We start from the raw sequence: 60,948 nt of genomic DNA on the forward strand, positions 1-60,948 counted from the left end.
GTGATGGGGCTCCAACTAGTTCTCAGGGCAATTCTAAGCTGTTTTAACTGAGGACTGGATAGGAAAAGGCTGGTGACTCCTGGTTTTTAATAAGGCACAGGTTACCCTAGGAGGCTAAGTTACATAATGATTGGAACAAATAAGGTAAGTCCAAAATGATGAAGGGTCGAGACTCCCTGGCTGAGATCTGGTTGTGTTAAGTCTTTGACTTGACTGTAGATGTGGGAGCACCAAAACTGTAGGTTGACTGAAAGGGGGGGAGAGAATATCCAAGAATTCAGCAGAAGGAAAAATTCATGTATCAGGGATGAAAGCTCTTCATCAGAGTATCAGCAATCAGAATAGACACTTGAAACCAAAAACATACAGTTCAAGAAGCTGACAAAATGTGGGGGGTGGTGAGAGAAAGATAAATCAAAGACCACTCCAAGCCTTTGTGTATTCAAGACCGAAAGAATGATTATCCCACTGAATAAGTGGAGACGCTGCAAGAAAAAAGATTATGAAATCAGCTTTAGACATGTTGAATCTGACCTATGAGCTAAGAGTAGGTTTTCTCTAAGAAGCTCAAAATTCAAAACTGAAGCACAGATGTTGAGTACAGGCTTAAGATGCAGATGGACAAGACATGATAAATCTCCTAAAAGAAAACATAGGCAAAACATTATCTGACATAAATCTTAGCAACATTCTCCTAGGGTAATCTACCCAGGCAATGGAAATAAGAGAAAAAATAAACAAAAGGGACATGATTAAACTCATAAATTTCTTCACAGCAAAGACAACCATAAGTAAAATAAAAGGAAACAACAACCTACGAATGGGAGAAAATATTTGCAAATGATACGACTAACAGAGGCTTAATTTTCAGAATATATATAACAGCTCATACAACTTAATAACAAAAAAAAAAACAACTCAGTCTTAAAATAGGCAGAAGACCTAAACAAGCATTTCTCCAATGAAGACACAAATGGCCAATAGGCACATGAAAGAATGCTCGATATCACTAATAAATTGAGAAATTCAAATCAAAACTATAATGAAGTATCAGCTCCCATCATTCAGAATGGCCATCGCTCAAAAGTTCATGAATGATAAATGCTAGAGAGGCTGTAGAGTGAAGGGTACCCTCTTACACTGCTGGTGGGAATCTAGTTTGGTGTAGTCATTATGGAAAGCATGGAAATCCCTGAAAAAACTAAAAGTAGACTTACCCTATGACCCAGCAATCCCACATCTGGGTATATAACTGGAAAGAACTCCAATGTGAAAAGATACCTGCACACCAGTATTCACAGCACCACTGTATACAAGAGCCGAGACATGGAGGAAAGCTAAATGTAGCAACAGATGACTGGATAAAGAAGTTGTGGCATATTTATACACTGGAATACTACTCTACCATGAATAGGACAAAATGAAACCATTTGCAGCAACATGGATGGAGCTAGAGATCGTCATTCTAAGTGAAAGCAGCCAGAAACAGAAAAATAACAAATGATACCACTCATATGTGCAATGTAAAAAAAGAGAGAAAAAGACACTGTGAACTCATCTACAGAACAGAAACAGACTTGCAGACTTAGTAAACAATCAAGGTTACCAGGGAAAGGGGATAGGAAGGGATAAATTTGGGAGTTCGAGATTTACAAATGTCAGCCACTATATATAAAAAGAGATTTTAAATTAAGTTTCTTCTATATAGCACAGAAACCTATGTTCATTATCTAGCAATAACCTATAATGAAAAAGCTGATACAGCCACCAACTGAGGAAGCAAGAGAAGAAAGGAGAGTTAGTTATGCTGGGCTAGAGCCCACTTCTAAAATCCTTGTCAGCCACTGAGGCTGCCCCGAGTACACTGAGCTTTCCTCCCACGGACAGGCTGACATGACATGCGTCCTGCAAACCTGGGGCAGCAGAGGCCGTCCCCAGGTCTGGCCCTAGGGGAGATGGGAGCAAGTCCACCTGCTCCCCTTGGGGCAGAACCCCTCCCTGCAGCCCCCGCCACCTGACTGCACCACGCCTGCATCTCAGGAAACCACTGACTTGAAAACAACTGATCCACGAACCTGGGGCAGCGGCAGGGAGATGGGCAGCGACCTGGCAAGCTGGTAGACTTGCCCCCATCTCCCCCATGGCCTGTCCAGGGCTCGGCCTCTGCTGCTCCAGGCACGGTCCGCAGGTCAGCCTGCTCTCGGGAGGAGGGCACGGTGTGGTTGAAGGCAGTGGCGGGTTATGGGGTCTGCCCATGGGAGCCCTTGGATTTGCTTCAAACTCCCCAGCGCATGGCCTGAGCTTGGCCTCTGCTGCCTCAGGTTCGTGGAACTCAGGTTACAGGTCAGCCTGCTCCTGGAAGGCGGGTGCTGTGCTGTCAGGGAAAGGCGGCAGCTGCGATGGTGGGATTGGGGCTGCCCTGTGAGAGCGCGGGGGTTGCAACAATTTCCCGCTGCTGCTGCAGCCATCCCAGCACACTCATCGCACCGAGCCCATCTCCCAGGAGCAGACTGACCTGTAACCTGAGTCCCACTAACCTGGGTCTTTAGAGGCCGCCCCCAAGGTCAGGCCGCGGGTAAGATGGGAGCAAATCCAGGGGCTCTCATGGGGCAGTCCCCATTCCATCCGAGGCCCCGCGACCGCACCGCACCCGCCTGCAAGGAGCAGGCCATCGTCTGAGGGCCAGTCGGAGATGCTCTGGAACCGTCCGGCGCCCTCCCAACTCCCGGGGCTGTACCTGCTCTCCTAAACCCGTGTATAAGCGGCGGCAAAAACGCGGTGTTCAGGAACTACTAATACCGGGGTTACCACGAACCACAGCGGCGGCTGGGACCCGCCTCAGGGTCCTAACGGGACGCGCGGCCGGGACCTCACCTCCGCACCCCTCCCTGGGCGCCTCCTCAGCTGCACAGCCCAGGCGTCACCCGCCGGCTCCCCGAGCAGCGCGCCCCCACCAGCGCCCTCTTAAATGTCCGGCAGCGGCAGCCGAGCCGTGGGCAAGCGGCGGCCCAGGCCCCAGGCCGTGTTCCTCTTCCAGGAGCTGGTCCAGGAGCAACCGGCTGCCGCCAGCTTCCACGCTTTCTGGGTGGGTTCCAGCGTCCGCGCGTCTGTCCGTCTGCGCGTGCGCGCCCCTCCTCCTCCCGCCCGCAGCGCAAACTGCTCGGGTGGGTCTTCTGCTTTACCGGCCCTGGCCGCTGGGGCCGGGAGGAGCCAGGTGGGGCCCCTCCTGCTTGTCCTGCCGGGTCTCCATCCCCAAAGCCTTCACCCAGCCACCGACTGGATCCTGGCATTGAACTAGAACCATGACTGCCCTAGGCCAGGCCTCACCCACCCAGCCCCACTTTCCCTGCTCAACTTCCCCTCCCTGTTACTACCCTCCCACCACTGGCCAGGCCCAGGCTCCCACCAGACCTTGAAGACAGGGCTCCTTCTCCTCACACCATGGTCCCTGCCCTGACACTCCATCCTGCTAGGTCCTAACCTATGGCCCCTACACCCACAAGCTTACCCCTCATGCCTCAGCACAGGACACCCAACATCCTGAAATTATCCCCCTCACCTCTCAACCAGGTCATTTCCACTCTGATCGGGCCCCACACCTCTCAACCTGTACCCCCACACCATGAGATCCCCTTAAATCTGAGTGCACCCCTACCCTGAGCTCACTCACTCACCCTTCACCCTGTGGTTGGGGTGGGGAAATCCGTGCTCCAGTAATGATGACTACTGCCACAAGTGGGGGATCGAGCCTAGTGTGTACCTTCAGAGTTAATGTCTGAGGCTACAGGGTGAGGCAGGCTGGGATGAAGGTGGTTCCAAATCCTGCCTTGGCACCCTGATCCCCGCAGCCTGTGCCTGAACTGACCTGATGGGTCAGGTTGATCCCAGACTGCCAGCCACTGGCCTTGGGCTTTCGGTGGTTGATGGTCCTGATGGTGATCTGGACTCCTAGGGCGGAGGCACTGGGCACACGGACCTTTGGGGTGGGGGAGTTCAGAGTATGCACTTAATCCCAGGGTTAGACATCAGATGGTGGGCTGTGTGCATGGGGCTTTGTGCATGGCATGGACTCAGCACAGGTGGGTGCAGGGAACTTGTTCATTCACACCAGGCCAGAGGGAAGAGGGAAGGGAGCTTTTAAAGTGTCAAAGTGAGGAAGCCAAAGCTTTAGAGCAAAGTAGGAAGGTGCACTGGCCAGGCCACCATGGATCTCGCCGCAACGCTTGTCCCTTGCATCAGGGGAGACTGGCAGTTGACTGGCCAATGAGACATCCCCTGCTGTGGTATAGTTTACAGGCAATTGAAGGGATTTTGAAAGGTAATTTTAATCCAATAATTTTCAGTTTCTCTGTGGTAGATTAGGTCCAAAATCATGGTGAATCTGGCAGGGATCCTGCCTGAAATCCAGCCTGGGACAGTGGAGGACCCACCCAGGAATCATCCACTTAGCTCTCACCAAAAGTCACTGTAATAGAGAAGAACAAATCTGACTCCATATTGGATCTGTTCCTTTTCCTTTAACCCTCTGCCGTGTTTTCTAGGCTTAGACTTGCAAGCTCTGCACTTTTTGTAAAACAGTGTTGCCTTTAGCCTGAAATAAACAGGAGAGCCTATTCTCAAAAGTCTGAGTTTTAAGGATATTAACACTTTGCACTCCTATAAAGATAACAAGTTGCAGAATAGAAAATGTTTGTTTTGTTGCAGGTTTTGCAGGAACACCATGATCTGACCCACGTGGACAGCTGCAAAGGATTCCAAGAACAAAGAATTCCTACACCAACAAGTTTGCAACAACCAACCACAGCCCCTCCCCTTTTTAGTAGAAAAGGAGCCTGAAGTTGACATGGGGAAGATGGTTCTCCAAGATATTAGTCCGCCATTATCTTGGTTTACAGCTGTTTACGTAGACCAGGTCATAGTGCCTCTGTAAATCCTCTAACAAAACAAAAGTAGTTTTCTATTCTACAACCTGTTGTCTTTATATAAGTGCAAAAGTGTTAATATCCTTAAAAAATCAAAGCCTTGAAAGTAGGCTCTTCTGTATATTTAAGGCTAAAGGCAACATTGTTTTACAAAAGGTGCAGAGCTAGTAAAACTAAGCCTAGAAAAGAGGGCAAAGGGTTAAAGCCAAAAGGACAGATCTTCTATGGAGTCAGATTTTTTCTTTTCTATTATACTATATTCTATTTTTGTTTTAAGTATATAAGAATAAAGTTTAGCCTTTTCCCATTTTAAATTGTGCAATTTTAAGGAGCATTAATTGCATTCACAGTGCTGTGAGACCAGCACCACTTGTTTCAGACTATTTCCTTCCTCAAAGTAAAAGCTTGTATACAAAGAGCACCCCACGTCCTACCTCCCCTAGCCCATGACAAGCCCTAATCCCCTTTCTCTCTCTATGTCTTTACGTATCCTGGAGGTTCCCTATCAGTGAAATCGTATAAAAGGTGGCTTTTTTTTTGGTTTGTCTGCCCACATATCTTAAGTAGGGACGGGTGAATTATTTTTTTTTTTTGTTTTCACGTGAATTAGCATTTTTGTATTTTGAGAGGAAAGTCCAGATGGATTAAAGATGAGACGTACCAAATGAAGCCCTTTTAGTAACTCTGTGTATAATCTCGGGGTAGGCACTGATGTTCTAACTGTGAAACCAGAGCCAGAAGGGAGATGCTTAGCAATTCTTGTGGCAAAATAAATCCAAACAAAAGCAGAAAACAAAGGCCAAGAAAGACAGCTGGAAAGACAAACCACAGCCTGGAAAAAACTTTCCTCATGACCCAAGATCGGAAAAAAGCTTCACATCCCTGTGGTCCAAAAAGATCTTGAAGCCCAGTGTTCTGAAAAGAAACAAAACACACAGAGTCAGTTCCAACGAGAGGCAGTGCAGGTGGCCGGTTTGTACTGGAGATGCTTGACCTCTCAGGTGAGGACACAGGCAGACAGACAGACTGCAGAGACAGCATTGGCCACCATCACCCTGGCAGGTCTTTAGCCCGGTGACAACCAGCCCTGGTGACAACGTGAGCAGGCAGAGACCCCAGGAGGTACCCTGGAAGGAAGAGCAAATGGACGCTCCTCTCCGGCAGAACAAGTTGTAGGATGCATCAAAGTGCCACAGGTGCATCCATTCCCTAGCAGTGCTGAGCCTTAGAGAAGATCCCACCAAAGTGCTTGCACAATTTTCAAAGATAATGTTTCTTCAGTAACATGAATTCAAAATAATCAATATGTCATCAAGGGATTTTCAGAAGTGACCTGCCCTGGACCCGTACAATACACACACATAAATACACACATATACACATAAATATATACACACATACATACAGGAAAAGAGACAGACAGACTGAAGCACAGAGAAGCAGGGGGAGACAGAGAAACAGAGAGAGAGACAACTCAGAGAGGCACTGAGAGACAGAGACAGAGAGAAGGAACACTGGAGCTGGTAATGAGTGGAACTCACATACATTTTCACAAGTCAGTGTATGTGTCAGAACCTGGTCCCAAAGTCGATCCACCCTCCAGGGGAGGGTGTGGGGATCCCACAAGGGTGTGGGAACAGAAGGCAAAAAATAGGAAGCCATTGTGGGGCAGTCCACCACAGAGGCCGAGATGGGACACTGGGCCTGTATGTCAACATGACAGAATGACCTAGGAGGTTGTATGCCAGAGCGGACGATGTCAGAGTTGTATTTAATTTCAGTCTCACGACTGTGAGCGGGGAAGCAAGCAGCAAGGAAAGTGACTTTCTCCAGACCCCAGGGCAGACCCCGGCCTGTGTGGGGTGTGCTTTGCACTCCGCCAGCCCTCTGTGGGGTCCTTCCTTTGCTGAGTCTGTGCACGATCTCCCTGTGATGCCAGCCCGTGGGGGTGACAGATGCAATAGTTGTTTCTAGGTCTACAGACAGGATGGCTTCTCTAGGAAGCAGGGGCCAGAATGATCCCCACTGTGCTGATGGGGGATTGGGGAGACCCTGAGAGGCACGTGGCTTGTCCAGGATGATAACACTGCTGAGTAGGGGGAGCCAGGTCTGAACCCAGCTGTGTCTTCAGAGCTGCGGCACTGGTTGCATCCAGGACTCCCCAGGGCTATGGGGGGGGCTGAGTTGGTGTCACTGTGTGTGGACATGGCATGGAGTGAGAAATGAGAGATTGGAAGCCCAGAAAGGCCCTTGAGGAGCTTTGTGTCAGGAGGAAGCTTGGAGAAGTGGACCCCAGGAAGTGACCTCACTTCCCTGGCAATAGAGCCCAACAGAACTTGGAACCGAAGTCACCAGGCACCCGCTCTGTAGAGAAGTCCCTACTCAGCTCACCTGGTTGGAGACAGAGGCATGTTCTGCTGCATCCCATTATCCTGAGGCCACAGGCCCCGGAAAGCCCGCAGCGAGGGTCTCTACCAACGCTGCCGGCACTGGGTCAGGTCTCACCCAAGGCGCCTCTGGCCTTTTGGCCAGAGAGACCCAAAGGTAACACAGGGAGGCCCAGGGCAGTTCCCCCAAGCTGGGCCACCACTCAGATCCCATCCAGGTAGCCACACGGCCCCATCCTGCCTGGTGGAGGTGGAGCAGTCATGTTGGGGATGGGTATCTGCCTCAAGAAAGAGCAGGACAGAGGCCTGGGGGCCTGGTCACGTAGACAGCCCAGGACAAAGCTGGCTGGCTGGGATGTGGAGAGCCGGGGAAGGGTCCTGCCGCCCAAGGTGGAGCCCATGCTCTCTGGGTATGCATTTTCCCTCCCGGATGTCTGAGCTGAACAAGGTTCCAGTCTGATCTAGCAGCAGAGGGTAGAGTCTACAGAATCAGGAGTGTTCCTGGCCGGGAAGGACTCTGAGACTTCCATGCTGGGTCAGCTGCTGGTCACTATCATTGCAGAGCCAGATACCACATGTTGAAATGAAGCTGATGAATAAGAACACCAACGTCCCCTCCCCAAGTGAAGGACTGGTGTGTCACTCTTCTGAGGGCCAGCGCAGACTCCTGGTGGGTCTGGATATGGAGGGGTCCCCACCACCATGGCCCACAAATCAGTGGGGCAGGCCTCCGACCCAGACATCACCCAGGGCTCTCCCAGGGACCTACCCGGGGCTGACGGGTAGCTCAGCACACCCTGGTCTGACCTGGAGCACCGTGCCCACCTCGCTGCAAGTCAGGTGGAGGACCAGGAGCCCCCGAAGCAGAGACCAAAGGTCAAAAAGGCAGGGCTGGTGTATGTGTGTAGGTGAGGGTGGGGCGAAGGCTGGGCCACACAGGGAGGTGTCCCTAGAGGCTACTGTTGGGACCAGAAAAAAGAATGGCCTCAGAACACCTGTCTGGAAAAATTCAGTCACAGAATACATCCTGTGGGCACTTTCTGGGTGGGAGCTGTCTGGAAAGCTCTGGGAAGATTTCTGTCCTTGTAGAGGCACATGGAAAGGGAGGCAGGTGCGTAAATTTTTCCTCTCTCACAGCATGAGATCTTCCACAAGACTTAAAACTCTCTCCACTTCCAATAGTTACAGAGGAGGCAGGGGCAGTGGAAGATGTCAGAGACCAAAAATGGGACGAACTGGATCCAGCAGACCTCGAGCTCCCTCCTGCCGCTCCTGCAGCTCCTCCTGAACCTGCGTCTGCAGCTGGACTGCTGGGCAACGGAGAAACAGTTCAGGAATCACCACCACCTGGGGTAGAGCCCCTTTTGCACCCACCCACACCTTCTTCTCCAAAATGTTCTCCAAATTTCCACCGTCAGTCCCCCCACAAACTTGACATCCCTTCCGCTGGAGATGTTTTTGTTTCATTTTCTTTAGTTTCCTTTGCTTGTTTCACATCATTTATGACATCCTTTATTTTTCTTTTTAGAGTTTCATGTAATAAAATGTAGACTTTTCCCCTTTTAAATTGTGCAATTCAGGAGCATTAGGGGCATTCACAATGTTGTGCGACCATCACTACCATCTAGTTTCACACTATTTCTTTCCTCAAAGTGAAACCTTGGATCCAGAGCATGCACTCCCCTCCCTCCTCACCCAGCCCCTGACAACCCCAAGTCCTCTTTCTCTTTGCGTGTCTTTACCTCTACTGGTTGTTCCCTGCCAATGAAATTTTAAAAAAGAATTTTTTCCTTCCTTCCCACATGTTTTCACCTGGGGCTGAGGATTTTTGTTTGTTTTCACTTGAAACAGCATTTTTATTATTTTCAGGGGATATGCAGGAGGATTAAAGATGTGATGCACAAAATGAAGCCCTTTTGGTAACTCTGTGCATAATCTCAGGGTAGACACTGCTGTTCCCCCTGTGACACCACAGCCAGAAGACACAAGGGAGATGCTTAGCTCTTCCTGTGGCAAAAACAAAACCAAACGAATCAAAAAAATTAGTAAAAGCCCAGAAAAATTGCTTGAAAGGCAAACCACAACCTGGAAAATGCATTCCTCATAACCCAAGGTTGGAGAAATTTTTCCCATTCCTGTAGTCCAAAATCCTTTTGAAACTCAGTGTTCTAAACAGAAACAGAACAGACATGGGCAGTTCCAATGAGAGGCAATGCAGGTGGCCAGTGTGTGTTAGAGATGCTTGACCTCTCAGGTGAGAACAGAGGCAGACGGAAACACTGCAGAGACAGCATTGGTCACCATCACACTGGCGGTTCTTTAGTCAGGTGACAACCAGCCCTGGTGACAATGTAAGCAGGCAGAGGCTCCAGCAGATCCCCTGGAGGGAAGAGTGAAGGGACGCTCCTCTTCAGGAGAACAGGGTGCAGGACGCATCAAAGGGCTACAGATGCATCTCTTCCCCAGGAGTTCTGATCCGTACAGTTCACCCCACTAAAGCCCTTACACACCTATTCAAAGATGCCTTTTCAAGGCTGTTCATCACAGCACTGGTTGAAACAGTCGGAATTAAAGCAACACTAATGTTGATGGAGAGGGGATGGGGTCCATTCGTTCTGGTTCATGTGGATGAATGAATGCTGTTCAGTTGAAAAAGTGGGTGCCTGGTCTCAACCCAATGTCAAGGGAGGCCTCAGGGTGGAAGTATGCAGACCCACTCTCTGCATCCAGGGTCCCATCTGCACGACCACATGTGTGTGAAATCAATATAGATGGAAATTGATCTGATTGTGAGTGTGTGAGATACAGAGATGGAGAGAGACATACTGAGAGACACAGAGACTGAGACATAAGCACCAAATCATTCATGACAGACACCGCTGTGGGTGGGAATTACAAATCACTTCTTTTTTAGGCAATATTTCAATTTTTTGTACCGTGTCTGTATTACTCTACTAATTCTAAAAGGATTAAAATCCTATGCTAATGTGACCCATTCATTACTCATCTATGGAGTAATTAAAGTACATTAATCCTATTTTTAAAAGAATTTAAAGCCTTCTCAGGACTCAGTTCCATTTCAGCTCAGTGGAAGCAGAGGTTCTCCAGGAGGTCGTGTCTCTTCTGAATCAGCATCCAATACAGGTGAGCAAGAAGTACCCGACTTGGACACTGAAGACTACAATAGATGAGAGAGTCTGTTGAGAGAAATTAAGACCTAAATTCAAAGAGAATAATCCCATATTCATGGAGCAGAAGGCTTCATTCTACTAAGATGACAAAGGTCCATGAATAGATCTAAGGATTCAAAGAATGCCTACCCAAATCCCAGGTGGTATTTTGCAGGAATTGACAATCAATCTAAAATTCACGTGGAAAATCCAGGGGGTCAGAATACATGAGTGAATCTTGAAAAAGAAGAACAAAGTTCGAGGAATGGAAAGTCAGATGGAACCCACGGTTAATACAAAACCTCTTTAAGCTGAAGATAACTGAGATTCAAAAGATGCAGAAGAAAACCTGTCATGGAAGCCAATTCTCTCCTTTCCCTTTTCCCTATTCAGTTAGGTTGATAAAAAAGCCTTTAACTTTCACCATTTAACATGGTAGGTACTTTTCTGGTTGGCTCCTGCGTGTGTATAAATAAAACGTTTCTCTCGTTCATCTCCTCTTTACTTCTGTGGGCTCTTTGGGAGGGACTCTGGATTATGGGGACCTGCTCTTTTCTCACCTTCTTTAGTGACATCTTTTGCCCATGGTGAAGTTCTTAAAAAAAAGAAAAGTCTCATTGGTTTTGGGTCAGATTTGGAACATGTATACCTTTGGAGACCCCCTGGAGGAACAAGGGGGTTCAATACTGCCTGGAGAATTCACTTGTCAAAATGCCTAACAAGACGCTATTTGCAAGGTTTTTTTTTTTTAAAGATTCTTACCCTAAAACAAATCCCCTATCTAAACCTCTTGGATGATCAAATATAAAGAAAAAAGGAGAATCATGTCTGGCCTAAGAACACCTGCTTAACAAAACAGAAGGACAGAATCAGTTTCAGAGCAAAAATTAAAATGCATTTATACCATCAACCCTCCCACCCTTTTGTACACTGTCCTCATGTAATCTGCCAGATGGCCCCCTGGAGAAGGCCCTTTGCCCGGAACTCGTGCTCATTTTCAGAGCTCGGCCAAGCGGGGGGTTGGTCCCCAGGGCCTGAGAGGGGCTATGTGTGAAATCTTCTCTGCTGAGACCTAGCGGACTGAAGGGAACTGTGTTCTCTGAGGGAGAGAGAGCACACCGAGCCTCTGTGGAGGCATCTCTGAGATCCTCCCAAAGGCACACATCTCTAACTCTGGACACGGGAATTTTTGATTAGCATCTTAGTTGGAAATCTCCTCCTGGATAGAAAGAAGCAGATTCAAGATGTTGCAATTGGATGGGCAGGTCGGCCTCTCGAATTAGTCGATGAGGAGGACACGCAATTCTCTGCAGAAGTAGGAACACCCATCCCTGCTCGGCTGACGTCATGTACAGAGAAACAGACGCGACTCTAGGGGGAATTCAAAACCCACCAACCTTTCTTACCGACGTCAACATCCCCACTTTATTCTCCTGTCAGGTCTCTGCACACAAACTGTGGCTCATCCCCAAATATCACATACCCATCACCCTGTACCACTCTGTGTCTGTGTCCAACTCGAGCATTAAGGCCTGTGACCGTTACTGTTAAATCGTGTCCCCCTTTCTGCCCGTCTCCCACCATCATCCCAGCCCAACCTCGGTGTCTCTCTCCAGGTCAGCAGTACTCTTCCCACTGGCTTCCCATCAGCTTACCTTGCCCTGCTTCCATTGCTTATTCCCCATACGTTACCCACAACGGTCTTATTAAAGTATGAATCAGATCAAGTTGTTCCGCATTGCAAAATACTTTTGTGATTTTCCATTGTATTCAGAAGGATATCCAGAGTCCCTACCAAGGCCCTATGTGATCCGGGCCCTCACCGATCTCTGCAGCCTCAGCTCTCACCGTTCTGCTCCAGCCCATCTTCACCGCCCCGATGGTCCCCACCAGGACAGCTGCGTTTCTAACTCCAAGTCTAGTACTTACACTTATTCCGGCCTGGGAGGCTTTTCTTGTCTGTTACATACGTGGCTTATTCTTTTGCTTTATTCAGGACTTTGTTCAAATTATTTACCCTCAGAGAGGACTTATCTGACCAGATTATTTAGAATAGCACGCACATATTTCCTATTCAAACATTTTCCCTCCTAAAATGCTTTATGTTTCTTTGTGGCAATTATTAGTACCTGGCAGTACATCATATATTTATTTGCTTACTGGTTTACTGTCTGTCTTTCTTACTAGACCTATATTCATGGAACCACAAATAACTGTTTTAACCAGTAACTTTCAAACCACTTTTAAATGAATTCTTTTATAAGATGAGAATTTCAGAGGCTTCCACGGGTTGCTTAGGGGAAAAAAGAAAAAGGATTCAGGTTGAAATAATTTATTAAGGACCTGAGAGTTGGTTATTTATTTTATACATAGTAGTGTGTACCTGTTAATCCCAAACTCCTAATCTAGCAAAAGACCTAGCTGACTACTATTTTTAAAGGAATTTTTTTTCTTTTTAAACTGGGGTTGTTTGAGATCTCTTCTTCTTCATTATTTTTCTTTTTTTAAAGATTTTTTCTTATTATTTTTTTACATTGAGTTTCCGCAAATTGAATCCAGCATGTACTCTACCCCTTGAACTATACCATCCCCTCCAAAGACAATTATTTTTATACTTTGACAATACCATATTGAATTAAGATTTTTATTCCATTTTCCCTTCATAGAGTTTATAACTGAGGGAGAGAGTCAGAGGAAGCCCTGGGCCAACCCTTCCTTCTCAGCGGGTCACTACACAGCAGAGGAGCTTGGCTGTCTCCAGGCCCAGCTCACCTTTCTGCTCTGAGGGCCGACTCAGGCCACTTCTCTTAAAAGCGGTGTGTTAGAAGCAGCAGAAAGCCAACTAGCGAGCAACAATGACAAAACTGACCCACCTGCAGTTGGACATCATCTGCTCTGAAATGAACCTCTTAAATTTCTTCTTATTAGTGGATGGTTTTCAAAAATATTCCCAAGGAGATGAATCTCACTCCATTTTTCTGGATTTCTTAGGCCTTCTATGACTTTAACTGCAGGCTTCATTTTCTGCACAACATCTGCAGGGAAGCCAGGCAGAAAACGTGAACAGACCCTGCAGGCCGCGGCTGAGGCCTCCCGTCAAACATCCTTGTTGTGCAGAGCCTACGTTCATGGGACCAGTTTCATTACTGCTGTAATTAGTTCTTGTCCAAGTGTCCCACCGGAAATGTTTCTAGATAGAACGTGGCCTGACGCAGATGAGCAGTGGGGATGTGGGGTGCAGATGACACACAGACTGGAAGGAGAAAAGGGAAATGTTTCTTCAGGCTTCAGTTTGGAAGATTTCTGATTTTTATATGGACATTAAACTTGGTCAGGCTGAAGCACCATTTGCTCTAAGACGGGGTGATGTACACGTATCCCTACAAGTTCAAAAAATATGTTGAAGCTGGGCGTAATAGCCTAGGGGACAGACAGCTTTGAGTGACACCTCCATTCCAGGATGCCTATGATCTAGGGCTCACAAAGAGGAAAAGAATACACATATTTTGCCTCTGTAGTTCTATGTGAAATTATTTTGACCCTTGCCGGATGGTGTAAGATCAGAGAGCATGTAGTCTTTCGTACATCGCAAAGACGACAAGTCTTCTTGATGAGTCAGCAGACTGTTTCCGATGGCCCGGGGTCTATGCCAGACATTAGCTGTCTAGACAAATACCACACAGCCCCCCATCCCTCAAGGAGATCACAGTGTGTCGTGGAAGATACAACTTTAAATAGATTTTCAAAACAATGTGGTAAGAGTCACTTTGCATCATATATACTATATGTTCAGAGGGGCTCTTGCACTGCCTGGGGCTGTGTTCTAGAAGGTAGAGAAGGTGTCAGAGAGGAAATGCTTTCTGCACTGACATCTGACGGATTCCAGCAAATCTCTAGACCAGGAGAGTGCGTGGTGGGGACGGGATTCTCAGCAGCTTGCGTGTCTCGTGCAGACCCCTGGTCATGTCTAAGAGCACTTTGCACTTAGGGAAGGAAGGTCAGTGAGGCTAGAGGCTGTGGGGAACTAGCGGAAGCTGAGGCTGAAAAAAAGCAGCAACGAGGTGATGAGAAGGTGTGACGTTAAATCAGAGAGCGTGGACTTCCTCACACACGCAGCGTGGAATTCTTTGCGGTTTTAAGGAGGAGAGTGACACAGATTAGTCATTAAAAGTGAGCAAAGTGGATTGTTCACTCTAAAGTACAGCACTGGTGAGACTAGAAAGGGGTGGGAATTAATGCAGTGGGGAGCAAGGAGCAGGGACTTAGTTGGGGGACATTAAGGAATAGAATTGTAGTACTGATGGGGTGAGGGAGTGGAAAAATAAAGGAAAACTCCCAGATGTTTGGCACAGAAAAGTGATGGGACAGTGATGCCATTGTTTGAAAAAGTAAAACTAGTTCTGGGCGAGTGTAAATCCAGACAAACAGAGCTTGAGATTTTTATGTGCTAACCAAATGTGAATGTCTACTTGTCAATTAGAAATATATTTCTGGGACTGAACTGAGATGTCCATGCTGGAAAAGATTTGACAGTTAATCATTGGACAGAGAGCAGTTGAAGCCACGGGAATAAATGCCGCCCACTGACAGTTTACCAAAGAAAAGGGAAGGAGGGCACTTCTGGTTCAGAAAATATGGCAGACCAGAATCTTGAAGACCCACTCACTTAAGACACATAAAAACGTAGGACAAAATGCTGCCAGTGTTTTCCTGTTTTTTTTTTAAGGGCACGTTTATTGTGGTATGATAGCTGTACAATAAAATACACATATTTCACATGTACTACTTGGTGAATTTGATAAATGTCTACACCCAGAAAACCATAACCACGATCAAGATAGCTAACATTTCCATCACTCCCCAAGAGGGGCACTTTTCGAATCCCCATATTTATCCCTTCCCATCCCCTTCTCTCCCTGTGAACCGTAAGTTTGTTTCTCTATGTCTGTGGGTCTGTTTATCTTCTGTATTTAAGTTCATATGTTTCTTTTTTTGATTCCACATATAAGTGATATCATATGGCATTTTTCTCTTTTTCTGGTTTACTTCACTTAGAATGACTATCTCTACGTCCATCCATGTTGCTGCAAATGACATTATTTGTTTTTTCATGGCTGAGTAGTATTCCATTGTATAAATATACTACTACTTCTTTATCCAGTCACCTGTCAATGGACATTTGGGTTGTTGCCATGTCCTGGCTATTATAAATACTGTTGCTGTGAGCATTGAGGTGCATGTGACTTTTTGAATTAGAGTTTTCTTCTGACATATGCCCGGGAATGGGAAGGCTGGATCATGAGTTAAGTCCATTTTCAGTTTTTAAAGGAACCTCCACACTGACTTCTCTAGTGACAATGCAGCCCATCTTGTGAAAGCAGAGCCATGCTCAGAAAGTAATGGGTATTTCTAAGGGCCAGACATGAAGTGCAGTGAGTGTGGCCTGTTCAAGAATCAGAGGGCAGTCTGCCAGGGCTGGAGGAGAGTGACAAGGGAAGTGTGGTACAGGTAGGAGTCAGACCATGTGGGGACATGGCAGGCTGGTATAAGGAGCCTGGACTTCCAGTAATCCCTTGGTAACCATGGGGCACTGGTTCCAGGACTCACCCTGAAGTCAACATCCATGGATGCTGACGCCTCTTGTATAAAATGACATAGGACTTGCATGGGACTCATGTACATCCCCCCATCTACTTTTATATATATATACAAACTTTTTTTATTGAGTTATAGTCATTTTGCAAAGTTGTATCAAATTCCAGCATACAGCACAAGTTTTCAGTTATACATGAGTATACACATATATTTGTTGTCACTTTCTCTTTCACTGTGTCCTTCTGTGTACTTTAAGTTATCTCTAGATTACTCATGGTATCTAATACAACATGAATGCTATGTAAGTAGTTGCCAGTGTATGGCAAATTCAAGTGTTGCTTTTTGAAACTTTCTGTTTTTTCAACAATATTTTCAATCCACCGTTAGTTGAATCTGCTGGATAGGGAGGCCCTAGATATGGAGAATCCCCAAGCTCCTCCTTCCCACATCCTATATTTTCACTGCAAGCACTGAAGGGGTCCAAACATAGAAGAGACCCATCTACCTGCTGGAAACCCTGAGGAATTCCGTCAGCGTATGTAGAGCAGGAGAGAAGGTTTAGGGCCAACTAGTGGGAAAGGAGGGCCTGCCTGGAGAGGATGGAGGAAGGACAGTAGTGGAAGCCATCACGTACTCTTACTGGAAATAGCTGATAGCAGTGAGGGACGCCAAGGAACTGGGTACACGTCACGTGTGGGGCGATCCTGGCCACCAGGTGCAGGGTTCACATAACTGGGACCCAGTTTGCAGGATCAAAATAACAAGGAGGCAAAGGGGCTGCCTCAGTCCCAGGATCCTGACAACGGCCACAGCGACGTGACCCCAGCTAATGCGGTTCCCCTAGTAAGCCAGAAAAACGAAACTCTGAGCCAAGATATTGCAGATTCCACTGCAGCCACATGGATAACTAGATCTCTAACCTGACAAAATGTAACCACCAGAAACAGGAATCTTTCCTTTTCTCTTCCTTTGGAACTTTGGACAGAGAGTCACACATCTTTGACGGGAACCACCTATAAACCAATAGAGAGCTCACTTTTTCAGGAATAAGCATGGAGAAAAAGAGTGGGGTGATGGTTTAAAGCAGAAGTCAAAGTTGAAGCCCATCTGAGAAATGGTAAAAACATGTTTCTCAATGAATTCGAGTTATGGCAAAAAGAAGGAGGAAGGTTAAGGAAATCTCTATTAATATCCATTCACCATAAAAGACTAGCCAGCCATAAAAAGACAACACCTTAAATTAATAATTTTTTTTTTTGGTGATGAAAAACAATGCCTTAATTTAAAACAAGGCTTGGGCCATCAACAACACTCTGAGAATTGTTGACGAGGAGAACATAAATCTACATATAGATATGTAAGTGTTCCAAGTCCACCACTCAAAAACAATTAGTCAATCATGTGTCCAGTTGATTGGGAAATCCCAATAAGTAAATAACTCAAAAGTGGGAAAGACATGGGATTAAATAGTGGTAGTGAGCAATGAAATCCAAGATGTATATACCTATATTTTCTTTGTTAATGTAACAAACTTAAAGCAACTGTGTAAAAAGTAGTAACTGGAGCACACAAACACACACACACACAATTTAGAACAACAGAGAGGTAAAATATGCTAAATTTATCATTATTGAGGAACAGGATCTAATAGATTATTTCATTTTTGAGACACTTATAGGAATACTGGTCCAATTGCATAAAAATTTATGAACTTAGAGATGATTTATAAAGATTTAGAGAGAATTTTCTTTAAGAGGCAATATAGCTTCCAAATCACTGAAGAGAAAATTAACAATAAAAAAATTAATTAATCTAGGTAATATGGAGTAACACTGACCATATTTACCACCCTAAAATAAACCACAAAATGGATAAAATATATGAAGCAATGCTTTTTAAGACACGTGGAAACGATCATCCACTAGGACCTTGCCTTGCCACCTCGATACCAAGGCTCCTAGGCCTCCTACTGCCATCACAAAGGATGTCCACCAGGAGGCGACATTTCCTTCCTCTGCTCCTACTGCAGAGCCAGTCCTGAGCAGTCCTTTTCCAGGTGTTGGCAGGCAGCTCCCAGAAGTGCTCTCGTGGGCCTTGGTCCCTTTTGGCCACCAGCAAAGGGATCAAGGATGAGCAGTGAGCCTCCTTCCTCATCCAAGACCTAGGAAACTATCTGACTTCTGAGCAGCCCTTCACTCTTGTCTGCTGTCTGGTACTCTCCACCCGGCTTCCCGAGTCCCCGGCACGGGCAGCCTGCACACTGGCCACAGCCCATCAGAATCTGTTCCCCCGCCAAGAGGCCACGCATGATCATGAGCAGGGCTCCAGGCCTCTGGAGCAGTGCGGCTTGGACTGGGTCCTGGCCCTGGGCGCGCGAGCTCCATGCCATTGGTTGAGTCAGTCAACATCTCTAAGCTACAGTTTCCTCATCAGTAAAATGAGGACATAATCAATATGGAAAAAAACCAGAATCTGAGGGGGACTAAATTTCTGGTGTTTGAAGATAATTTTAATTTTGATTTATACAGCAAAGGACACCATACAATTTTTACTACATCGTATTTCTAAAGGAAAGCTTCTACTATTAAAAGTAATGCATGCACGTACACACAAACACACGTGCAGACACACTGGCTCTAGTCCACATACATCCCCACGGGCACACACACATGGAGTCATGTACCACCCACACACCCATAACATACGCACAACCACACACATCCTCAGGCGCACACACACACATAACATACAGAACCACATACATCCCCAGGTGCACGTGAGCACACACAAACACACAGTCATGTACAACACACGTCCCCAGGTGCGTGCGTGCACACACACACGTCTTACACACTTTGGCGTTATTCTAAATCAATTTACAATTGAGGGTCACAGTGTCCATTGTTTTATCCACTCAGAAGATCCTGACTTTGGAGCGTGAAGCAGGAGCTCTCCTCTCTGGAGATGGTCTTTACCAATTACAGTCTCAGTAGAGCCAACATAACTGCTCTGGACCTTTGGAAGTGCAGGCCAGAGCATACCTGGGAGCTCACATCCTGTACATGTAAACATGTTAAGTGCAGTAGGTTCTAAAGTCCTGCCTTTACAAATATACGTTCATTATAAGGGGGAAGGCCAGGTTCAAATTTAGAATTCCAAGACACAGGGGAGTCCGGAAAAGAAAGTGAGCATGTGGGGAGAGCTGATTCCCAGTCTCTGACCACTAGCCTGATCCTTTTCTTCCCAATGCTGGGTCCATCCCTTGCCACAAGTGGCCTTGGATGTTCACAGGGGGACACTCAAAACTCACATTCGGGATCTGCTCATACCCTCCATACATACAGCTGCCCTTTGGCCTCTCTGTGAGTCCTGGGAATCTGAGCTTCCGGGAGAGCCGGTGCAGGCACTAGGAATGGGTCAGGGGCTGCTGAGACAGGGCATCTGGGGTCCTGGGCTTCTAGAGCATGGGATGGAGCCAATGACCCTGCCCCCTTGGCCCTGCTGACTCCACCCCATGGAGGGCGTGGCCAGAGGAAGTGTCAGGGCCAGAGGGACCCTCTGCAGTGCAGGACCCAGGGCAGCGGGCCCCCTTGCCGGGGTCTAAGAGCAGAAGGCCTAAGGAAAGGTCTGAAGAGGCTGTAAGGTATCTTCATTCCCATTAATTAAACAAAAATAAAAGCATACCACAGGCGTGAGTGGAAAGGGATTTGTTAGAACAAGGGAAGGCATTTGCCAAGGTCTGGCCATAGAGGGCTGGTGGGTTTGTCAGGTTGATGAGGAACCAAGAGGCTGTTAGTCCCCTCTGGGTCTAAACACCTCTTGAATTCCTCCGGGTGACACTGAAATGCAGTGAGACACGGAACTCTCTTAAGTTGTTAAAATCTTCATGGTGAACCATTCAACTCTCTCCTCATTCTTGGCTGCGAAAGCACGATAAACACAGGCCAGAAACTCATCAGCCTGTTGGTTGGTTCACTATCCGTCTGGCGCCTCCTCTTGTAGGAGCCTTTATCACATCACCCAGGGCTGACCCGGCTCAGGATTATAGCTGATTTTCCGCAGGTGGCATCACTTGCTAGTGACATGAAGCAGGCACGTTAGCCACCTCCCAAACACTGAGGCTCCTCCTGGGAGGAGCCTTCAGACCCCCAGTCCAGCCTCTGCACCACGATGTTCCTTAGTGTCACTACCGGTTTGCTGCCTTGGCCTCTAGCTTTGACCAGATCCTCGCCAGATTGTCGATAAATATCACCCATATACCACATCTAAGCTTGCGGTCCAGATGTGACCATGGTTCTTATTTTCTTCCCATTGATGGATTGTTTGATCTTTGTGTAATCATGTCGACAGCAAGGCCAGTACAGCCCTCTTGAGGCCTCCCCGAGCCGCCTCTGTGTATAACTGTCCTAGCACCCCAGGGGATCGGGTCTGAAGCCTGGCACTCAGACACGAGGATGTCAGCTGGAGAGACAGGAAGCCACTCCTGCTGTGGCTTCTGCTGTGGCTCAATGTGGCCATAAAAACGGATCCCACAGGCCCTGACGTCACTTGACTCACTGCAGGGATGCTCCCACACTGCCGCGTTCCCCCAGAGACTGAGGGCTTTCTGCTTGTTCCGGAAGGCCCCACCCCCGAGGGGACACTGGGTCCAGTGGAGCGTCCAGCCTGCTTCCCCGCCAGCCCTTAGGGCCTTTGTGGGGCCTGGAACATCAACTAACCTCCCCTTAGGGACCCCTTTGTCCTTTGCAGCCAACAGACCTAGGTCATAAGCACTTTAACTCACCTGAGGGTGTTTTCCTCACTTCAGGGGCAGTGAGGACTGGGCTTCTTCACACTCCAAGTGCCCCCGGTCTGGATGCAGACAGTCTGCCTCTCCCCCCAGTCCTGCAGGTCCCGGCCACACCTCCTGCTGGTCACGGAGTCTGTGCTGTATTCTCTTCCAGGACAACAGGTGCACTCTGCCCCCCGCCCCGTCCCCACCAGCAGTGGCAGAGGCGGAGGACAGGCGGGTGAGCTTGGGCCTGAGACACTGCCCTGAAATCAGTGCCCCAGAGGCCGCTGGTGACTAGAGGGACCACGGGGAAGAAGGCAGCATGGGATGGGAGGGGGAGGAAGGTTCAGGATAACGAGATGAAAAGGGGAACAGATAGCACCGTGAGGACCTCGACCATGAAAGGGAAGAAGATAGACAGTGACAGCTGGAGCGGTGTTGGCGTTAAAAGCTGCGGGAATTTTCATTTAATTTTATTAATTACCATTACATATAGTGACATATTTTTATTTGATTAAAGATTAGGTGCCATGTCATATAACAGGATATAGTATATTATTTATTAAATAATACACAATAGTAGATATACTAGCATGTTATGTTCTGTTTATTTATTATCAGATAGTATATAATACATATGTAGTTATTTATATACATAATATATAATTCATGCATCTATATAATATATAACACATAACAATGTAGGATTATGAATATTATATTTTACAACAAGATTACATAACAATAATGATGTAATATTATCCATTGTATATCTTGGCTCATGACACATTCTCACCTTAGGTGCCTGTCAGAAGTATTTATGTATTAAAATTAATATTATAAGAAACAGTTGTGAACCTATCACCCAGCACCAGAACAGGACTATTGACAGTGACATACTGTGTCCTATCCTGCCCTAGGCCTCTTCTCACAGGAAGTAACCAGCATCCTGAATCCTGGCTTACACTTGCCTTGTGTTACTTTCACACACACAACATTTAAGATCAGTTAAAACAAATGAACTGCAGGTACATGCAACGAAGTGGATGCATCATACACCCTATGTTAAATTGAAAAAGTAAGCCCAAGAAGGTAGCCTATAGTGTGCTAAGCTTTTAACTGTGTATATATATGTCAACTAAACTCACTAAATTAAGAACAACTACAGCTAGAGTCCAGGTGGGAGAGGGACAGATAAAAGGTGAGGTGAGCAGATTTGCTGCAGGTGAGCGAGTTCCTTTCCAGTAACATGTCATTCTCTCTGAAGCAGGAGGCAAGGCCATCTGCTGGGAGTCAGGGAAGAGACAGAGGGAAGCTTAGAGGTGTGCAGAGAGCATAGAATGTTGACACCACTGTGTGGCAAGTGGGGAAATGTGCTCACTAGAGAAATCCTGGAGGATTGCCTGGCAGTGGCAACATGCTGGGCATTGATTTGTAGTCTTAGAAATCTGTGCTGGGAGAGCCTGCTGCCTGCAGGCTCAGAACAAATAGAGCTGGGTGAACCGAGATGGAAGTCGTCCTGGTGAGGAAATGAAAAGATCAAGGGTCAAGGGAGTTTTGTTTGTCATAAAGAGAGTGCTGACTGTGGATGCAGAGCTGGAAGGTGGGGAAGTGGAAGTAAGAGGAACGTGGACAGGCAGGAAAGCAGAGGAGCCAGTGCATGATGCCCCAGTGAGGGTGAAGGAGGGCCAAGGAGGCTGGTGGAGAAGCAGCTGGATGGCTAGAGTTGGGCACATAAAGGAGAGAGGCTGGACCTGGGGTGGAGACACGCCCGGGTATGAGCCCGGGGGTAGGGTGAATGGGAGGTGTCTGGCTCAGGCTGACGGAGAAGACGACCCTACAATGACCATACTGGGTGGTGGAGGGAGAATCAACATTGACGTCTTGATGGTAGGCGGTGAGGCAATACAGAGTTGGTGGTCCAGCTGCTCCTGACTGAGGCAGATGAGCAGGGAGGCCATTGTGGCAGGCACTGCTAGGAATGGACTGGGTTTTCCAGGTGTTCCCAAGAGAGGAGGAGAAATCACCTCATGGGGGAAAGTGAGCACAAGGAGGTCAACCCAGGCTCCTGATCAAACGGAGAGTGTGAGGGGGCAAATCGTCAACTCCAGAGATGGTGGCCTAGGAAGCAGGGACCATGGGTAAAGTGAGGGGACACTCAGAGAAGAGAGAAAGATGAGTCTTCTGGGTGTAGGGGGAAGAGAGGCCCCAGGACAAAGGAGCACAGGGGCACAGTGATGAGGATGGACTGGCTCTGTTGTGACACTGCAGGAATGGCTGGATCTTTGTCCTGAGGGCTTAGTTTGGGGGGGCTACTGGCCTCATGAGGGCCCCCCTCTCAGCAGCCTGGACAGATGCTCCCGCTCCTGATAGCTCTGTGGCCACCACTGTTCCCGGAGGGGCTCTGCCTCCATCTTCTATCAGACATTCCTGCCCAGTCCCCGACTGCCAGCGAGGGAGCCTGGGCCTCACAGCCGTTTGCCGTGGAGGGACACAGGCTCCTTGGAGAAGCAGGCTGATCTTATTTTTCTCCGTAACCCACGGCCTAGCAAAGCGCCAGCCTATGGGTGGGCCATTCAGGGGCTCGGATACTTCTTAAATTAACTCAAAGCAGTAGAATAGCAGAGCTGGAGGAAGTGACCACTGAGCTCACAGAGTTCACTGCCCACACCCCCATTCTACAGATGAAGAAACAGAGGCCAAGCAGCCAAGGTCATGCTGCTCTTTAATGCTGGCCTCTGTTGGGCATACCAAGTGATGAGCTGCACTGAAGGGCCTGAGAGGGGGCTCTGGGGTCAGGCAGCTTGGGTTCAAGTCCCACCCCTGCCATTTACTAGCTGTGTGATTAATGACTGTCCTTCCTGTAAAGTGCCACCTCATTTGTTTGTCATGAACACAGAGTTCCTTGAACAGCAGGACAGAATTCTTTAAAGGTTTGCTGTTGCTTTTGTTACTATTATCACCAAGTGAACCCTGAAATGAAGAACAAAGACAGCAAGATTTTTTATTTTAAAAGATTTTAAAATACGATGATGACTGTTTGATTTAATCTATTCAAGTTTGCATTTGACCCTTATTAACAACTGCACAATGGATGACTTTTGAGGAAATGTTACTTCATGTCTTTAATTCTCACTAACTACACAGGCTATTCAACAGGAAGCAATTTTTTTTCCAGGAAGAGGGACAAAAAGTTAACAATATCTCTGTACCTCTCGGTTCCCAGTGAGTTGGTTGTGATCTGTCAACCCAACTTTGGGGAAATGCCCGCTCCTCCTGGGCTCGCTGCACTGCCACGTGGCTTCCAGGGGGCGATTTATCCCCACACGAATCCAGTATCTTGGTTCATATCTTTGCTTCAGATCCCTCAAGGACTGCCCATGCACCAGGGCCCCATCTGCCCCGCCAGTCTCACCTGCTGGCCTCCAGGAAACTATCCTGGGTCTCAACCATCCTCTGTTCCTATGCCCGCCCCACTACTCTTCATTTTGTCCTTCAAGTGTGGGCTCCTGTGGCTTGCCACCAAGCAGGGGTCTCCCAGTCCTCCACCTTGGGGAACTGCATCGTCCTGCACAGTGCCTAACGAACCTGTGTGGAGGCCGGAAGAATACAGAACAACAGGTGCTCAGAGGGGCTGCCTTTCCCACTGCAGGGGCCCTGGAGAGCTTTCTCCCAGCTGGTTATTCACAGGCGCTGAAGCTGTGGAATCTCGATCTTACCAATTTAAAGGGCATCATCACTAATTACAAAAGAAATCATTTTTTTCAGTAGCAAAAGGAGAAAAGACTTTGTGCCCCATGCCCCCATCTTTCTTCCTCCGCCTTCAGAGGTGATTCTCACTCTCTGGGCAAGGGTAGAAAGCAACAAACAGAATATTATTTTTCAATGATTCTTCTTTCCCACTTTGAAGATTGCATCCCAAGACTGATGAAGGCTAGGATGGTTTGGCTTCCCTGTACTGAGTATTCAGAGGCTCAGGGTGGAGGGGGTTAGGGAGATAATTCAGCATTATGGAACCAAACAGAGACATTAAAAGGTTCTACTCTAAACAGAAAGGAAGCAGGATGCTATAGAAATGGGAAAACCATCATTGGAAATGAAATAACGAGTTACAAGACAATAAACATGAAGATGTAAAAAAGAAAAAGTATATCCAAATACAAAAAGGTGGGAAAGGGAGACGGTAGCAAGAAAAGATAGATTTTTTTCTCTTTCTTTTTCCTTTTTCTCATTATTCTTAGGATGTGTTGGAGCCTACGTGATTATCAGTCTAAAGGAAATAGATATGATAATGGGTTGATATACTTGAAGAATAGGGTAACCACAAATCGAAAGCATATAATAGAGTTGAAAAAAAAAAACAAAAATGAAACAAACTCTAAATGGCTTAAAGACTTAAACATTAGACAAGATGCTAAAAAACTCTCAGAAGAAAACATAGGCAAAACATTATTTGACATATATCTCAGCAGTGTTTTCCTAGGGCAATCCACCCAAGCAACAGAAAATAAAAGCCAAAATAAACAAATGGGACCTAGTTCCACCTATCAGCTATTTCAAAGCAATAGAAACCATAAGCAAAATGAAAAGACAACCTATGGAATGTGAGAAAATATTTGCAAAAGATGAGACTGAACATGGCTTAACTTGTAGACTATAAAAATAGTTCATACAACTTAATAAGAAAAAAAAATAAACAACCCAATCCAAAAATGGGCAGAACAACTAAACAAGCAATTCTCCAATGAAGATATACAAATGGCCAATAGGCATATGAAAAAAAGGCACAATATCGCTAATTATCTTAGAAATGCAAATCCAAACTACAATAAGTTATCATCTCACACTACTCAGAATGGCCACCATTCAAACATCCACTCACCATAGATGCTGGAGAGGCTTGGAGAAAAGGGAACCCTCCTACATTATTGCTGGGAATGTAGTTTGGTGAAGCCAATGTGGAAAACAATATGGAGATACCTCAAAAGACTAAAAAAAGACATCATTTGATCCAGCAAACCCACTCCTGGGCATATATCCAGAGGGAACCTTAATTTCAAAATATACCTGCACCCCAATGTTCACAGCAGCATTGTTTTCAATGACCAAGACATAGAAGCAACCTAAACGCCCACTGACAAATGACTGGATAAAGATGTAGTATTTAGATATAAAAGAATATTACTCAGTTGTAACAAAGAAGGAAATAATGCCATTTACAGCAACATGGATGGACTTGGAGATTATCACACTAAAGTGAAATAACTCAGACAGAGAAAGACAAGTAACATATGATACCACTTATATGTGGAATTTTTAAAAAAGATACAAATAAACTTATTTACAAAACAAAAACAGACTCACAGACTTAGAAAACAAACTTAGGAGTTTGGGATTAACAATTACAAACTACTATATGTAAAACAGACAAACAGCAAGGATTCACTGTAGAACACAGGGGAAAATATTCAGTATCTTGCAACCTATAATGGAAAAGAACCTGAAAAAGAATAGACTATGTATATGTACAACTGAATCACTATGCTGTATACCTGAAACTAACAAAACAGCTGTATATCTGAAACTAACTAAACATTGTAAATCAACCACATTTCAATTAAAAAAAAAGATAAGCTCTAAATAGCTGTATTCAAAGAAAATCTTCAAATCTTACCTCCTACAAAAAGTAAAATGGGAAGCTTGAGCAGGACCAAATTATACTGAATGAGAGGTTACATACCTTCTCCAGCACGTGGCCCATGGTACACATACATCGTGTTTTCCTTCAGGTAAGAATGGCCCTTACTGCCCAGGGAGCGAGTCCTGCTGGGACAAGGCCTCTGTGGCAGTGGCCTCCTTGTCACCGCTCCATCTCACCAGAAGGCCAGGGTTTTCAGAGGGGAGGGAACACAGAGCTCATACACTTCAGATATATTTCCTGAGAAAAACTGTGGAAAGATCAAATTCACCTGCAGTGCAGGAAACATGAGCACGGCCCCTAAGCAGACTGACAAACCCGAAGCAAGACGGCCCGATGTTCACATCGGAACCAGAACAAAAACCGTCTGGCCCCAGTTAAACGATCACCATCTCACCTGCAATGAACTGTTCGTACTCATTGTCAGGGATGTTTCTGTTGAGACTTGAGAGATCAAAAATGTCAGACCAGGGAATCCGGACCTGGTGGATGTCCAGGCTCTGCCAATGGTAGAGGCGGCCCCAAGGGGGTATCACCAGCACCGACTCTTCCATTTTCAGCAGGGTCTTCAGGAGGAAGGCGATGTGGATACAGACGCCCCTACGGAGGCTGAAGCCCTCCGGAGGGTTGACATAACACAGAAGGTACCTAGCAGGGAGCAAAGGAGAGCGGGTCTTCAGAGCCAGGTCTCTGCACAGGAATCCCGGCTTAGATAGAACAGATACAATGGGAATCTCTGCACAGCACATGGCCTAGACTCAAGACACGTTCAGCAGCTTCTGGTTTGTATAGTGGAGGCACTGCCCACCGATCTGTGTGGCCAATTATTTCGAGTCCGGGAGCACATGCAGAAGACATCTTGGCATCTGTCTATCAACGCTAAGCACCTGACTAGTACCTGAGCACCCGTTCTCCAGGGGATCTCAAACTTCTTGGCCTAAAGACCCCTGTACACTCTTAAATACTGAGGACTTCAAAAGGCTGCTGTTTATGTGGGTTAAATCTATCAATAGTTCCTGTGTTAGAAGTTAAATAAGAACTTTAAAAAATGTTTATGAGTTCACTTAAAAATAATAACAACCTACTACATGATACCATTAATACTCTTAAGCAAAAAATAAGTATATTTTTCTAAACAAAAATCATTAATGAGAGGAATAGCAGTGATTTTAATTTCTGAAAATCTCTTTTGGACTGGTGAGAGCTTAATTCTATCTGCCTCTACATTACCTGTTTTGTGATATCACAGACTAGGTTTTCCCTGGAAAACCCCACAGGAAACTCGGGAGTGCAAGAGTGTGCAAAAGGCAGGTGACCTCCCGGCGTTCCTACGAAAATAGTCTTGCATCTCAGGGGCCTCGGACTCACTTTGATAACTGCTGCCCTACCCTAGGCGAGACTCTCCTACACAAGAGCCAGGCAAGTGTCCTGGCTTCTTTAATGAGTTACCGCAGCAACACCCCTCCCTTCTCTGTGTTAATGTTTCCTACAACCTCCATTACTGCAGATGAGGATGTAATCCTCAACTGAGGCCTCTAATCCCAGAAGAGTACCAATCTTGAAAGGGAGGGCCCATCTACCATCTCTACACCCCGCACAGTCTATTTTGAGTCAAGCCCTAGATAACTGCTAATTGACACTGACCCTTGTCTTATTCCTGAGTTTTAGCGAAGGAGCCAACATCTGGATGGAACTGAAATTTCCCTGCTGATATACAAGGCTGATAAACCACCCTATTCCAACATCTGATTCTGGGGCTCTTCAAAACGCGGGTAAGGCCCCGCTTCATAAAAGACGGGTCCTCCACCTGCCCTTCCCAGGGGTTCTGGGAGGCCGCGGCCACGCAGGGCTACCCGGACTCGCGGTCCAAGCCCCAGAGCCCGAGGGGGAGGAAAGCCGGAGGCTGTGCCCCAGCCCTGTCCCCCCCGCCCCAACCCGCTCCCCGGCACCACAGCCCTCCCCGGCCGCCACACCAACCCGGATCCCACCCCGGTCCATGTCCACTGGCCCCGCCAACGGCGCGGCCGTACGTTTACCGTCTGTGAGACGCCGCCCCAGAAAAGATGTCGGCCGCCGACTGACGCGGCCAGAACTAGTGGCCCGGCCAAGCAAGCCGCCATCCCCAGCAGCAAACACCGCCATGGTCCCGGGCAGCTGAACACTTCCGGAGCCCGCTGCCTGCCCCAGAAGCGCGCGCCAGCCCGCGAGGAGCGCGGCGTCTTTATCCATGGCAACGCCGCGGGGCCCTCCCCTAGCGCTTGCGTCTACGTCCTCCCGAGGCTAGACGTGCGAGGGCAGAACTTTCGGAGCCAATGGGAGCCAGGGCGCGGCCAGGACGGGGGTGGGGGGAGGCTTATGGGGCAGCTGGGCGGGGCCGGGGCGGGCGGGGCCACGCGGAGGTCCTCAGCTGCAGGTGGCACCGGCTGGAGGCTGGGGCAATGCTGCCAACAGTGGGCGGGGCGGCGGGGCAGCGGGGCGGGGGCACCCTCACCTGTCTGTGTGCGGGGCTCAGCCTGGGCTCCGCGGCCTCCGCTTGCACCGGAAGTGGACCCAGGCTACCGGTGGGCAAGATAGAGGACTGAGCCCAGGCAGGCACGGCTGGCCAGGTAGGGCACCTGAAGTGCAGATCCGCCAGGCCGGCTGCCGGCCTTGAATACGCGCTGCTAGGCAGTTTCCAAGAAGACGGGATCTGTCCCAAGAGGGGAGGTAGGGCAGGGTGCCAGATGCCTGGTTGGGTGCGGTCTTACAGGAGAGCCACGTTGAGAGGGTGCAGAGCAGCCCCTGTGTTGGCGGGGCTAGGAATTTGGGGTATAGGGTGGGGATGATGTGTGCCATTCCCTGTGGTCTCCCAAAGAACTCGCACCCCCAAGCAAAGGACCCTGCTCCCTCCACCCTTCACTGCATCCCCTGCCTTCCCCAGCACCACCGCCCCTGCCCCCGGAGTGTCCCATGACCTCTCCCCACACCAGGCACCGTCCCTGTTACAGGTACTTATCTCCTGGTGGTTCCAGCCCAAGGGTGGGGGCTGTATCTGACCAGTTAGGATGCCTGGAGCCTTTGTATGAAACCTCAGACTATAATGCAGGCGTGCACAGAGGCCCCTCAAACAGGATTCCCTGCATTCCCTCCCCACCACGCACCCACAGCGCAGCTGCCACACCAGGCCAAGCCTGCTGGAGGACCGCTGTTCCCTCTCCACCTGTCCCTGATCTAGAGTGCACCGCCCACACTGCTGGGTATTTAGTGGGCCTTAGAAGAGCAGCTGGTATTTTCATGGACAAATATTTGCTCTTTTGGGAAGAGTTGAGTGCAAAGGGATGTAGGGTATGCCTTTTCTGTTGTCCTGGAACTGGTGACTAGGGTGCAAACTTAAGTCAAAGCAGTTTTTAGAGAGAGCCGCAATATATCTTACCCAAAGATCACTGTTCCCCTACAAAGGCAACACCACCTGGCGGGTGGGGTCCTGGTCCCTCTTTCTGGAGGTTGGGCTTTGCACCCTCCAGCTGGGACAGAGCCCGAAACAGCTCTGAACACGCTCCAACAGGCTTTCCCAGCACAAACTGCCTTTATTTTGAATCTGGCTGAAGGAAGCAGCTGAGAAATCTGGGTAAATCTTCCTGGGTGTAACCATGCCTTTCATGCTGAATGAAAGAGCGGCTCTCCACATGCTTACATCTTAGAACTGAATGTGTGTCGAAGCCTTCATGCATGTAGCATGTTGGGAACAGCGTTTCATGGTGAGGGGAACTCTATAACTTACATGTGTATGGGGAAGCCCTCACTCCAACAGGGTTTTCCTGCACAAACTGCCTTTATTTCGAAATTGGCTCTTGCTGAGAAATCTTGGTAAGTGTTCTTAAGTGTAGCCATGCCCATTATGCAGGATGAAAGAGCAGCTCTACACTTTTTCACATCTCAGAAATGAGTGTGTGTTGAAGCCGTCATTCATGTAGCGTGTTGGGAACACAGAATTTAGTGGTGAGAACTATGTAAATTACATGTCTATGATGAAGCACTCTCTCTAGCCGGGTATTCCAGTGCATACTGCCTTTATTTCGAAACTGGCTTCTCAGAAGCCTGTGGTCTCCACTGTAGGTCTGTCTCCAAACCCAGGGCCAGCATGGTAACTCTGCTCCCCCTGTCTATTCTGGAAGTTCTAGGTGTCCTCCATGGCCCTTCCACCATTATGTTTTTGGAAAACCCCGCAGATGGAATGGGCCTGAGAACAGGAGAGCTGGATGCCAGAAGCCACTGCCCAGTGTGAGGCTCCTGGGAGGGGCATCTCCTCTCCGTGGGCTCTGATCTAACCTCCCCTCTCCCCCACCCCCACCCCTCTCCTCCTGCATTTCCTGATTGATCCCTGGATAATGGTCCATACCAGGAATGACCTGGGAGAGGTTTTATGAGTCTTTAAGTGGAAAAAAAAAAGAAATCTTTAGACAAGTTACTGAAAGTAACTTCCAGCTTTACCGGGAAAGACCTCATTCCAATGTTTAAGGCTAGTTGACAGGGTGTCAAATTGCTTAACCACTCACATCTGAGCAAGTGCTACCTCTCTCTCCAGCTCCCCGCAGCATCCACCTGTGGCAACTTAGCCAAAAGAAGGCAAGAAAGCTCTTTCCCCTCGCCAGCACCAGCGTGGCTTTGGAGTCAGTGGAGGCTGAGAGAAAGAGCCCCGCCCTGAGGTTTGAGGGGCCTCCAGCCACAGCCAGAGGAGCGGGGGTTTTCAGAGTGGCCCAGCAGGGAAACCAGGCAAGGCCACCTGGCCCAAGTCTTCCCTGCCCAGAGAGCCCCATGAACTGCTTTGGGCCACACTCCCCGTTTGGGCCCCCTGCAAAAAGTTACCACGGGAGCCACACCTGAGAAGGCAGAAGGACAGCCCTTTAGCCTGGGGTCCCAGCAGGTGTGTCCTGTGAGACCTGTGGCCACATAAGTTACTTGTCTCTCCAGGTCACTGAAGGGACTGTGCTGGGCATCTTGGTGGTCAGGGACATGGGAACACCTCTAAACTCTGAAGAAGGACAGAGAGACTCTTCCTGGAAGCAAGGATTCCAGGGAGACACCTTGCCCAGAACTGGGGGACTATGTCCTGAGTAGACCCCTGGGAGGCAATGTGGGGCTGTGGGGTCCTCTTCTGAGAAGGGAGCAGGTGAGGTTTCCGGGGGTGGGGTCCTGCTTTGTCCAGACATGTCCTTGTGTAAGACTCATTTACAAACACCTCCAAGTCCACCTAGGGGTGGCCCCAGAGGTGGGGGTAGAGGAGGAGAGTGAAGGGTGCACACTTAGGGCCCCCTGAGCCACCCAGGGAACCAAGGGTCAGTGGGAACATCTTGGGAGTCTAGTGCAGGGGTGGAGGACGAGCACTAAGAACATGCCAAGTCATGCAATAAAGTGACCCATGACCACGAGACACAGGTGGCCGTACACCAAAAGAGGCAGATAGAAATTTAGACCCAGGATCTGAGAAACTTGAGAGGGGCTGGAGGGTCCCAGGAACCCTCAGGAACAGCTCTTCTAGGGGCACAGACATCCCAATACACACATTTCTCATGGAAGCTTTTTGGGGTGCAGAGTGAGTTACCAGGATCCTGAACTTAGTATGGAATCACACCCCCTTGTTCATCACGGTACCTGGCAATAAATTGCTGTCATTTGTCCCTGGACATGCACAGGGGAGCTGACTGCTGTGGGGGTCACTGCAGGACTAGAATCTTCTGGTGTCTGCTCTGTGACCACAGAAACCCAGGGGGATTTCTCAACGGGAGAACCTGGAGACCATGCCTGCAAGGACCACCCTCATGGGATGGCCAAGGAGCTCGTGGTACCCAGGTCACCAAGTGACGAAGTTGTGAGGTTGCCTGGGGTATCCTGGGGGCATGTAGATTTCTGAGGTCAGCACGTGGGCCCAGCACTGCTGGATGGTCTGCACAAAGAGGGGACTGCCCTCCTGATGATGGCTCTTAACACCTGCAGGGAAACTGCTCTCAGGGCTCCTGGAGGTCCATATTGAGAGTGTCCTGCCAGCCTTGTGGGGTCACCTTCCCCTGATGCAGAAGCAGACCTCTCTCCCTTGAGGCCCAGGGGACACCTGGTTCAGGTCCCACCTGTGTGCCCTGGACACGCAGAGCCCCAGAGCTCTGGCACAGCCTGGGTTGTGGTGGTGTCCGGGCAAGAAAGGCCCTGGGAAGGGGGTCATTCAAGGGCAGAGGCCACTCTGCAGGGATGCTGGACCTGGCAGCAATGCACTGCTTCAGTACTCCCTTGGGTTGGGTCTCCAACCTGTGGGATGGAAGGGCCACTCCTTCCTGCGGTGCAGTTGGGGGAACTAGATCCATCGTCAAGGTCAGCCCTGAAAATGGAGGCTGCGCTACCTCCATTCCTGGAAAGAAAATCAGTCCCCTCCAGTCCAGGTGATTCAGAAAGTCATTCAGCAATGTTCGGGGCCCCCACTTTAGGCTTTGAATTAGAGCTGAGCGGCTTAGGAGGCCAGATCCCTGTCCATGGCTCCAGGAGCAGGCTTTCTGCTGGGGGACAGGATCCTCACAAACACCTGTGTCTTTGTGGGACACTCCCCTCTGACAAGCTGGGAGGCAGGGTGCAGTTGTGGGAAATCGTGTTTACATGAGCAGAGGGCCACCATGTGGTGGGGGCACAGGAGACTGTGAGAATGAGTCCCACAGCCTTTCTGGAATCAAAAAACTGGCAAATGTGAAAAAGTGCATAATTTGTTTTATTGAACAGGCTGCTTATGTACGTTTGGAGGACCAGGTTCAAGGACTCAGCATCCCTCCAGGACAATAGCCTCAAGAGAAGAACAGACAGAGCAGGAGGAGATCTGGGGTTTCTCCCAGGAATGAGGTGGAACAGGGATTTCTGCAGATTTGCAAGGAGTCCCCGACCACTGAGCATGGGGTTACAGCCCCACGAGCCCCTGTCATGTTTGGCTTGGGCTCTGGTTCTGGCCTGCTCATGTATTCTTCCAGCAGAGTTCCAGAAACTCAGAGGGTGGAATTAGAGGGGCTGCGTTTGGAACCTAGTGAGGAGGTGGAGGGTCCTTTATATTGAGTCCCTTCATCCTAATCACCGTAGCTGAAGCCCAACACCCCCCAGGCCCCCATGGTTGCCGTGGAGGGAGAACAAGCCTGGCAGGCGACCTAGGGGTCCCACTACTGTGTCCTTCCCTTGTCTTCTTTCCCTTTCACCCCGGAAGGTGTGATTGTCTCGTGTCATGGTGGCCTCCACAATGTCCCTCCCAGTAATCTCTCTTCTCCATCAGGTGGGGTTCCCAACCCCGCTCAGCCTTCTCTGCATGGATGCTGAAGGACCAGGCCCACCTGAAGTTCTGAGCTCGAGCAGTAAGGTTGAAACAAAGAAACCAATGGAAAAAAGAAGCAAGTGATTGTGGCAAAGCTCCCCACCACAGAGAAGCTGCCCTGAGTGGAAGGGAGAGTGTGGGCATGCCCGTTTGTTTCCTATCTCCCAGTGCTCTTAGCTTTCTTATTGCCTACCTGCATGGTTACAACAAAATGATCTGCAAAACTGAAAATATTTACTCTCTCGCTTTTACAGAAAAGGCTGGCCAGCCTCTGGTCCGGTACCAGGCAAGAGATTGGAGTTACTTTCCAGTTTGGAAACATCTTGGCAGGCCCAGGTTTGCAAAGGTCTTTAAGAGTAGTTACGGAGTTTTGCTTTTAAACTTTTTTACGGCTGTATATACTTGTGAGATGTGGTTGTGATGTATAATTCTGAGCCGGGATTTTCTCAAACTGTTTCTCACTTCTTATACCAGACATTCCTAAATTCCAAGTGGAACTGCATATTAAGGAAGCCATGGAATTTAGCAAAAGGATACAGATCTCATTTCCTTTTAAGCATCGATGTACCTCCATCATGGCAGTATTTGTTATGTGTTATTGATAGGGGAACTAAGTAGTAAACAGATTAATAGAAAATAGGGGATTTTAGGTACACAGGTTCATCTTTTCAACATTGTTTGTAATATTTGCAGTTTAAGATGACCATTCATGAGAAACAGGCAGCCTCTTAGAATGAAATAGCATTTCCTCTGAACCATAATTAATTTTTATTTTGTAGACAGCAGGAAGGGTAATAACACATCACACTTTTGGGGACGTCAAAGAGAAAATGTAACTTTCTGGGAGCGCACTCCCCCGCCTCCCCCTGCCCTTTTTACTGTCCCATTCTCCCTGGAAGGCTCTTTCTTATCTTCTGCTCATGGCTCCAGTAACTCTTTCTTCCTCCTTGTTCCTCAGCTGGTAAGGTTAGTTTTCTACTTTGAACAAGCAAACAAGCCAACAGAAGAGAAATTTCACAAGCAACTCCCAGCACATCCGCTCGCCTTCTGATGTCTGTGACCTCACTCTCGGTGCCCCACCGCTTATTAAAAGTGGCATCGAAAGCCAGTTCCTCCAAAAGTCCCCGAGGCCCCATCCCTCCCATCTTCTCTGGGTTGTCACTCCCAAAACCATCCTCTCTTTCACTGCCTCATCTATTTTGTTCTCCTGCTAGTTGGCACCATCAGTATATAAACGTCCATCCTCTTAAACAAACAGCACTCCTTGACCCTAATTCACCCCCACCAATTGCCACCCTGTGTCTTTGCAGCAAATCTTTAAGGAGTTGTTTAAACTCACTGTCTGCATCTTCTCTTGAGCCATCCCCTTTTACACCCACTCTGGCTTTTCGCCTGATCCCTCGCTCTATGGAAACTGCCCTGTCAAGGCCATCAGTGACCCCATGTTGCTAAATATAGTGGTCAATTTTGACTCCTCATCATGCTTGGCCCCTCGGCAGCATTTGACCCAGCTCTTCCATCCCTCCTACCCCGTGTTCCTGCTTCATTCAACCTCCAGCCCATCGCTCTGTCTGTTTCTGCTTTTGGCCTGCTGGCTGGTCCTTTGCCAATGTCTCCTGTTTTTTCCAAACATATACTGTGGGTGTTCCCCAGGGTGGGTTCCTGGGCCTCTCCTCTCTCTCTCTGCTATTCCTTTGGTGGAAGCAACCCAGCCTTGGAAATTGGCATGCCATCAATTTCTCGATTTCTCCAAAATTCCCTGATTTCCCCTTTCCATCTGAGCCTTTATCCCTGAGACTCACATCACATTCTTTTCCTTTCATTCATCTTGCTTTCTCATTCATACATATGTTCTACTATGTAATTACTTTTCCAAATTTTGAATCAGTACATATATATCATGTAAAATGCTCAAATATGTATTATTTCCACTAAGATGCTAATTCTACCTTAGAACATTACTGCACTTCTGTATTTATGTGAATAAAGCGAATAGTATTTCTACAAGCCTCATAGTTAAACACTGTGTTAGTTTGGGGCTATTATGTAACATGAAATAATGGTACATCAACATAGTCGTTTTTCATTTATTTTTATGTAACACCGAGATGAGGTTTTTGCCCTGAAGACTGGTTTTATTGAAATTTTACCTAAGTTACAGAGAGTCAGTTTATGTGAAAGCCCTCATTTCTCCCCTTTTTTGATATATGTTCCATTTGGCTATATATAACATATACCTTGGCATGAAACAAAATTCCCAAATCATTCACATAGTACAATTAATATGTTTAAATTATATTTTTTAAATGTTAAAAAGAAAAAGAAAACAGATTCCTCTACCTATTAGGCACTTCTGTGGCAATATGTAATACACCCCATAACCATGACATTGAAGAACTGAGCTGATACCAGCCCCTTTCCACCTGCTCAGCCCCACCTTTTCCCATCCCCTTTCCCATCCGGAGAGGACATCCCTCCCATTGTCCAGGCCCAGATGTTGGAACCATGTCCTTTCTCTCTCTTTCTTTTACACTCACAGACAGCAAATCCAGCTTGTTAGAAAATTCTGGATATTCTGTCTTAATTAAATACCTGCTCTCTGCTCCCCGCCCTCCTAAGAGCCACCTTCAGCCCTTCCTGGATACCAATAGCCTCCTGTTTCCATCTTTGCTTTCCTACAATCTCTCATCCACACAGAGTCAGAGGGAGCCTGTAAAAACATACATTGCGGGTGGTGGGTGTAGCGCAGTGGTAGGCCGCATGCTTAGCATGCTTGAGATCCTGGGTTCAATCACCAGCACATTCATTAAAATAAATAAATTACCTCCCCCCAAAAAACACAAACACAAAAGCATAAGTTGGACTACATCACCCCTCCCCTCAAAACTCACTAAACGGGTCACCATGTCATTAGGAGCCAAAGTCGTCACAAAGGCCTCAGGACCCGGCGTGCTCTGCCTCTCTGCCCACACTCTCCCCCTCACTCTGGGGGCCTCTGGCTCCGGCTCTTCCTTCTTCCTCCGGATCTATTCTGCTTCAAGTTCATTACTCCGTGAGATCTGCCAGGATTGCCTTATTCCCTCCTGCCTGCCTCCCACCCGACCGCCATCACCCGAGTTTGCTCATATCACTCTTTTTTAAAAATTTTTCCAAACTCTTGCTACCCCAACATGCTGCCTGTTTCCTCTGCTAAAATTCTGAGCCCCCAGTGATGGGGAGTCATGTCTACTTTGTTGACTGATAAAGCCCGAGTGCCTTGGGAACGGTCTAGTTAGGAGATTCCCGTACGTAGTAGGAGCTTATACACATTTGCTGAATGAATGTAGATGCCCTGGTCCAATCCGATGGAGCACTTCTGTGACGTGCTCAAAGAATAACTCTCCTTTCCACCTGAGAGGGGGTGACAAATTCCTTGGTGATTAAAGGCAAGAATTTTTTGCTTTATGCTGTTAACCTTAGGCGGGGAGACTGGGGGATCTTCATATATATTTTTAAATTTGGTTTACTCTGCAGTTGGTCTTTGGTCTCTGTATAATTTTGAGAAACTCTTTATGAGTGATCATTCTTTGATCAGATTGAACAGGTTCCAGGGGGAAGGACCAAGCCTGTCCCATCAGCCATCCTATGTGTCATGTCCTGGGACCCAGTGGATGCTCAGCATGTAAGTGAACCGACAGGAGTGAGTGAAGAGATGGGAGCATCTCATTATTGTGGCGGCTCTCTGTCCAATGCCTTGAGATTTGGGGAAGGGTTTACGAGTGCAGAAGGGAGAGGTCAGGTCCTCTGTGCTTTTCCTGAGTGCCCTGGCCTTACCCATTCCCCCAGCCCCCTCTGGGCAGCCAAGCCAAGGAGCTGGGCCACCAGGGGTTGTGCTGATCAATAATCCACCTTCACCCCAAGTCCAGGGGTAGGTACACATGGTTGTAGACACTGGAGTCAGGTCCTTGGAGGAATTCCTCACTGAACTATGTTTTGGACCTTTTATTTTTCTCTAGAACCTCCAGCTGAAGAAGATTGTCTTAGACACATGAAAGTTGAGGACACCTTCTGTCCCCTCGCAACCCAGGTGGGGCTGGGAGTCTGCTGTTTCTATAGCCGGTGGGCTCGTGTTGATTTGGGCATCCCTGTGCCTGAATTCCTGCAGTACACTCGGTGGTAAGGATGGGGGTGCCTGGCAGGGAGGGAAGCGGGTCGGGAGACTGTACAGCTGGGCTGATGTTAACCTGGGGTGAGCGGGAGCCTGCTGATGCATGGCATCTCGGGGCAGGGAACTCTCCACACTCAAGAGGGGTTCCCACTCCCGCAGGGGCCCTTTGATCAGGGTGCTGGGCTGTCAGGGGACCACAGGGGTCCCAGTGAGGATTAGGGTGCCTTCAGGCAATGGGAAGTGTGGGGTCCAGCGGCAATTGAATTAACTGTGCACCCAAACCCAGCCCCCACCTCTTTCAGCCTGTTTCCTAATCTGCAAAACTGGAATGTTTTTAAACATCTCACGGGGTCGTTGATGGGCTGGGACAGACTAGACAGTCAGGAGCTGGAATTCCTCTGTCCCCTGATTGTTTGCCTTCTTTCTGACTCTGCTCTCACAAGCTCAGTCTCTCTGTCTCTCGCTCTTTCACTTCTAACTTTCTCTCATGCTCTGGTTTCATTTGATTTCCAACCACCGCCCCTCCCCTCCGCCAATCCCCAGATGAGTGAACTTCATTTCTATGTGTCAGTTCCAAATTCCCAGGAAAGATGCTCTGTCACCCTCTGGATCTGTTGTCCAACCCATGAGTTGTGGCCAGAGGAGCGAGTCCCTCTGGGACCAGCAGATATTCTCTGCCCAGCCCGCAGCCACCACTGTGGGAGCACATAGCTCTCCGTGGAGGAAGCACTGGCTGTGACCTTGTGTCACTAAGTGTGAATTTATGTCTTCTCTTGAACCACCTTCATTCTCCTAAACAAAGATGAAAATTAAACACTCCCGGGATTTGTGTCATGGAACACTCAGGGTGGGGGCTAATGGGGCTGGAATCTCTGCTGCATTTAAGGGGCTACAGTGAATCCCCAACGAGAGCCTGCAAAGGGAACAGCACCGGCCCCACCCGGCACTTAGGGCGCTGAGTCTGCGTGACGGTGAGCCAGGCTTCTGACCACAGCTCAGGGGTCTGGTCTGACCAGTTAGCCTTTGAAACCAACCAGCTTTGGATTCCTCAATCCCACCCTGAGGTTTTACCTGAACCATCAGCTTCTGTATCTCTGAAGACAGATGATGAGGACCCTTCACGTAAGCCGTTTGCACAGCCCTGTTCAGGCCTTTGTGCTGCACGGTCTGCCCGGCGAGCTGACCGAGGTTGGTATTTTACTGATGTTAGAAGTAGTCTGGTTTCCCGATGTACTGTTTCACTGAGCAAGCAACAGAAGCCACTTCTCGCTGATAAAAGCAGAAAAGGGACATAATGAAAAGATACTGGGAGGGTGTGTGGAGTGGCCAGGACCGGAGCCAACCCAGGAGCTGTAGGAGGTGTTATGGAGCCCCAGGCACCAGGCTGGGAGGGGTGCTACCGGGCCCCCTGCCACCCCAGAAGGGACCCCCTCCACCCGACCCTCCACCTCACTCACTGCAGGTTCATGTCCCGGCAGGGCCAGGTCACACTGAAGCCACCAGCACACACCTCAGTGGGGGATCTGGCCCCGTCTGAGCTGCGGGCGTGCCTGGTGTGGGGAGAGGCCCAGTTAGAGGAAGGCGGTTCCTCTACTGTTCCGAGTTAAGGTGCAAGTCAGTGCCCATCACTCAGGAGAGCCAGGCTGGACGGACCTCATTGTGGTGACTAGGCTGTCTGAGTTCACTTATCACTTTCTATGTTTGAAGGCCCTGGAGGGAGAAAAAGTGAAGGTTCTAGTACTTATTTTGTGTTTCCCATGTACCAGGTGTGGTAAGCAAGCCACTTCAGACAAAGCCCAGAGCAACCACGTAAATAGGCCACAGAGCAAGTCGTGCAGTCAGGCCTCTGTGGTCCCGAAACCCGTGTCCCCATCGGCTCCATAGTTACCAGTGGAAACTAGGCGGATTTATGGGACTGTGTGCTCCTGTGGGGGCTGGGATATGTGTGTTTAAGTCCACATCTTCAGAAACTCGGCTAGAACCACAGACACTGATTGCACAGAGGCAGAGGAAGGGAGGATTCCAGCCTCTGGTCCAGCTCGTGTGGAGCTCAGAAGTTCTTCCTCCTGTCCTGAAAACAACACCAGAACTGAGGGAGCTGCAAACCCACTGCTCTTCTTAGATCCCAGAAAACTGAGGGGGAAAGCTGCTCCCAACCCAGAGAGGTTGCAAAGGGAACAGCGGGCAGGCTTGGAGAGTCACAGCTCCCAAGGCAGAACCAACTTTTGTAAGAACCCCGGGGGCAGGCAGATTTAACAGGTCCCTGAGGCCAGCAGGAGGCTCAGTGTGGGGATATCAGAGTGTGACAACTCCAGGGGGCCAGTCAGAGGGGCCCCATGCTCTTTTTCATGTATTTTATATCCAGGACCGTGTCCTGTTCTCAGAATGAAGGTCAGAGGATAACTCCTCATGCTTCCTGCCTGGAAAGGAGAAAATAACTGTATTGAAATACACCCAGAACACTCTATTTCATTGGGGGAAGCTGTTTTTTGTTTGTTTGTTTGTTTGTTTAATGAGAAATAATTTTACCAGAGCCTAACCAACCTGGGAGAAGGGAAATCCCTTCTGTGTCACCCAAATTGGGGTGGGGGTAAAGAGACACACTTGTGGAGGTCACAGCTCAGGGCACAGGCTCAATGAGAACTTATCACAGGACTGCAGATGCCCTGCTCTGTCCCGCTCCCCCAACATCTTACCTCCATGTCAGTAGGGCCCGTGTGTAATAACAGGAATAAAACTAAAAGAAGTAAATGTCTCAGGAGTGTCTAGGGAAAACCCAAAGACAGCGGGGAGATGAAAACAAGGACACACAGGCTGTTTTAGCCTCTCACACAATTAGCTGTAGCAAACTACACACAGCCCAGCCCCAGTAGATAAACAGACAACCTCACAGAAGAAATTATTTATTTTGGTTCTCTTACCCAGTGCATTCCATGGTGCATCCTCGCCTAGAATTGAGTGGAAGCAAGTCCATCTCAGAAGGGACATAACTGAAGAGGGATGGCTTCCCAGACTCTGAGGGACAGAGACAGCACCAGCCTGGGTTAGAGAAAGGTGAGGGGTGGGGTAGGGTGTGGGCTGCCTTCTTCCCCGAATAAGGAACCTTCCTGAGGCCAGCACAGTAGGAGGGAGGGCCATGGGGTGGAAGCAGCCAGACTTCATCCTGAGAACTGATGGGATGCCTCAAAGGGACAATTCAGGTGCCCAAACTGGGCCCTGAGTGTGGGAGCCTGTCGGTCTGACTCAGAGCCCAGGACTGAGGTGGGCGCACAGCAGGCCGGTCTTACTTGGCCGGATCCATTTCACTTCTCCGAAGCCCTGTGTAAAACATGAAGCGTGGACGGCCTGATGAGCACAGCTCTGACCTCAAGACCGGTTTCAACTCCTCTCTTTCCAGAGAACAGCATCTCTGAACTCGTCCTGGGTGACCTCACAGAAATCACCTTAGTGGCCCACGCTAGTGACCGGGAACATGTACCTTCCTGCAGGCAACCCCTGACGTCCACTGATGCATCATATACTGTCAAAGAGTGAGTCCCTGTGCATTGGTCTAACAGCAGAGACTCTGCCAAAGGCCCAAGAAGTGGTGTGTGGGACATGCAGGGGTGCAGGAGTGTAAGCAGTGCAAAAGTGTAACTGGTGACTGGGGTGCAGGGGCTGTGGAGGGCGCAGGCATTTCAGGGGATGTGGGGGTGGAGGGATGCAGAATTGCAGAGTGTAGCAGGGGTTCAGAGGTGCAGGGAGTGTAGGGATGCAGGGAGGTGCTCAGGGACGTGGCCAGGATTAGAAGGCAAGTGCACATCCTTGCAGTCAGCCTGACCCAGGCAGGCTATTGCAATGCTTTGGGGCGGCGGCAGCGGCGGTGGGGGTGGCCGTTGGGAGGCTGCCCGGGCAAACCGGTCGATTTATTCTCTTCCCTGCAGCCTGGCCTGGGGTGGGGATTGGCCGCCGAAGATTCGCCAGATGTTGCACTCCAGGTAAGCTTGCTCCTGGTAGGTGGGGCGGTTAGGTCAGCGGGCGGCGGCAGCGGCAGAGGGGCGGAGCGGGGCTACCCCTGGCGAACGGGTGGAATAGCTGCCTTGTCCTGGCTGCTGGGCCTGGGAGCGGCCTCTGCTTCCCCAGGTCGCCGGACACGCCTGTCCCACTCAGCTTGCTGAGTGCGGAGTGGGGGCGGGGCCGTTAAGTTGCGGGGCCCACGGCGGTAGGGGGGCTGCCGCGGGGGAGCCGGTCAATTCGCTCCGCTCTCCCCGGCGGCGGAGCCAGGGGCGGCTTCTACTGCCCTAGAGGCGGGACGCGGGTCTCCAGATGAGCTTGCTCCTGGGAGGCGGCGGCGGAGGCGGCAGGGGCAGGGCATGTGTTCCAGGGAGCTGCTCCATTACTTCTCTCCCCTCGGCCTGGCTTGGGGGCGACCTCTGCCGCCGGAGATTTGCCTGAGGTCCGACTCCAGGTGAGCTTGCTCCTGGGAGATGGGTGCGGTGCGGTCAGGGATCTGGTAAGTTGGTGGCTGCGGGGATAGGGAGGCTGCCCCGGGGTAGCTTGTGGATTAGCTCCATGTCTGCACCACGTGGCCTGCAGGCGGCTTCTGCTGCCCCAGGTCCCGGGACACCCCTGTCCCAATTTGCCTGCTGGGGGCGGGAGGCAGGGTAGTCAGGGTGCAAGGGTGGCGGGGGTCGGAGGCCTGCAGCGGTGGAGCGGGCCCATTTACTCCCATCTTCCCCGCGGCTCGTCCTGGGGGCGGTCTCTGTTGCCCTGGGTTACGGGACACGTGTATCCTAGTCAGCTTGACCCCGGGAGGCGGGCGTGATACGTTTGGGGTGGTGGAAGCAGCGGCGCGTTTTCCCATGAAGCCGGTCCATTTGCTCCCATTTCTCCTCATGGTTTGCCCTGGGGGCGGTCCCTGTTGCTCCAAGTTCGCCGGACGTCCATCTCCAGGTCAGCCTGCTCCCTAGAGGAGGCCACTGTGAGGTCAGGGGGCAGGAGCGGTGGCTGATGCGGGGGGATGGGGATGTATTGGGGAGTTGGTAGATTGGCTCCCGTCTCCGCGATGGCCTGGTGAGGGAGTGGCCTCTCCTGACCCAGATCAGCAGACACACCTGTCCCATTCAGCCTGCTGGGGAGGGGCTCCCTGGGCGGTGCCTTTAAGGTGCGAGGGTGGTGACGTCGAGGGTAGAGGGCCTGCAGGGCGGAGCTTGTCAATTTGCCCTTCTCTTCCCAGTGGCCAATCCTGGGGGCGTCCTCTGCTGCCCAAGAAGCCCGATGCCCATCTCCAGGTCAGCTTTCTCCTGGAAGGCGGGCGCGATGAAGTTGAGGGGAAGGGGCAGCCAGCCGTCGCAGCTGCCTAATGGGGCCACTTCTCCTTTCCCCTGACCTGGCCTGGGGACGGCCTCTCCTGCCCAAGATTCGCCTGACACACCACACCAGGTCAGGTTGCTCCTGGGAGGTGGGTGCGGTGAGATCAGGGGGTGGAGAGGAGAGGGTTACTGCCTATTGCGAGCTGGAGGATAACCTCCCATCTCTCTGGAGGCCTGATGTGGGGGCGGGGTGATGGTGAGAGTATGGGGCCTGCCTCTTGGGAGCTAGTGGTTTAGCTCCCATCTCCCCAGCAGCTTGGCCTGGGGTCAGCCTCTGTTGCCCCAGGTTGCAAAGCACAGTTTCTCTGACAGCTTAGCCACCGGAGGTGGGCAGGATGTGCTGAGGGGACTGAGGCAGTCACCAATGCAGCAACGGAGGGGGCTGTCCCTGGCAAGCTGGTCAATTTGTTCCCATCTCTACCTTTGCTTCCCTAGTTTCGCAGGACGTCCTTCTCCAGTTTATCCGTCTCCTGGGAGGTGGGCTCAGTGCATGCAGCCCAAGGTCTGGGCTCTCCCCTTGGGAGGGGAAGAACTCTCTTGTTCTCCTTTGTCTTTATTCTTCAGTGAAGGGGTTACTTGGCCCAATTCTTAATCCTGAGAAAGTGTAGCCTGTGTTATGGAAGAGCTGCTGGACAGTGTGCTTTCTAGGTGGGTTTTCACATCAGCTGATGCCCCAGGCAGACAGGAAAGCTATTACTCAGAGCTTCTTAGTGTGGAGTTGGGGGATGGCCCTGCTGTCCTCACCATACTTTTTAAAAATATGTTACTTCCCTCTTTTTCCTAGGTGACATTTTAGGTTATTGGGTCACAGATTGCTGGCACACCCATCCCTGTTCTCAAACATCTTTTAAACTTGGGTGAAGTGATAAGTAGGGGAAGAAGATGATTTACTGAAAGGTAAGAATACGTAAATTTGCATTAAAGCTACCTTCTGTCAATCTTTCTCAAATGATTTTTGTCGGATTCAAAATCAACGACCTAGTGAATGTTGTACTCTTGTGTAAATCATTGATCTTTACATCACATTTGTTGAGTGGTCAACGAGATTTGTTTAGTAGATTATTCCTGAAAGGAAAAGCTCAGGCTTTTGATAATTCCTTGTCTGATGTTACCCAGGCAGTCACAGTAGAAGACACAGCTGATATAAAAGTCCCTCACCTGCCTGAACTGCAAAGCTTCTGGGATTACCGATTCCTGAAATGCAGGTGACTCTTGATGATAATCTGGGGGATGGTTTATATGATCAGATTCTTCCAGTCCTGTAAATGGGTTCCGTGGCCCCAGCCCCGGGAGAACTGGTCATAAGGGCCATATCGTGAGGGGTGGGATGGGAAGGCAAGGTGTAAGAGCTGGAATCACTGAGATTCAACACTCGCTAAACACAGACTCCAGAGCCTAGTTGTTCTGTTCTGGATTTGAGAGTTTGTTCAGACATGATTCTTGCCTTTAAGGAGTCACTGCCTGGGTGGAAGTAACCTTTACATAAATCTGAGGAGGATGGAAATTAAGTAGATGGGCTGTTATGGTTCTCAGTGTGCCTAGGCTCGCTCTTCCAGGCACTCATTGGACTAACGAGAGTCATGTTATTCACTCATTCACTGATTTATTACCCTTGAACTGATCATTTGTCCCACAGTAAGTGAAACAAGGGATCAGGAACCTGAATTTTGTCCCCTCTCCTATCACTGATTGTATCTGTCAGTCGGGCGCCCTGCGTATGCATTGTGAAATGGTGGTATTTCTTGCCCAATGGGGCTGCACTGTCAGTTCTGAGAATCAGGGGAGACACGTGGGTAGGACAGCACCCTGACACACATGGCCCCCCCACCCCGTGAGACAGCATTGTCGATGCTCAGGTGACCCGATGTAGACCGCGCTGCTAAACCTGAGCATGGTTAGTGATCTTGGTGGCTATGAAAATACAGACTACCGGTCCCTACCTCTGGAGGCTCTGAGGGTGTGTACCCCAGAATTCTGCATTTTTAAAAGGACTTTAATTCTGGTGAAGATTATCTGAGTGTCCCACTGAGAAACACTGGTGTTCGAGGCACCAATATTGAGGATTCTCAGGGAGCGATGTCTTTTCAGGATGGTCCTAGGGCCCTCACTTGAGACTTTTGCCTTGGGTTTAATTGTATGTGTTCAGAAGTGATGTCTCTCACTTCCAGTGCTTGTAAGCGTGCTCTGTGCAGGGATTTACTCTCAGTAGATGGCAAAAACTATGATTCTTCAGGTCACCGAGCTAGAGTGTGAGCGATCTTTTATTTTGGTATTCTTTATAGCAATGCAGAGTCTCCCGAGAAGAGATTCAGACTTAACAGCTTTGTGTCAGGCTTTGGAAGACCGCTGGTGCCCAAGGTGTTCTCTGGCAGGGCAATGACGAATCTAGGTCCCTCTTTCCCTGCTACATCAATGAAGTGGACCACTTGGACAAGGCCAAAGCTGGTATCTCAACCATTGCCCTTGACAGTGATATTCGGCTCCAGGAAGCCTTCAGATGCAGCAGGTGGCCAGAGGAGGAGCTGAACAGGCTCATGAAATGTGACATCCCCAACTTCATCAATACAGACCAGAACTCTTCCGTTGGGGAAGATGATCTCCTGATTTTGGAACCACCGATTGTTCTAGAAAATAAGCCATTTGCTCAGACCTCACACAAAGACTTGAATTGAGAAACGTGCTTTGTCAAGTGTCTTTCTGAAGATGTGAAGTCTGTCTTTGTATGGCAGGAATTGCCCTTTCACAAAATTGTATGTGTTTGTGTCTGAGAGAGGGAAATGGAGACAGACAGAAAGACAGAGACAGAAGAGAGCCCCCTCAGAAGAGAGCTAGTTAAGGTGAGTTTTTGTGCCTTTAAAAAAAAATTTGGGGTTTTGGGGGGAACAAAGTATTTACACTGTTTCATTCTCCTACTTGGAAACCTGGCCCCATCCTCAGTGTCAGTGGCCTTGAATGGGGTTGGCACGGTGCGTTTCATCTGGCGCTGTCACTACCACGCTCTGCCTTTAGCATGTTGCTTTGCCTGTCAGGGCTGCCACCCTTTTAACCTTAAGGCTAGGAGTCTGGGGTAGATGATCCATCTCAGCTCTGCTGTTTTGAAAATTCCTGATGGCAGCATAAACCAGGCCCTACCTCCTGTCTCTTGCTGGGGCACCCCTCAGGTCTGTGCCTTCTACTCAACCCTTTACTGAGCCCAGTTCTATCAGAAGCCCAAGTGCCTACCGGGATGGAAGGAGACTTGTCTCTCGTGGTCACGGTGGCCGACATTTCCATTGGTTGTGCTGAAACAGCTCTTCTGAGATCCCCTGGCCACCCTTGCTCAAACCTGAGGACAACACTGTCGTTTCTTTCCTAGGAGGAGGATCAATGCATGGTGCACTTTATGACAATCCTGTCCCCAGGAATGCACGGAAGTTTTTCAGCTGAGTGAGGGGAGGTGCCTCTGTGTCCCTGTGTCCCTGTATATCTGTCTGCTCACACTACCCTGCCACCGGCTACTGAGCAAGAAAAGTGCTATTCACCATGCTGTGTGTTTTGCAGATGTGTAGGTGATGGTCGTCTGGCTCGTGTGTGTGGGCTTGGAGCTGGGATGTTGAAGGGCTTATAAATACCTCATCAACATGTATTCAAGGTGGCCTGGTGCCACACGGACTTGATTCATGAAGGCAGCAAGCCTGAACACTGGTTTTGAAACAACTTGGTTTTGATCAGTCACACTGCATGCATGACTCGCTGCTAATCTCTGGGTGGTTTTTTCATTTTAGATTTATTCACCCAGTGTCTTGCTTAAGCTGAAAAATACTTTTATTTCACCAGAATATTCTCTGATTCTTTGTTTTCACACATCCAGTTTTTTAATTCCTTTAAAAATTGTTCTGTGTTTATAATGCCTCCTGATTTCTATCATTTCTAGTTTCCCTGTGGCCTGAGCCATGCACCAGATTTTATGTAGGAACTGTTCCACCAAAAGGAATCCCCTTGCTATAATATCTTTTGAGGAAAATATTATTCTTTAAGACCCTATCACTAATTCGTAGAACAAAGCATGGAACATTTCTTGTAGTTAATACATGTTCATGCAAAAAGAAACTTGATATTTTCATTGAAGAATGTTGATTTTAATAACTTTTACTAATGTGAATATTATTATTCATAATTTAAGTAACCAAATAAAACCACAGTTATTTATTATTAAGATTAAAAACTATTTACATGGTCTCTCAATTAGAAGACTGAAGTGTATTTAAAAATGGAAAAATACCCATGATGACACCATCTTTTTTATTAACTAAATATCAAGAGCTGTGCAGGGTTATGATTTGACCACCTGCAAGCTGTCAAGTTAGCATGAGGTAGTTTGTGGATGCTGCCAGAAGACAGGAGACTCCCCCAGGATCAGAGACTAAGGACTTCCTGCCAGCACAGCAGACAGCCAGTGGTTCATGTTCATGTTGGTTCCTGAGTTCCTTTCCTATTGCTGTTGTAACAAAGGACCACAGACTCAGTGGTTTAAAGCAATACACATTCATCTTCTCACTGTTCTAGGGTGCAGAAGTGCAAAGTCAATGTCAGTGGACTAAAACCAACGTGTGGCCAAGGCTACGTTCCACACCGAGGCTCTTGGGAGGGATTCATCTTCCTACCTTTCCCAGCTTGCATAGGTGCTCATACTCCTTGGCCCAGGGCCCTGTGTCACTGTGACTTCTGCTGCCACTTCACATCTCTGTCTCTGACCAATCTGCCTCTCTCCTCTAAGGACCTCTGTGATGACGTTTGCTTTCCCACAGTGATCTGCCATCCCAAGGTCCTTGACAGTCACACCTGCAGAGTCCCTTTTGCCATGCACAGTGACATATTCCCAGGTTCTAGGGATCAGACCGTGGACATATTGGGGGCCATTATTCTGCAAAGTTCTTCCCTTTGGCTCCACTGGTTCTTGTCCATCCCACATGCAAAATGCATCCACCTCATCCCAACACCCTCCAGAGTCTCATTTACTACACCATCAACTCAAAGTCCAACATGTAGTCTATGTATTATCAGCTCAAAAGCCTAAATATTTTCATCCTCATCGCCTAAGTCAGGCATGAGTGAGACCCTGGGTGTGATCTTCTCTGCTCAAAATCCTGCAATGGCTTCTCATTTCACACAGTGAAGAAGCGAGAGTCCTTATGGTGACCTTACAGGTTTCCTCCCCCTCCCCAAGCTGAGCTCATCTCCGGTTTTCTCCCTGGCTCACTCTGCTCCAGCAACACTGGCCTCCCTGCTGGCCCTTGGGGACATCAGACTTGCACCCACAGGCCTGTTGCCCTGGCCGGTCTCTGTCAAACTCATATGCTGAAGTCCTAACCGCCAGGACTACAGAACATGACCCCATTTGGTAATAGGGTTGTTGCAGAGGTCATTGGTTAAGAAGAGGTCATTAGGGTGGGCCTTAATCCAGTATGACTTGTGTCCTGATAAAAAGGGGCAATGTGGACACAGAGATACGTGTACATGGGAGATGACGTGATGAAATGTGGAGAGAAGACTGTCGTCTCCAAGCCAAGGAGAGAGGCCTGGACCAGCCTCTCCCTCCCAGCCCTCAGGAGGAACCAGCCCTGCTGACACCCTGCCTGCAGACTCCCCACCCCCAGGGCTGTGAGACAGTGAGCCTCTGTAGTTCCCGTCACCCAGTGTGCGGTGCTGTGTTAGAGGAAGCTCAGCAACTAGCACCCCCTTCTCAAGGTCCTCAGTGAGGCCTGCTCTGGCCATCTCATTTTAAACTGGAAACTGCCTTCCCCTTGTCTCTGCCCCAGAAACCCCCTCTCCCTGATCATATTATTTCTATCACCTTCTAGAATACCATATATTTCACATGACTGTCACGACTGTAGTTTATGTTCTGCTCTTCCTCAGTCCTACAGGGACAAGGATCCTTATTTGTTCACTGACGGACCTCAGGTGTCTTGACCAGTACCCGTGGCACAGCAGTCAATACAAATTGGCCGGATGGAAGGAGGGATCGTTCCTTACATTCACAGGTGAGTGAACGAAGATTCCGGGGGATTGAGTGTTTTGCTCAGGCACAGAGCTGGTAAGTGTCAGGCCAAGGTGGGTTTCAGGTACCTATGAACCTGTGGGAGTCTTGAGTGATTCCCTTTCCATTGATTAGTATTTCTCAGGTGTCTCTTTTTCTGGCTCTAACTTTTGACTTCTTTCTGGTATTCTTCTAAGCTTTCAACCAGTTGTAAGTTTTAATTCTGCTTTGTCTCAGGTAAACAAATGAAATCTGTAAATCTTTTAACTCATTATTTCATCTAAATACATTGTGATTAGTGATGATGTTGTATTTCTGGCATCTTGTTTTGTGATTTCTATTTGCTTTGCGCTGCTTTTCTTCTGCCGGTTATATCCCTTGCAGTCATGGTTAAGAGCATGGCGTGTAGAGGCAGCCTATCTGAGCTTGGTTCCCTCCCTTGCTAACCATGTAACCAGGATATGTAATCCCTTTGAGACTCACTTTCTTCATATACAAAAAGTGGTACTATCCACCTCAAAGACTGTAAGCATTAAGTGATAAAATGGATGGAGAACTTAGAATAGTGACCGGCGTATTTTGCATTCTTCATTTTGACTTCTTTATTTTTATTCTCTTTTTAAACAATTACTTTAGAGATTACTGTTGAATTTTAATGAACACCCTAGATATTGAAGATTAAAATGTTACTTAACCCATACATTGAATTTTATATACCAAATGATATCTGTAGTTTGTTTCCATAAGTTCTGTTTAGCTCTATAAAAAAATTGATCTGCTTTCTTTTACATGATGTCCTGATTGTTCATTATGTTACATAAGATTCATTTTATCTTTTAATGATTCAGTCATACTTATTTTATGCTCTCTCTTAGATTGTTTCATAATTTTAGGCTCTGGAATATTAATCATCCTGTGTTTTACGGTGAGCTCTTTCTTCCCTGTGGCATTTATTTTCTTCTGTTTATAGTTGTGTGTCTGTGTGTGTGTAGAGTTGTGGGAGTTTCTCTATAGTGAGTACAATTTTTTTCCTATGATTGTCCCTACATCCTGGTTTATAAAGTTTCCCTAGAGAACAATTTTGTGTTGCTTATCCTAAGGCTCCAGGTGATATGTTCAACCTTGAATTATATTTTTCAGTTTGGGAATTCCGGAATCTTAAGTGGAGTATCAATATGGATTCCACATTCATATAAAGCAGGGGCGTGGAGATTAGATATTTTTAAGGAAGATTTTGTTTTTCCCTAGAGAACAGGCTGTTTCACCCCTTTCCTGCGTGCACAGGTGGAGAACTTTGAGTCTTCCTTTCAGTGAAGAGTCAAGTCGTCCAATACGTCTTATGCAGAGGTTTCTATAAAGGAAGACTTCTACATCTGGTATGGGCCCTTTTTCTTAATGGACATTGTATCCCTATTTATGTGCAGATGAAAACCCCTTCCCTCCAGGGTGCTGTGGCATCAGCTCACAAGATTACCATTTTTGCGTTAAGTGTCCTCTTTTTATTGTCACCTGGGAACTTCTCTCTCCATAGTTATCTCTGTGTTACTTTTGTTGTTGTATTTTATACGGCATTACTGAAAGTTTTACTTAAAAGGGATCCTAATTAGCTCTGTTTACCTGTTTCCAGAGCTGAAAGCTTCAGTTCTAGAGTATCTGTTTGATTTTTCTTAAAAATACATTCCAATATATTTCTCTGGTGAAAGTCTTGACCCTGTTATCTGTTCTCCCATCATTTCCTTATTTTCTTGATTATATTAAAAGTGTTTTATAGCCTTTATTGGTAACTCTGATGCTTACATCACCTGGGGGTTTGCATCCTTTGTCTAATATTTCTTATTCTCATTTTATCCATCATATAGTCTTGACATGTTGCATGTCTAGAAATTCTTTATTACATGGCAGACACTGCAAATGAAAAATCCATATCTTATCTTCTGTAAGAGGTTTTCTACCTTCCCGTTAGGCAGACAGGGTGAGAGACTGATCATCTCACTCCAATAAGGCCCTGAGTTGCGTCGACAAAAGTGCCTTTTTTCTTAAGACAGCTTTGAGGTATACTTGGCAAAATAATTTTCACAGATTTAAAGTGTACAACTTAATGCGTTTTGACATAAGTATATCCCCAAGGAACCATGACCACATTCAAGACAGTGAACATACCCATCACCCACAAAACTCTTCTCCTGCATTTTGTTGTCCCTCCCTCCCTCCCCGTCTATTCCCCTGGAAACCATTGATCTGCTTTCTATCACAACATACTGGTTTGCATTCTCAAGATCGTTGTATGAATGGATTCATGCAGTATCTACTCTATGTTGTCTAACTTCTTTCATTCAGTGTAATTATTTTGAGAGTCATATGTGTTGCTGTATTAATAGCTTATTTTTCTCATAGCAGAGTATTGCTTAATGCTGAGTTTTTCCTGAAGAGTTTATTGCGAACAGTGTTTGGTTAGACCATCCTTTGTTTCTCCATTTACTTCTTGATGGATGCGTGGGTTATTTCCAACTTGAGCTATTATAAATAATATTGCAGTGAATATTTGGTTACAAGTCTTTTTATGGACATACACTTTTATTTTCTAAAGCATCAGATGAGAAATATCTGGGTTAAATGGTAGATAGGTGTTTACCTTTTTTAAGGAAACTGTTAAACAGTTTTCCAAAATGGTTGTGCTATTGTAAATTCCTCGTGGTATGTATCAGTTCTGGTTGCTCTACTTCCTTGCCAGCACTTTGTAAGGTCGATCTTTCTAATCGTATACATTCTAGTATATATGTGAACTAGTATCTCACTGTGATTTTTAAAAGCATTTCTATAATGACTAATGGCATCTTTAATCAGCATCTTTTCATATGCTTATTATCCATCTGGATATCTTTATTGAAGTGTGTTTTCTGGCCTCATTCATTCATTCAGGTGTTTGCATTATTATTGTGTTTTGAAATGTTTTTATTCTGGATCAGACACAAACAGAGACCTTTACCAGACATATGATCTGCAAATAGCTTCTGTCTATAGCTTGTCTTTTCATTTGCTTAGCAGTGTTTAGAAGAGCTTTGAAGAGTCTTCATTTCTGTAAAGTTCACTCTATCAGTTACTTTTTAAAATAGATGATACTTTTGGTGTCATAGCAAAGAAATATTTGCCAAACCCAAGGCCAAAAAGCTTAAGCCTATGCTTTTTCTACTAGCTGTTTTATAGTTTTAGATTTCTTATTAAAATCTATGATCCACTTTGAGTTAATTTTTGTATATTTTGTGAGGTGTGGATCAAAGTTCATTTTTTTTTTTGCATATCACTGTCTAACAATTCCCTCACTAATTGTTGAAAAGATCCTTTTCTCCACTGCATCCTTTTTGAGAATCAATTGTCTATATAAGTGTTTGTTTAGTTCTGAACTTTCTATTCTGTTCCATTATTCTATTTTCCTGTTTTACACCAACAGCATACATTCTGATTACTGTAGCTTTATAAAATAAAGTCTGAAAATTAGATAGTGTAAGTTTTCCAACTTTGTTTTTCTTGTTCAAAGTTGTTTTGGATATTTGGGATCCTTTGCATTTTTATATGAATTTTACAATCAGTTTCTAAATTCCTTACATCCTGTTCTACCAAAATTCCACCCATGTCTTTGGCCATCTCCAAAGCCGCATTTTCAGAAGTCTCTCTAGATCCCAGGTGAAAGGAATTTGTCTTTCTTCTGGCTCCATTCACATTTCATATTATTTGATTACATTTATTCATATTTGGCTGTATGTACTTGTCTGATCTTTCCAGCCATATGGTAAATCTCTCAAAATTAGGAATCTTGACTTGGTTCCCTATATCTGCTGAGAAAACTAGTTCTATGCTTTGCAGCAGTGAGCCCTGCAGTAAGAGGTGTCTGCAGCACACATCTAGCTAATTGCTTGCATATTGTCAAGAAATCCTGCAGATTTAGAATTGTTTATTGATTGTTGTCTCCAAGACGTCTCAGTCTTTTTTATTTCTATTGTTACTGCTGCAGTTTCAAAGAGCAATGGCTAATTATTTTCCAAATATCAAAACATACTGTAATTGAGTTGTGATGTAAATTATGTGCTGCTGTGTCTTAAAAACCTCCTTAGTGTTCACAGGCTCCTTCACTCATGGAAATTTTGGGAGAATGACATATCCTTAGAGATAGCACTGCTGACTTTGGCGACCTGAGAAGCAGTATCTGAACTCACTCCTGCTGTTTTTCTAGTGTCCCATCTAGCCCTCCTCCAGCCCTCCATGGGGGGACATGCAGTTCTGCCCTTGAAAAGCCTGTTGCTTCTCAAGAAGACTTCCCTATGAAACATAATCATGTCCTTCTTTTGGGGACATTCAGTCCAGAGATTTGGCGGCAGGGGAAAATGTTTAGTCTGCTTTTGGTAGAGCCTAAACTCTTCCATAATTATTAGAAGCAAATCCAATGAGGAAACTGTGTTGGCATCTAACAAATCAGCATAAATGTCTGATGAGGCAGATCAGCTTCCCCATCCCACTCAGGCGTCATGTTGATGTGACACTCAACTTGGCTAAAATTTTCTCCTCTGTGCAACGTAAGTTTCAAGACATTATGAATGGCTTTTTGTTTTTCTCCCTTGGTCTTTCCACATTCACTGTGTCTGGTGAGATTATATGAATCCTGCTTATTTTCAGCCCAGCAATTACCCTTTTTAAAGGATCACGTGTTTAAAAGGCTAGTGGACAATTTGTTAGAAGATAGAATTCCTTAGATTTTGGTCCTGGAGTTGAATCTTGGTTAGGGGTGAATGAAAATTCCCATTAAAATTTTAAATTCAGTGTTACAAAGTTTTAAAAATAGTTAAATATTAGTCAATTTCATTAAACACTTTAGCAGTTATTTACTTTTAAGCCGGTTTCTGGGGCAATTTTTTAAATGATTCCCTCTCTTTATTGATTCCCTCTTTATCAGAATCCTTGAGAGGCCCTTGTCATCACTGTCAGTATCATCATCATCATCATCATGGAACTGATTCCTCTGGACGATTCTAGGAAAATAAAGAGATCGGTGGAGTTATGTGTAGGTCAGTGTGTGCATATACAATAAGAACAGTTATCAGACATTAGATGCAAGAAATCCACTTTATTTAGAGAAGAATATGGTCATGAAATCCTGATGTGGTGAATGAAGGTAGCAGTGGGAACAGAATAGTCAGTGAAAAGGAGGAGGAAGTGAGCGAAGCGGGGAGCATAGATCCTTGGTTAGCCGATCATCAAATTGGTGAGAATGAGGGGAGTGTGTTGGCAGAATCATGTCCCTCCCCCGCCACAGGTTAGCCAACTGTGACATGTTTCTGTACATGGTAAAAGGGATGACAGATTATATTAGGAGAAAAATCTTAGAGGATTTCTGTCTTCTAAATTGTCTATTAGCCTTTTAAACCCGTGATACATTATTAAAGATTAGTGGAGGGCCACAAATAAAAAGGATTCATATAATCTCACCACACATACTGAATGTAGAAAGACTAAGAAAGAAAAACAAAAAGTCATTCATAAGTGCCTTGAACCTTAAATTGCTCATGAGAGGAAATGTCACACAAGGTGAATGTCACAGCCACATACATAATGCCTGAGTGGGAGGGGAGAAGGGGATCCTGAGATGAGACAATAGGGTGAGTAGCCTGGATTGTCCAGGTGGGCCCAATGTAATCACAAGGGTCCTTAAAATGGAGGACATAGCCCAGCTGAGTTTAAACTCAGAGGGAGGTGTAGCCATGGAGCAGTGTTCAGAAAGGCTGCTGGCCATGAAAATGGAGGAAGTCGTGGGGCACAAGCTAAGGAAGTTGGGTAACCTCTGAAAGCTAGAAAAAAAACCAAAAACAAGGAAACATTCTCTTCTAGATCCTCTAGAAGGAAGGAACCCTGCTGTTAAGTTGAATTTAGCTCAATGAGAACTGTGTTGGATCTCTGACCTCCACAGCCATAAGGTGATAAATCTGTGCTGGTTTAAGTTGTTAAGCTTATGGAAATTTGTTACAGTGGTAATAGAAAAATAACATAGTGGGCGGTAGTGTAAGGGATTAAAGGTCTAGGCTGGGGTGTGGAGAGGATTCTGACATTTATACTGAAAAACAACCAGGTGCAGTGGGAAGGTGTCTTAAGGAAGACCTACCTGGCAGGGCTGTTAAGACGACTGTTTGGAGTGAGGAGAGCATTGGATTAGAGGAATCAATTAAATCTCTACCAGAAAAATAAGGAGTAAAATAACAGGGCTTCAGTGTTAGTGGATGCAGGAATGGAAATGTGCAGAGGGATATAAACATTACTTTGATATTAGCTCCAGGTTTGATGACTGCATGTTGGGGAGAGTTAGCCGATGTGTGGGCTGAATGTTTGCATCCCCTCAAAATCCATATGTCAAAACCCCATCTCCCAGGGTGATGGTATGGGAGGCGGGGCCTTTGGGAGGTGATTACTAGGATAAAGTGAAGTCATGAGAGTAGAGCCCTCATGAATGGGATTAGTGCCGTTATAAAGGGTCCCAGATTGCTTGCTTCTCTCTGCTCTCTGGCCCATGAAGATAGAGGGAAGACAGCCATCTTCGAGCCATGAAGGCTATTCTCTCCCAGATACATTGACCTCAGTCTCCAAAACTTAAGGAACATGCTGGTTGTTTAAGCCACCCGACCCACGGTAATTTGTTACAGCATCCCAGACTGACGAAGACAGGGGAGAATGCCTCTGAGTTTGGCACTGATTGCCTGGAGAATGCTGAAACCCAGGGAAGTGGGCAGCACAGACGTTTACCCATTTAATCCTGGCAACGCGGTACGAGATAGAGTCTACATATTTCTCGCTATTTAAAAGGGAAGGAAAAAGAGGCACAAATAACAACAACAACAACAACAACAATAATTTTTCCAAGATTCACACAGAACCCCCTGGAGGCAGAGTGAGAATTTATACTCAGGCAGGCTGACCACAGAGCCCCTGCTCATAACTACTAAGTCAGATCACCTTGCTTATGTGGATCAATTTTTTTCAAGTGTGATATGAGGGTACTGTGTCCAGTAACTTATAATTTCAAAATACCTCACTGTAAGGGAATCATTAGTCGCAGGCTTTGCAAACCACAGAAAGCTAGACATACAAAAATAACTCGTTAGGGCAAGATAACCAATAATGTTTTTAAATATTATACTTGCTGAACTTTTGCAATAAAATGTGTATTTATAATTCTGTCTGGCTACAGAATAACTTCATAATCCTGAATGTGGCTGGTGGCTCCCATGGTGGGCAGCACGGGCCTAGAGAATTTAAGTGACTTGTGCAGCCTCGCCCAGGAAGCTTGTGGTGGGATCAGAGCTATAGGCTGGGACTTTTCCTTCCTATCCAACAAGTCCCTTATGGAGGCTTAGAAGCTTCTCCTTTGGTGCTCAGCTGTCTATCCGTACATATGACATCTTGTCAGGTGTCCCAGCCTGCTCCTGAACATCAGCCAGAACCCACTTCTGCTCTTTTCTGGCCAGGTAATACATTCTAGCAACTTCCATTGACTTCTTGGCATCAGTTCTTACCTGGAAGGGTAGTGGCTAGAGATGTAAATGTGTCCACATGGCAGGGTTTTCATACACATAGCAGGAGTTGTCAAGAGAAGAAAACGTCAGGAAGACGAGTGGAAGCAGGTCATTTAAAATACCAAATGGGTACTTTCAATGTATGTTTGTCTTTCCAAGTCCATACTTGTTCTGCTTGTGCATTACAGGCCAGTAAATCGGGAGAGCAGGTTTTGCGGCAAGAAACAGCAACTTTAATTTGGAAAGCCAGATGAGAAGATGGAAGTCAAATGTCCTGGAAAACCATCTCCCAAAGTCAGAATTCAGGATCTTTTTATATTAAAAAGGGGAAGCAGGAATGCTTGGTTGTTGCAAACTTCTTTTATGAATTCTTTGTTGTTAGAATCTTCTGTTCTTGCAGCTCTTCACCTGGGTCAGATCCGTGTAAACCTCCAACAAACAAATGTTATTTCTATTTTGTAACTTGTTATCTTTATACGAATGGAAAAGTGTTAATTTCCTTTAAAGTCAGAGCCTTGAGGATAGGGTCTCCTGTATATTTCAGGCTTTAGGCAACATTGTTTTACAAAAGGTGCAGAACGAACAAGACTAAACCTAGGAAAAAGGGCACAGGTTTAAAGTCAAACGAACAGATCTAATATGGAGTAAGATTTGTTCTTTCCTATTTCAGTAGTGCCATGGAGAAGGCACTTTGGGCAGCTTTTTGTAGGGTCCTGGAGGCTTTCTCTCTCAGCCTCTGGGCTCCTCTATGGTAAACCCTTCACAGCTGTCTGGCCTGCTGGAAAACCACTCCGACTGTTTTGCCCGGAAGATGTGTTCGGGTTATAACTCATATCTACTCCTTGGAAAACAACTCAAGAAAAACTCAGTTGGTTTTCCACCAGCCCTTGGCAAGGTTGAGGGATAGCATGTTATTATTTTATAAAATAAATTAAAAATAAAAATAAAAATAATAATAATAAAAGAAGTCTTAAAAAAGCACTGGGCACATAGGAGAGAGTCAATAAATGTTTCCTGGCTTAAATTAACAGTGATGGCTCAGTGAATCCATGGCTGTTGTATTTGCTGTGCTAGTTACTCCTTTGCTCCATTTCAATTTTTTTAACTGAAAAAGAAATACATGCATATGGTTAAAAAAATTCAAACAGAGCACAAAAATACACAAGTGAAAGAAGTTTTCGCTCATCCTCTGTTCTTTCAGCCCTCCCTGGAGATGCCACTGTTTACTATTCTTTTTGTGCTTTTCCAGATATGCTTTGCATATTCCCACCTATGTATGCAAATTCCTTTAAACGTTTACTTATTTTTAACTTATAGGGGTTTAAATCCTCAAGTGCCTTCTGCCCGGGTAATAGAAAAGAACAAATCTGACTCCATACTAGAACTTTTCCTTTGACTTTAACCCTGTACTCTGTCTCCTAGGCTTCATCTTGCTTGTGAAACAATGTTGCCTAGAGCCTGAAATATACAGGAGAGCCTATTCTGAAGGCTCTGACCTTTAAAGATATTTAACACTTTTTCATTCATAAAAAGATAACAAGTTGCAGAATAGAAAATAACGTTTGTTTTGCTGGAGGTTTACAGAGATTTGACTCAGGCGGATAGCTGCAAGAACAAAGGATTTTAAAAAAAAGAATTCCTACACCAAGAATTTGCTGCAACCAAGCACGTAGGAAAGAAGCCTGAATTCTGACTTGGGGAGATGGTTTTCCAGGACATTACTTTGCCATCAAGGTCTACAGAAACTTGGTATTCCATGCCCCAACACCTGGTCTCCCAACTTACTGGCTTGTCCTGCACTGAGGAGAATGAATTTGGACTCAGTAACACTCCTATCTACCCAGCAAGCTGGGCACTGGAAATGAGGACAGCTCTCCCACACCCAGGGACCTACTGTGAGCCCTTGATGGTTCCCCTAGGGTGGGGTGTGGTTTAATCAGGCGGGATGGGGACTATGCACCTACACTCAGGCAGTATGCTCCCTCTGGGGCTCTGATTTTATACCTCCCGCTCCCCGCCAGCTCAAAACCTGGGATAGTGGAGCTAAGGCAGAGATCTTGCCTGCCTGTTTCCCAGCGTGTAAAAGGGGAATATGTACTCTTCCCAGGGTAGTTCTGAGCGACAACACCCTCGGGTGCTTGGTTCCCAGAGCAACAGGAAACACTTCTCCACGTGGGGGCAACGGACGTGATCCCATAGGGGTTCTGCAGAGGCCTCGAATGAAGGGCTGGACCAGGGAGATAAAATTTGAGCTGCGGGCCTTGAAGTGTTAGAGAAGGGTGCAGAGGCAGGACTGCTGCCTGTTTCGGGGTGCCGCCGGAGGTAAAGCTTATTCTCTCCATCTCTGCTACTCCCCTCCCCTCTCCAGATCCCTCCGTTCTCTCTGCACCTCCTGTCCATCTACCTCCCTCCACTTTTCCCCTCCTCCCTTCCTCCTCCCATTTTCTCCCTCCCTCACTTCCCCAGCTTCTCTCGCAGAAACCAGAGGGTCGCTGGCACGACTGCGCATGCGTAGTCGGTGCCAGCTGGACCGCGGGTTGGAAGCTCCAGCTCAGAGCCGGATCGGCCCCAAAGGCTTCTCAGTCCTGTCGCCCGTTAGGCCTTTGGCTTCTGCCCGGGGCCGGGACCTCCGGCAGTGGAAGTGCAAGGTAGGGGCTCCCGGGAAATGTTCAGGCTGCTGGGGGAGGGTGGTCCGCGTGTCAGAGCCCGCGAGGGCGCGAATCAACGTGTGTTCAGCTGAATTGCTCGGGCCAGGCCCCTCTGCCCCAGCGCCTCCGTCACACCTGTCCAGGGCCAGGTGTGCACCTGCCGCCTCTCGCCCCAGCCGGGCTCCCCTCAGTCCGCGGCTGGCGTCCCCTTCCCCTCTCCCGCCTGCGAGAACTCTCCTCCCGGGCTTCCTCTCCTCGGCCGCCGACCCGTCCCCACACCTGTGCGGGCTGTGTCCCGCGCGGGCGGGGTCTGCGGACCCGGACGGGGGTGGGCGGCTGGGGCTGGCCTCCGAGCGGGGCTGCCGCACGCGTCCCCCACCCAGATCTCCCTGCCCCACGACCCCGGGGCTGCCCTCCTCTCCCTTTCCCGCTCCCTGCGGACCAGGTCAGTGGCGTGGGCGCTGCTCCCTGGGCTGAGAGCCTCAGGTTGTAAATACCAGCCTCTCCTGGTGGAGTTGGCAAAAGGGAGCGTCAGTGCTAAGGGAGCTTCCGTCTCCTCCCTCAGTGTTTCTGCCCCAGGTAATTTCCTTGAACAATTTCAGGTGTTATGATGGCGGTGCTTGATGATGTCACGTGTTTTTATAGTGCGAGGGATTATAGTGGTGAAAGCAGGGCTTGGTTCAGCTAAAAATGAGCTGAAGGCATGAGGCTGTGACATCCTCCAGGCTTCCCTCTCCCAGGGTGAAACGTGTGACCGTAGATTTTAGAAAGATAGTTACAGTCCCTAACTAGCCCAGCCCAGCTAGTGTGTGTTAACAGGAACAGCACCACCAGAGGCGTTGGAGACCCAGGGACATTGCAGTCCTAAAGAGCTCCTGGCACAGTTTGGTTTGTTTTGGCTTTTTGTTTTTCTTAAATTGTGTGGCACACTAGTTGTATAGAGGGGAAAATAATTGTCAAGAAATTTTTTTTTCATATAACAGCTTTATTGTGATTTTGTTCACACACCATGAAGTCCATCCATTTAAATGGTACAATTCAGCAGCTTTTAGCATATTCACAGTGCTGCAACCATTATTATTCCAGAACGTTTTTTATCACTTCAGAAAGAACAGTGGAAATCAATGACCTATCCACCCTTCCCCAGTGGTGATTCTAAAGAAGTTTCTTGGCTGTTCCTGACCATAAATTAACTCGTTACATTCCATGAAAAATCTGGTAGGAATTCTAATAAGAATTACATTGAATCTGTCTATAAAAACAGGAATAATTAATGTCTTTATGGCATAAACTTCTTCTACCGATGAATATATCTGAGACCCTAAATTTTCATCTGTCCAGAGCCTGGCCCATGGGAAGTCCTCACAAATTG

The 60,948-nt window shown here is 47.6% G+C and overlaps 4 long non-coding RNA genes across 5 annotated transcripts; 3 read left to right on the forward strand and 1 right to left on the reverse strand.

The window, feature by feature from the left end:
- Positions 1-23,661: 23,661 nt before the first annotated feature.
- LOC140693910 (uncharacterized) lies at positions 23,662-27,191 on the reverse strand. Its single transcript, XR_012069615.1, has 3 exons — positions 26,941-27,191; positions 26,586-26,793; positions 23,662-23,818 (listed from the first exon to the last, which is right to left on the reverse strand). It is a non-coding gene; the product is annotated as an uncharacterized lncRNA (long non-coding RNA).
- Positions 27,192-31,561: 4,370 nt separating this feature from the next.
- LOC140693909 (uncharacterized) lies at positions 31,562-33,974 on the forward strand. Of its 2 annotated transcripts, XR_012069614.1 has the most exons (4): positions 31,562-31,692; positions 32,282-32,372; positions 33,285-33,401; positions 33,820-33,974. It is a non-coding gene; the product is annotated as an uncharacterized lncRNA (long non-coding RNA). The 2 variants fall into 2 exon arrangements; XR_012069613.1 differs by lacking the exon at positions 31,562-31,692 and having other exon boundaries at positions 32,235-32,372.
- An 11,959-nt stretch (positions 33,975-45,933) lies between these two features.
- LOC140693908 (uncharacterized) lies at positions 45,934-49,316 on the forward strand. The gene is made up of 3 exons (XR_012069612.1): positions 45,934-46,193; positions 46,712-46,900; positions 49,255-49,316. It is a non-coding gene; the product is annotated as an uncharacterized lncRNA (long non-coding RNA).
- Positions 49,317-50,651: 1,335 nt separating this feature from the next.
- LOC140693911 (uncharacterized) lies at positions 50,652-54,425 on the forward strand. Its single transcript, XR_012069616.1, has 2 exons — positions 50,652-50,751; positions 54,321-54,425. It is a non-coding gene; the product is annotated as an uncharacterized lncRNA (long non-coding RNA).
- The last annotated feature ends 6,523 nt before the right edge of the window (positions 54,426-60,948 follow it).

This window comes from Vicugna pacos, unplaced genomic scaffold, assembly GCF_048564905.1.
Source record: "Vicugna pacos unplaced genomic scaffold, VicPac4 scaffold_20, whole genome shotgun sequence".
NCBI classification, from domain to species: domain Eukaryota; kingdom Metazoa; phylum Chordata; class Mammalia; order Artiodactyla; family Camelidae; genus Vicugna; species Vicugna pacos.